At 41.6% G+C, this 72,089-nt stretch overlaps 3 protein-coding genes across 5 annotated transcripts in view; 1 reads left to right on the forward strand and 2 right to left on the reverse strand.

The window, feature by feature from the left end:
• The window catches only part of e2f1 (E2F transcription factor 1), an 8,404-nt gene extending 2,241 nt beyond the window's left edge, over positions 1–6,163 (reverse strand). The window contains exons 1-7 of the mRNA XM_072696897.1: positions 5,399–6,163; positions 2,529–2,628; positions 2,195–2,396; positions 1,650–1,802; positions 686–800; positions 250–463; positions 1–82 (exon numbers count right to left, since the gene is read on the reverse strand). The exon at positions 1–82 is cut by the window's left edge and continues 2,241 nt beyond it. Of these exons, the coding sequence (XP_072552998.1) occupies positions 1–82; positions 250–463; positions 686–800; positions 1,650–1,802; positions 2,195–2,396; positions 2,529–2,628; positions 5,399–5,647 (1,115 nt within the window). The 5' untranslated portion in view covers positions 5,648–6,163. The remainder of the gene's footprint in view (positions 83–249; positions 464–685; positions 801–1,649; positions 1,803–2,194; positions 2,397–2,528; positions 2,629–5,398) is intronic.
• Positions 6,164–8,618: 2,455 nt separating this feature from the next.
• On the forward strand, positions 8,619–21,059 carry znf341 (zinc finger protein 341). The gene is made up of 16 exons (XM_072697401.1): positions 8,619–8,685; positions 9,782–9,889; positions 10,672–10,862; positions 11,483–11,632; positions 12,299–12,508; positions 12,746–12,929; positions 14,155–14,248; positions 14,841–15,046; positions 15,571–15,761; positions 15,875–16,083; positions 17,132–17,228; positions 17,528–17,660; positions 17,783–17,894; positions 18,775–18,845; positions 19,404–19,628; positions 19,944–21,059. The coding sequence occupies exons 1-16, from the start codon at positions 8,655–8,657 to the stop codon at positions 20,219–20,221; spliced, it is 2,490 nt and encodes an 829-aa protein (XP_072553502.1). The 5' UTR covers positions 8,619–8,654; the 3' UTR covers positions 20,222–21,059.
• Positions 21,060–22,726: 1,667 nt separating this feature from the next.
• itchb (itchy E3 ubiquitin protein ligase b) lies at positions 22,727–51,194 on the reverse strand. Of its 3 annotated transcripts, XM_072696310.1 has the most exons (24): positions 51,006–51,194; positions 44,339–44,430; positions 44,024–44,165; positions 42,211–42,335; positions 38,147–38,281; positions 37,851–37,899; positions 37,572–37,753; positions 36,402–36,603; positions 35,606–35,701; positions 34,920–35,094; positions 33,583–33,649; positions 33,319–33,403; positions 33,005–33,133; positions 31,880–31,952; positions 31,654–31,725; positions 30,987–31,075; positions 30,131–30,290; positions 29,696–29,829; positions 29,335–29,475; positions 28,520–28,640; positions 28,114–28,218; positions 26,989–27,085; positions 26,681–26,753; positions 22,727–26,343 (listed from the first exon to the last, which is right to left on the reverse strand). In XM_072696310.1, the coding sequence occupies exons 2-24, from the start codon at positions 44,406–44,408 to the stop codon at positions 26,244–26,246; spliced, it is 2,622 nt and encodes an 873-aa protein (XP_072552411.1). In that variant the 5' UTR covers positions 44,409–44,430; positions 51,006–51,194; the 3' UTR covers positions 22,727–26,243. The 3 variants fall into 3 exon arrangements, with proteins under 3 accessions (XP_072552411.1, XP_072552412.1, XP_072552413.1); XM_072696311.1 differs by lacking the exons at positions 42,211–42,335; positions 44,024–44,165; positions 44,339–44,430; positions 51,006–51,194 and adding an exon at positions 40,354–40,722; XM_072696312.1 differs by lacking the exons at positions 35,606–35,701; positions 36,402–36,603; positions 37,572–37,753; ... (4 more) ...; positions 44,339–44,430; positions 51,006–51,194 and adding an exon at positions 35,401–35,596.
• Between the last annotated feature and the right edge of the window lie 20,895 nt (positions 51,195–72,089).

Consider the following 72,089-nt stretch of genomic DNA (forward strand, 5'->3'; position numbering starts at 1 on the left):
AGCAGGAAGTCCGACGAGCCCAGGGCTGGGAGATCGAAATCAGGCATCTCGCAAATGCTAGAGAACGGATCCAGGAACGACTCTGAGGGAGGGTGAGAAAACATGGGGTCGAGGAGTTAGTGCGTGTGTGATAGAACCAGAGTAAGTCCTTCGTAGCTTTGAGCCGGAGACAGAGCTGGACAAATCCAACGTCCAATACCAATACCACTAGGATAGGAACCCGGGGGTGTCGTGATCTTAACCACTGACCTGTCTCGCTTTCCAGAGGAAGAGGCGAGGTGCTCGGAAGAGTCGATGGAGTCGAGGCCGCTTCCTGTGTGGTTGAGGCCATTTGGGGAGGACTGTGACTGGACGATTTGGCTGGACTACAATCTGTTACAGGACTGCAAACCCCAGAACTGTCCTCAGGACACAGGAAGACGTCGATGGGGCCGTTGGCGCTCTTCAGAGAGATCTGATAGCCCTGAGGAACCAAGAATGATTGACATTTACATTTATGGTACTTGGAGTTAGGAGTCTTGCCTAAGTCTTGCCTTGTTATTGGTAGAGTGGTGGGCTTGCCTGGCCAGGGAATTGAACCCTAGTCTGCCAAGGGAAAGGTGGTGGTGTTACCCACTAGGCTATACAACCGTCATTGGTGGTTACGTTACACACACTTACAATGTACCAACGAGTTTCTGAATACCTGACTGGGCTCCGTGATGGACATCTGAGTCTCGGGAGGGGCTCTGATCACCATGACGATTTGATCCGGAGGGTCCACTGTATTCCGCAGATCCTGACACCTCACATAGCCCAGCGTAGCTTCGAGTTAAAGACAACGCCACAGACTTTCTGAGGTCTAATTTCACCAGGATTGCTCTCTCCTGCACACCCCTGACCAATCACAAGGCTAACATAGCTCCACCGTGACTGGGGGAGCGGCTGCCCTGCATGCTCAGTCATCCCTCACCTCCTACAGTGCTGAGGCGGGACGTCCCATCTGTCCCTAGAAAGGACGGGAGGTCCCCACGCAACACTATAGCTAGGGAGCTCCACTGCCCACTCATACCTAGCCCTACAGGCACAGCGCCACGTAGCCGGCCGCCAAAGCCGAGAGACAGAGATGCAGAAAGGCTACTAGACTGGACAGGAGGGACGAGGGCCAGGCGGGGCAGCCACTCCCCCAGTCAAGGCTTGAGCTTGTGTCTATGTATCAGAACCTCAGTATAGCTTAAAGATCTGTTCAGAGTAAACAAATGAAAAATGCAACGTCTCAGGGCTGTGTGTGCGTTGCCATGGTCACGTAAACAACCTTTATTCACCAGTGATAGAGGGCTGTCAGTCACGCGCGCTCATTAGAATATTAAAGCCACGCCCAGACGGTTCTCAGACACTCGACACTCAGTTTGGCATTATACGAAAACTTCAGTATATCAGAATGTGTTCCCAGGGGCTTTCGAAATAAAGGTCCTCTAAGGGTTCTTTGAGTGATGCCATAGAGGAAGAACCATTTTCGTAAAGGAGCTGTGAGTATGAAGAATCTTTAAGCTGGTAGAGAACCTTCACAGTGGGTTCTTTAAACCTTTAAGGGATTTCTCATACATATATTTCTCTGTAGCATCGCTAGCAGCGTTGTTTGTAAGAGTGAAAGCAGCTAGAAAGGATATTTCTTGTTGCTGGAGTCCTCTGTGAGCAGTCTAAGCTGCAGATTGCACTTGTTGATGAGTTCATCCAGCTTATCTTCAGCTTCAGACAGGCCAGACACCTCCCTCTGCAGCTCCTGATGTCGCGCCACTGACGCTCCGTCAATGCGATTCCCCCTAAACAACACAAGCACAAGGTAGCTTTAGAAATTCAGGGGAAAGCATTGAAACTCTTGTTATTATTATATGAGTTAATGTGTGTGTGTTAGTGTTCATTAACATACTGTAGCCTCATGGTTTCATAGGTATGTTCACCCTCACACACACACACACACACACACACACTGCAACAGTCCTACAACTTAAAGTTCTACTTAAAACCCACCAGCCACGACAGCCCCCAACATCTTAAAAACGTCAGGATCAAACGTTATTAGCACACATTCATCCAACTTTGACAACTTTGTCCAAACTTTTGACTGGTGCTGTATGTCCATATTTATTTCCACCAGGGTTCACCGCATCCACCACAGGAGGAGGCCAGCAGAGCGCTGGTGGACGTTACTCACAGCCACTGGATGTGGTTCTTCGACTTCTTGGAGATGAGGTGGATGCCCTCCAGCACATTGGTGATGTCGTAGATGCGACGCTTCTGGACGTCCAGCACCTGCGAGGCCCAGTTCAGGTCCACCACCCCGTCAGCAGACTTGGCCAGCAGGTCCAGAAAGCGCTTGGTGGTGAGGTTCAGCGATGTGTCATAGCGGGACTTCTCTGTGGACGGTTCAGGGAGGAGGGAGCAGAAAATGTGAGACGCAGAGAAGGAGAAGTAGCAGACGTTTAGGTCTGAGGGTCGCGAAGACTGACGTTCAAGGCTGATGCTCTGTGGCGGGATGGTGTGCTTACCTCGGGGAGCGGGTGTAGCTGGGGGGGCTGGGATTTGTGATGGCGGTCCACTACTGCTCAGGTACTGGTGATCACTGTCCAAATCCAACTTTCTCTTCACCTGTTGAAGGAAGCGAAGGCAATAAATAAATAAATAAATAAATAAATACTTTAAACGTACTGGTCAAAAACTACTTTATGATCCTATGAAATATGAAGTATTATGGCTTCATAGGATTAAGTTGTATAAACAATGCTAATATCAGTGCTAATGACTGCTGTAGTACTAGAAATAACAGTAGCACTACTAAAAGCAGTACTAGTAATAACAGCAGTACTAGTATTCCTAGGCAAATGCTAATTTCAGTACTAGTAGTTAGGGAGCCATATTAACACAATAATCACAGGTCATAATAACACTTGTAGCACTAGTAACAGCATTAGTATTAGTATAAGCTGTAATTCTAGAAATAACAGTCCTGTTATTAGTAACTGCAGTACTAGTTGTAGCAGTTTTAGTCTAGTATTAGAAGTACTAGTAATAGACTATTAGCTACTGTAGAACTAGTAATGGCAGGAGGTGCAGTACTAGTTGTAGCAGTTGTAGTTAAAGTAATAACAGATCTTTTTAGCAGTAGAAGTACTCAAAATAATAACATTACTAGCTGTAGTACTAGTATAACACCAGAAGTAGTTGTAATACTAGTACTATCAGCTCTAGAAGTACTAACAATGACAGTACTGGTACTTATAGTACTACTAATATCATTTATAGCAGTATAGTAGTACTAGTAATTACAGCTCTAATATCAGAACTACGTAATAGACTAGTAGCTATTGTTTTACTAGTAATGAAAGCAGTAACAACAACTCTATTAGCAGCAGAAGTACTATTAGTATTATTAGTAGTATTAATAACAGCACCAGTATTAGTACTAGTACTTGCATTAGTCATAATAATAGGTATAACTGCAGTAATATTAGTTGTAATTCTAGTAATAACTAACTACATTACTAGTTGTTGTTGTACTAGCACTAGGTACAAGCGGTAGTACTAGTAATGATGGCAGTAGTGGCTGTAGTACTAATTATATCAGTTGCAGTACATATATTTTACTAGTATGTGCAGCTCTAGTATCAGAAGCACTAGTAATAGACTTGTAGCTATTGTAGTACTAGTAATAACAGCAGGTGTAGTACTAGTTGTAGCAGATGTTTTACAGATCCATTAGCAGTCGAATTGGTAGTAAAAACATTACTAGCTGTTGTACTAGTAATGGCACCAGACGTAGTTATATTACTAATGTAATTTATACCAGTATATTAGTACTAGTAATTACAGCTATTTTTAGTACAAGAAGTACTAAAAATACACTAGTAGCTATTGTAGTACTAGTAATGGTAGTAGGTGTAGTACTAATAAGAACAGCTCTAGTATCAGTACTAGTCATAGACTAGTAGATATTGTAGTACTAGTGATGGCAGCAGGTGTAGTAGTAGTTGTACCAGTTATAGTTCTAGTAATTACAGCTTTAGTATCAGAAGTTCTAGTAATAGAATAGTAGCTATTGTAGTACTAGTGATGGCAGCAGTGCAGAACTAGTTGCATCAGTTGTAGTACTAGTGACTGGTAACAGACTAGTAGCTATTGTAGTACAAGTAATGGCAATATGTGTAGTATTAATAAGTACAGCTCTAGTATCAGTACTAGTGATAGACTAGTAGCTATTATAGTACTAGTGATGACAGCAGTTATAGTACTAGTAATTACAGTTCTAGTATCAGACGTACTAGTAATAGACTAGTAGCTATTGTGGTACTAGTAATGGTAGTAGGTGTAGTACTAATAAGTACAGCTCTAGTTTCAGTACTAGTGATAGACTAGTAGCTATTGTGGTACTAGTAATGGTAGTAGGTGTAGTACTAATAAGTACAGCTCTAGTTTCAGCACTAGTGATAGACTAGTAGCTATTCTAGTACTAGTGTTGACAGCAGTTATAGTACTAGTAATTACAGTTCTAGTATCAGATGTACTAGTAATAGACTAGTAGCTATTGTGGTACTAGTAATGGTAGTAGGTGTAGTACTAATAAGTACAGCTCTAGTTTCAGTACTAGTGATAGACTAGTAGCTATTATAGTACTAGTGATGACAGCAGTTATAGTACTAGTAATTACAGCTCTAGTTTCAGTACTAGTGATAGACTAGTAGCTATTATAGTACTAGTAATGGTAGTAGGTGTAGTACTAATAAGTACAGCTCTAGTTTCAGTACTAGTGATAGACTAGTAGCTATTATAGTACTAGTGATGACAGCAGTTATAGTACTAGTAATTACAGCTCTAGTTTCAGTACTAGTGATAGACTAGTAGCTATTATAGTACTAGTAATGGTAGTAGGTGTAGTACTAATAAGTACAGCTCTAGTTTCAGTACTAGTGATAGACTAGTAGCTATTATAGTACTAGTAATGGTAGTAGGTGTAGTACTAATAAGTACAGCTCTAGTTTTAGTACTAGTGATAGACTAGTAGCTATTATAGTACTAGTAATGACAGCAGGTGTAGTACTAGTAATTACAGATCAATTAGCAGTAGAAGTGCTAGTAATAACATTACTAGCTGCAGTACTAATATTAACAGCCCTACAAGCAGTAGTACTAGCAGTATTATATCGGTTATAGCCGCTGTAGCACTAGTAATAATAGTACTAGTAATAATAGTACTAGTAATAATAGTACTAGTAATAATAGTACTAGTAGTTATAGTACTAGTAATAATAGTACTAGTAGTTATAGCACTGGTAGTCACAGTTCTACTAGCAATAACAGTAATAATATCAAAAATAATATTGATAATCATGCAGATCGATTAATTATCGATTAACTGCAGTACCGGTGGTCGTCCCAGCGTGGGTCTCCGTGTCTCCTGCAGGGGGGCGGTGGTGGTCTGCGGAGTGGCGAATAGCAGGATGTCCCCGCCCGCGGGGTGGACTGCAGCCGGGTGGAGGTCCACACTGCTGGGGGTGGAGATGATCACAATCTGGTGCTCGGCGTTCAGGTCGATACTCCCGCTGTTCAGCAGCGACTCGAAGTCCACCAGGAGGTCCTCGGACGTGTGGCCCGAAATGAACGTCTCTGACATGTTGGGCCGTGTGTGTGAGAGTGTGTGTGTGTGTGTGTGAGTGTGAGTGTGTGTGTGTGAGTGTGTGTGAGTGTGTGTGAGTGTGTGTCTCTGTAAAGACCCTCGGATTCAGGCAGTCAGTACAACAGAGCAGGAGCCTGTCCTGAAATGCTGTGCAAATCCACACCGCCCTGCTGGAGGAACCATGTTTACAGGTTCTAGATAGTCTAGAAGTCAGATATCTATATTAGCAGTTATTTATATGTTATTTTATACATTAGCTGAATATAATACTGACTTTAATGCGGATACTGGAGGCTTTCATTCATTTAGATCAGCCAGCTAACTAAACAAGCGACGCCAGCTAACCAACTGGGTCAAGGTCAGCCAGCTTTCAGGGCCAGGAATATAAAGTTTTAACAAAAGCAGAGGAGAAAAAGTTGCTTAAGGTGAATATAAACGTGAGAAAAGAGCATTTAGGCTTTTAAAGACTTTGTAAAGTTAAGGGAACAGCGCTGGGGACCGCAGCTGTCAGTGGCGGCAGTGCTAGCAGCCCTTTGTTTTGGTTAGGCTGGGCTGAACAGGCGGCTGGGAGGCCAGCAGCTGCAGCTCTGCTCCCTTCATACAGGGCTGGGAAAGAGGAAAAGGTGGGTAATATGAATATGCAAGTTACTAAATTATAGCCAATAAGCTAAAAAGTGCAATAAAACGTGTAATTAGCAGCTAGCAGCTGAAACTACTCAACTAATACTACTAATAATGACAGTTGCAAGACTAGTAATACTGGTAATCCTGTGTACTGGCTCCTGCAGCTAGCAGTAAACACACCAGCTAATAATAGCAAGCTGTAAAACCACTAATATAATATAATAACAGCTCCAATGTGGAAATAATGCATGGATATGCAAGTAATATGAACGTTACCCCCATTTACAGCAACAGGCAGCCTGTCTGAGCTCGATGTGTACAAATAAGCTCACTTTTAGACCTTTTAACGGCGTTTTCCTGCTATTAGGAGCTAAAACAGTGAGCAGGGCGATCAGCCCCCAAACAAAACAACCCCGTCCAGGAAGCTCCTCCGCTCCCCAACAAACTAATCCAGCTGTCCGGGCGGGCGGCCCTCTCCAGGCGCGAACACACAGCCACAGTAAACCCCCTCCGGTAACGTCGGTAACGTCTAGGTGCAGTCCTGTGCCCGCCGGTCCGCCGTAGAGCCACCGTCCCGTCCCGTCCCGCTCCCCGAACCGACCCTCTCCGCCGCTGCGCCGCTTTTTGTTATTGTTGTTTTTGTCTCAGCTGATCGGCTCCAGCTTATTTACGCGCCAAATCTTTTTTGCCGCGAAAACTGGCACGTGCCGAAACTCGGCGACACTATTGGACGAGAACCCTTCGCACGTCACGGTTCCTCTGCTCTGTGATTGGCGCCTGCGCCCGTAACTCAGAAACACGCCCTGCTGGAGTCAACAATGGGGGCCGGTCGGCGAAGGCTGGCGTTGATAAACAGGCAGGCTGGACAGGACAGGGGGTTTTGTTTTAAACTTTGCTAATTATTGATTATTGATTATGTGTGCCTATAGCAGAGGCTCCACCCCATCAGTAAACCATCTAGCTAAGCTAGGCTGCTTATAACTGTACAGCACAGTAACTGGTACACTGACTTGTGTCCCATCTGATCAGTCTTATTCAATAATCTATAATATTTATAGATTATTAATATATTTTATAATATAATGTGTATTATGTTGTAATACTATTCTGAATTTACTATGGTGCACGTTTAAGAATGATTACTATATTCACTATATTTTTATATATATATATATTTATATTTATATATTTTCACTATTTGTACTATAGTTATTAAGGGTAGGCACCCAGTTAATAAGCTTAACTATTTCACTGCTTTTATATCAACAAAAGCCTCAAAACCATCTTAACCGACACCTATCAGACATCACCTAAGGAGTGCTCCTGTGGGTGCTGGACTTACTTAATAATGCTATGGCCAAATACATATAGTCCACTGGGCTGTATGTCTATATGCAATAAGAACATATGTTTATATAACTGTAATAAGACTATATATGATAGTTTTCCATGTTATATTGTATGTGGGGATTTTTTTTTTTGTATTTCATACATGGATTTATAAATGAGATTGTTCAGTTGTTTTTTGGAATGTGCTATTTTTATTATGGTAATGCTAATTTACATATTTTAAAAAATAGAGGTAAATGTTTGTAATCATTTTTGTAGCATGAAACCTTTTCTGCTGGGCTTAATTATTGTAATGTGAATGAATTTATAAAGGAAAAATGACTTAATTATTTAATGTGCTTATTTTATGTGTGTTCATAAGTGGGTATATATATATATATATATATAGCAGCAAATTTGATAGTTTTACTCTTTATATATTATATACATTCTGTTGTCACTACTGGGTCAAACTAACCAGCATATAGACATTCCAGTATATATATATATATATAGCCACTTATAAACACACACACACACACACACACACACACACACACATATATATACTGGAATGTCTATTTGCTGGTCAGTTTGACCCAGTAGTGACAACAGAATGTATATAATATATAAAGAGTAAAACTATCAAATTTGCTGCTTCTTACAGCTGAATATTTTTTACTAATAAATAAATAAATATTATATATATAAAATAACATTTCTCTGTGCTCAACTAATCAATGTGTAGGCTATAATTTGAGCTCTGAAAAAATAATAAAATGCAATTATTAAAATCGCATGCACGTAGACTGGACTGGCCTGCTTATAAATAATTAATATAACATAAACATCATAAATATCTGGGGATTTTTATAACAATGAAAAAATAAAATAAAATAAATATCAGGGCCTACAAACAAAAATATATAACAGAAAAAAATAAACAAACTAATAAATAAATAAAAAGTATAACGTTAATCCGCGGACAGGCCCCGCCCCCTCCTCCGCCTCAGAGAGCGCGCTGCTGCTCCACCAGCCGAAGACTTCCATCATGTCGCAGGCGATATTTGAGGTGCTAGAAGGTAGCCACAAGCACCTACAGCCGGTTCTAACCTCGGAGTACCCGCTCAGACCTGTCTCTCACATCCGCGCTTTATCGCTGGCTCCGAAAACCGAGGCTTTGAGAAGCAGACGCTCCTCTCTTGTCTTCCGTGTGGTTCCGTTAAACCCGTCAAACCCGTCAAAAGCTTAACCCGAAGCTGCTCGGCTCCGTTACAGCGAGCACGTGTGGGGGGTGTGAGCGTGTGCCCGAGGTCGTTTTGGCTAGTTTACTTTTATTCGAGTGCGCTGAGATTCGTGGAGAAGAGGGAGGGAGGGCCACTGAAACAACAGCTACGCGCTGAGGGAGGAAAGATGGCGGAGGGCGAACGGCGAGTGGTGGGAAAAGCCTCGCCAGAGCTTCGCGCTCGACTTTTCCGGTCCACCTTAAATACTGCAGCTGTTTCACTGGGGCGCGTGGAGAGGCGCTACTATGCGACTAATGGATTTTTTTAAGGTGGACCGGGAACTCGAGTAGGAAGTCAGCTGCAGCTTCGTAAACAGAACTAACGCGATGACTATAAAGTATATATAATTATTCACATTTATTAATTAATAAATAATATGTTATTAATTATTTAATATATATATATTTGTAAATAAATATTTGTAATAAAAAGTTACAGTAATACGTTATTATTCACTTACAACACAACAGACAAAATCATCAATAGATGACAGTAGAAATATTTATTATTATAGCATTTGATACATTTTAATATTTAATCTAAAATATTTTAAATAAAAATAACTCAGAACAGAACTGCAACCATACAATTAACTCATGCAAGTCACTGCATATATCATTAATAACTCAATAACTCATTAATAACTCAAAAAAATCATGCAATATTGATCAATTTTTCATCAATCAATCATCAGCATTTCAGTTGGCAGTCCATTGACATGTCTGGACTTTCCTTCACTTTTACTCTTACTATAAAAGCATGCATGCATCAGACCTGACCCCAATACATGGACATACCCCAAGTCACATGGTCACCAGTAGTTTTGTTACTATTCTGCATGAATTAATACCAGACTGATCTGCTAATTAGCCCTCATTCTGTTCCTGTGTAGGAATGGACAACCAGACAGTCCTTGCTGTCCAGTCTCTTTTGGATGGCCAAGGTGGTGTCCCGGATCCCGGTACCCAGAATGTCTCCGGGACCACCATCCAGTCAATGGGTGAGTAATATATAGTTTTCATATTACACGTTTTTACTACATATGCTGTTGCAGAGTCACGCTAATAATAGCATCAACTTCTATTATTCAGAATTGATCTGTTTTACAGCAAACCATGGGCCTTTTACAAACAGTGGCTGGACTGGGTGGCCAAATTTTCAACAGCCTTTCAGTTCACAGCCCGTTTGACCAACCCAGTATGTGGTCGGTTCTGGAATTCAACCAAAACTACCCATTAAATTCAGTGCTTATTATTATTCAGTCAAAATAATAAAAAATAACATGTTATCATCCAGCTCAGTGGTTAGAGCACCAGGCTACTGATGGCAAGGTTGTGGGTTCGATTCCCGGGCCCCTAAGCATTGACCCATGGCCTCCCGCCTACCACTCCCAGCACGGGTGTTCACTGTATCACAGTGTGTGTGTTTGCTCACTAGCGTGTCAATGTCTGTGTCAATGGTGAGAATGCTGGATTATTGATCACAAGGTTGTGGGTTTGATACCCAGGTCTGCTAAGCAAGGCCTCCTTCAAACCCTCTCTGCTGCAGGGTGCTGTAGCATGGCTGACCCTGTGCTCTGACGCTGGCTTTCTAAGCCGGAATATGCAAAGAGAAGAATTTCAAGTATAAACGACACTAAAAGCAAATTATTATTCATAATAAATGATGTTTATTATTATTAAACATAAACTGTTATTGACCTACAATGAAAACTAATACATGTGCTGTGTATTCATGACAGTGGCGGTGTGCTGAACTGACCTCTAAGGTGTTGTTTTCCAGACGACGATGACGTCTTCCTCTGTGGAAAGTGTAAAAAGCAGTTCAACTCGTTGCCCGCATTCATGACACACAAGAGGGAACAGTGCCAGCCCAATACCCCCTCGCTGGCCACCGTGTCCCTGGCTTCCAGCAACGTCTACTCCTCCGTCCCCTCCATCAGCGCTGTCCCACAGCCACCTGCCAACAGACAGGTACTGGACAATGGGAATAGACAGGTGCAGGTGTTAACACACACTTTTGGGCTCAGAGGTACACACACACAAGTTTTTTCTTATCTGACACACCTGCCAACAGACAGGTAGAAGGATATATGGGGTGAATGATATCAGAGATCTAGAGATTATCAGTTGTCAAAAGTATTGGGACACCTGAAATGTAAGGCTGTTAAAAAGAGTTTCTCCTGCTTGTGTTGGAGTAACTGTCTCTACTGTCCAGGAGAGAAGGATTTCTACTAGATTTGGGAGGAGCATTGCTGTGAGGATTTGATGGCATTCAGTGACAAGAGCATGAGTGAGGTCAGGATGTTGGATGACCACCTCCCCACCTCGTCCTTAGCTCGCCAACTTATCCCAAACGTGTTGGTTCATGTTTCTCTGCTCCAGAGAGTCCTATTCCACTGACTAGACAAGCTGTGTGTGTGCATTTGCACATCTGTGTCAGCAACGGGTGCTAAAAACTTCAAGTTTTTAACTGAATGCAACCATTAGAAAGGGCGTCCACAAACATTTGAACATATAGCGCATTGCCAACAGAGCAGATACCATATAAATGCAATTAGTTATAAACTATGGCTTATTGTGTTTTCCCACAGGTGTCCACATACATCACGGTGCCCCCATCTCCTCTCACGCACACGCTGGTCCAGGGCAACGTTCTGGTCAGCGACGAAGTTCTCATGTCGGCCATCTCTGCGTTCACATCCATGGACCAGCCCATGGCCGCCATGCAGGCCTCCACTCAGGTAGACGCCACTCACCACTGTCAGAGCACTGTTAGAGAAATCTTGAGCATTGACTGTTTCAGCAGTGAACAGCTCAGAGTTTCTACTCATGGTTTGAGCCCTGAGATTGGCCTGAGAAGACTGCATAATGTTATCGAAAAGGATAAACCAACATGAAGACCAGAGAAGTGTCTATTCAAGGCCCTTGGAAGCTGGAAAAAGAGGGAATATTAATCAGAGCCATTGCAGAAGCATTGAGCAGAACCATGTCTTCAGTGTATAGCAAAAAAAAAAAAACAAAAAGAATTGACCTTGACCTTCTGTATGAGAATAATGAGGTTGATATGGTGTCACTGACCGCTGGCATCATAATGTCTTTAGGATAACCTGGACACTGATGGTTTAAACGGTTCTTAAGTCTTCATTACTGCTTTTGGTTTGAGCTTTTTTACATGCACTCGTTGTAAAATGGATAAACCAACATGAAGACCTGAGGGTGGTCTCCTACATTTGTTTTTTGGATGTTGACGATGTTGGATTTGATTGGATTTGTATATATCGAATAAATTCGCCTGGATAATTGAGTTAATTCAAGTACTTGACATTTGCGTACTTGTTCACCTCTGTTTATCCCATTAGTGCTAATGTGCTTACCTAGGATAACCACTGTTGTTATTTTCTTTCTAGAGTAATCTTAGCATGTCTTCTGGAGCATCATACCTGCAGCACCACCCTCAGCCTCACCACCCACTCCCCCTGAGTCAAGCCCAGCCCATCTCCTCGCAGGTTCACTCCAGCCACAACAACTCAGTGGTACAAGTTTACAGCACTCTGCCACCAATGTCTGGCAATGCAGAGGTGCACGCACTTGGCCTGCAGTCGTTCCAGCCAGTTCAGGTACAGCAGTGACCTGTTATAACATTTATTATATAGTATAATTATAGTTTTGATTTATTTATTGTTATTATTTTATTTATAGTGTGTACAATGTCATTACGGGTTTAGTAGGCTAGCATAATTGACTTTTTAACCTCAATAAAAATAATATTTTAGTAAAAAAAGGTTGAACTCTCTGTCGAACTGTAATCTAAACTTCTAAAGGAACTAAGCGTGTCGTGTGTTTGTGTGTCTCAGGGACCCAGTCAGTGTGTGGAGAGCCAGAGCCAGGCGTTCAGCAGTGCTCCGGCCTACAGTCAAGCCAAACCGGCAGCCAAAGCCAAAACCTGCGGCAGCACCACAGCAGCCCTGGCCGAGCTGGGAGAGTACGACAAGGTCATCATCCCCAAGAAAGCTCGAAACAGCAAGAAAGGACAGGATGGTATTAATTCATAACATCATTTATTACTACATAAAGTTTATATTATTTCAGAGTAGATGCTTAATTCATAATTTATTAATTAGGTATTAAGTAGTAGATCATTAATAGTAGTCACTGAATAAGGTGTAGTAGCTACAGGATAATGTAGCTGACGGTGTTAAGAGCTTCTAACTCAAGTATTTTCAGTGGAAATGGCTACTGGCAGTTAATATAGGCTTAACTGGGATTAATCTGTGCCCTGTAAATAGACCTTAAAGGAAAGTTTTATTCAATTCAGTTCAATTTAGTTCACTTATTCTAAAAAAAGGCTTGTACAGTACAACCAAACACTGCTAGACTACAGCTCCGCTGCAGAATAGGTAAGACATAGGATACAATAGGCTGGGTGAATCAGAGGCCAAACTAATTAAGTGTATAAATGGAGCAAATGTGTAGAGCAGTGATGGATGTGCTGTGCGTGTAAATGAAGAGTAAAACAGGCAGTGTTGTAGTAAAACAGCAGTGGTGTTGTAAACAAGGTGTAGAGTGCAGTAATGAGTATAGCAGCTAGTGCTCAGGTAAAGAGAATAGTACACAGCTTAGTAACAGTAGAGAGAGTTCAGTTAAAGGCTGTTTATTTAGTTTAATATAAAGAAATTGGTCAATTTAAAGGTTTACATTATTATTTTACCTGATCAGAATGATATTCAGAATGTATGATATTTATGCTGTGTTTATCCTTTATAAATGTATAGGGGTGTAACAACACAACCCCACATCGCATCAGACTGTGTGCGCCAACCTATGAACCAGAGTGTTAGAGAGGGACACTATACTAAGGTTTTTTTCAAATATTGAACTTTTCCATTATAAAATCTGATAAACGCACAAGGGATATTTTAATATACTAGTGTTGTCAACCAGTATATCATATATATATATATATATATATATATATATATATATATATATATAAGAAAATATGGCCAATATCCTAAATGTGATATTCTAATATACTAGTGTTATAACCATAGAATAGTGTTAACCAGCATATCATATTGAATCAAATTCTGGATTTTATTTATTACAATCCTATTCATGTTATAGAAGAATATATATATATATATATATATAAACGAAATAATATATATATATATATAAAAAAAAAAAAAAAAAATCAATGCACTGCCAAACCCAATTTTTTCTAATTTTGTATGAAATAATTAAGTAATATTGTGTTTCTCAGTGGGACAAACGAAAGCTAAAGGTCAGAAGCTGAAGTGCAATTTCTGTGATAAAGTGTTCACCAAGAACTTTGACCTGCAGCAGCACATCAGAAGGTAAATCTGAAAGTCGGTCACTGGTTTCTTTATCATTTATTTAGAAGTTTAATGATAAATTGCAATTATGGACAATTATTTAAACTGTACTGAATTTAAATGAAATTTAAAAAAATCAAAAATCATCTGGCTGTTTTTCTTATTAAAATTATATATATATTATTTATTTTTATCTATATTTTATATTGATATATTTCAGTATATTTATATATAGAAGGAAAACACCAGATATGAAAACACACGGTGTGACAGTCATGACAAATGATAAATATACATTGACAGACATCAGGTTATTAACACTTGCGTCCTATTTTTTGGCATTATTACTTTTTGACATAATGTGAATCTGGCAGATGTTCCCTGCACTGTATCCGAATTTCCTGACGAACGGACCAATAGAAACGCTCCAAAATGACTTGGAATAAAATCGTTTACATTGTCTTCTATTGAAAGCTAAGAAGGATTTTTCCCTCTCCTGTAAAGTTGACCTTTTGGAGACCCAGTGTTCTGGTGTGGCAGCTTTGTGTGTATCTAAGGGTTAAGACTGCGCTGGCCGTCCGGTCCCGTGCCTAATATGTGCGCTCGTGTCCAGTCACACAGGCGAGAAGCCGTTCCAGTGCATCGTGTGCGGCAGAGCTTTCGCCCAAAAGTCCAACGTGAAGAAACACATGCAGACGCACAAGGTGTGGCCGGCTGGTGTCCACAGCACCGTGTCCAGACTGCCCATCTCTGTGAAAGTGGTGCCCGTGAACACGGACGAAAATACACCGCAGCCAGCCGAGGCACAGGAAGCGCAGGGTAACTTCCTCTTTACACTTTCATTTTCATGTGGTATTTGCATTTACAGTAAGTGCAACACTGCCTTTCGGACTGACTTTAAGGAGCGGGGTCAGCTCGGGACGTCGTCCTTTGTGTGAGGGCACGAATCAGTAGCTGTCTTTGGGGATTAAACTCGGAATAGAGCTCAAAATAAGGCACTAATAGAGTCCTTGGGTCTTTTTTTGATGGAGCAGTATAAGTTAAACCCTTAGGAACCTGGTGGGTTTTACCAGCACCAATTATTTAATATTAAATAATATATATTTTTGCCATTTTTCATACGTTAAAACATACAGCAAACAGTTGGTAGTGCAGACTTTAACCTGTAAATACAGAATTCCAATACAATATTAAAATATGTAAATCTGTAACTATGAAATATATGATCTAATTATATATAAATAATTCTGTAGGACATAAAATGTACAGTACAGTACAGTAGCTCCAGATTGATTAGGGTTGCCAGATGTAAAATTATGCCTCCAAACCTTTCTGCTGCACAGCGGCTGTGGAGCAGAGCGAGGGTGAGCTGCAGGGGGATGTGTCCAGTGCGTCCGAGGCTAAAGGTCCCGGCCAGGCCCAGAGCAAGCAGGTCATACTGATCGACAGCTCCTACCAGTGCCAGTTCTGCGCAGCCAAGTTTAGCACCTACTTCCAGCTCAAGTCCCACATGACCCAACACAAAGACGAGCAGGTACGACCCTTTCCCCCTGGCTGTGCTGATCTGCCACCCGAATTTGACAGTGGGACAGCAGTACGTCTGGTCTTCTGCCACTGTAGCAAGCACTGTGCTGTGTTCCCATGCAGGTGTACAGGTGCGTGGTGAAGACCTGCTCCCAGACCTTTCAGAAGCTTGACCTGTTTCTCGAACACATCCGCACGCACCAGGAGCACCTGACGTACCGCTGTCATCTCTGCTGTAAAGTCTTCCCCTCTCTGTTTGAGCTGGGCCTGCACCAGTACTCTCACAGCTTCTGCCCCCAGCAGAACTCACGCAAGGAGGCCAGCTACTATAGGTTGGTGCTGATCCACCAGGGAGCGTCACTGAGGCCGTTTACCCCCACACCCAAACCTTCTTCACTCTAAGAACTACATCACTCACGTCCTAGCTTTATAGTTTATATTATTTATTGATTATTATTTATGATTATTTTGTCATATAATTTACTGTAATTAACACATACTCTTAATTATCTATTGACCGATTGATTGTTTATGTTTTAAGGTTTACCTGATTTTAGTTGATTAAATATTAATTTCTTTTAATGAGGGTCACCCTCAATATACACTATATGCTCAAAAGTATTGGGACACCTGCTCATTCATATATGGTGAGTGGAGTTGATATAATGGGCCGAGTTCATTCCAAACCAGGGGTGGTCATAATGTTATGATATGACTGTGTGTGTATACTGTATAAGATATTATCTGCTGATACAGATATGATGCCTAGATCACTGTGCATCTCTCTACAAAGCCAATGCACATAAGCCCTATAAATTTACATCATACCCTCTCAAGCTATATATGGACAAAAGTATTTGGACACCTGCTCCATTATTGTTTTTCCTTTTGAAATCAAGGATATTCAAATATTTATAATTTGTTGTTGGAGTAACTGTCTCTACTGTCCAAGGAAAAAGGTTTTATACTAAATTTTGGAGGAGGATTAGATTTTTGAGGATTTGATTGAGTTCAACAATGAGCTCATTAGTGAGGTCAGGATGTTGGATGATGATCACCACCCCACCACCAAAACACAGTCAGTTCCACTGCCCCACAGCTCAATACTGCCCACGCCTGGCATTAGTCAGCATGGTGCCAATAGGTTCATGTTGTTTATCTGCTCCAGAAAGCCCTATTCTATTGGCTGTATTTCTCTACAGGGACTAGATAGGCTGTGTCAGCGATGGGTGCAACTTTAAGTAGCTGAATGCATTCGTTAGAAGGGGTGTCCACAAACATTTGGACATATAGTGTTTTCCTGAGTAAAATGAAGGCTGATTGATAGAAAATGTAAATATATTTAATAATAGCTTCTTTAAACCCTGATCCTGTGTGCAGGTGTAATAAATGCCAGAGTAAATACTCCACTCAGGAAGCTCTGGAGCAGCACCTCCTCAACGCCTCCCACAACTACCCCTGCCCACACTGCCAGAAGGTAGGAAGGACGTCAGCCTGCTGCCTTGCAATCCACAGCCACCTCAGCTTTACTGATCACACTGCTGCTTATTTATTTATTTAATTATTAAGTATTTAAGTCAGAATTTCAGCAAAAATGTGTTTATTTATGTTGTTTAGATTGTTTATGTTATTATAATTTTTTTTTTTTTTTTAAGTAAAATAAAATAACTTTTCTTATTTTTTTCTTCTTATTATTAAATAATGTGATATTTAATATGTTTCTAACTGGAATACACTATATACTCATGTATCTTTCTCGTGTGTGTGTGTGTGCAGGTTTTCCCTTGTGAGAGGTATTTCCGGAGACACCTCTCCACTCACGGCGCTGGCGGCAAATTCAAATGCCAAATCTGTAAGAAGTTCTTCAAAACCGAGCACTACCTCAAACTACACACTCAGATCCACTCAGGTAAGATTAGACCACCCCAGCAGCCGCCACTCGGCCCGTCTGTTATCAGTTCAACGTTCGTGCCCTTAAACCCTGGCGCTGGCCTAAAGCTCAGAGATGAGGGCTCCTCGTTTCTGATTCAGGGGAGAAGCCGTACAAGTGTTCCGTCTGCGAGGCCACTTTCAACCGCAAGGACAAGGTGAAGAGACACATGCTGATCCACGAACCCTTCAAGAAGTACAAGTGCCCTTTCAGGTACGGCACGGCGGTCAGGGAAGGAGGGAGCGTGGGGTCATTTTGGGTAGGGGTGCAGGGGAGTGATTACGCTGCCATGCAAAACACATGGATCTTCATTTATTTTTGGTCATTTTTCACTTTTGTTTTGATATTTATTATTATATTCTATAGTAAATGTATATGTAATACAATATAATATAATTTATTATATACTATTATTATATATATTAATTATTTATTTATATTTCATAAATGTATTAGATTCACACAGCTGGCAGTTCTTTACACTGTGTCCCAATTTTTATATATATATATATATATATATATATATATATCTCCAAATGTTTATGGACACCCCTTTTAATAAACACACTCCGCTTGTCTAGTCCCTGAGTGCTGCCATTAGAATAGGACTCTCTGGAGCAGATCAACATCATGAACCTATTGGCACCATCCCATCTAATGCCAGCCGTGGGCTAGAGGGGTATACAGCATCCCCAGCAGCATTGAGCTGTGGAGCAGTGGAAGAACTGTGTTCTCTGGAATGATGGATGGTGCTCCATCCAATATTTTTGATCATCCAATCCATTTGATCATCTTGTTGCTGAATGCAATGAATGAGGTGTCCCAATACTTTTGTCCAATATTATTTTTTTTCCTGCCCATAGAAAATATATATTTTTGTATGACAGCGACACTACAGAAAATGCAGAATGGACTCGTAGACCTGAGCATTAAATCTAACCGTAGAATTTGCATAATCCTACACAGATAATAATAATAATAATAATAATAAGTTATGATTTTGTATGATTTTTTTATACACAGATACACATTAAGCACTCACCCGTGTGTTTGCTGACAGGACTGATGTTTGTTTGTTTTGGTGTTTTCTAAGGACGCACGTCGGCTGCACTAAAGAGTTCAACAGGCCAGACAAGCTGAAGGCCCACATACTGTCTCACTCTGGTAAGGAGAGAAAACAGCAGCCGTGTATCACACGCGCATCTCATCTCACTAAAGACGGCCACACAAGGTACACTATATGTCCAAATGTCTGTGGACACCCCTTCTAGTGAGTGCATTCAGCTACTTGAAGTTGCACCCATTGCTGACACAGATGTGCAACTGCACAAATGCACGCACAGCTTTTTTTTTTTCTTGCCCCTGTAGAGATGAAGTACTGCCAGTAGAAAAGGACCCTCTGCAGCAGATACACTTGAAGCTATTGGCACCAAGCTGCCTAATGCCAGGTGTGGGTATGAAGCCCCCCAGCAGCAGAAGACACATTAAATGAGCAGGTGTCCCAATACTTTTGTCCATATAGTGTACATACACTTGGCTTTAAAGGGTTAAAGAACACTCTGATTGTCAGTGTGGGTGGTGGGTCATTCTCAGCACTGCAGTGACGTTGACTGGCATGGTGGTGGTGGTGGTAGTGTGCTGGTGCGGGTGGATCAGACCCAGCAGTGCTGCTGGAGTTACCAGTGTGTGTGTGTGTGTGTGTGTGTGTGTGTGTGTTTGTAGGCATCAAGCCATTTAAGTGTCAGTTGTGCCAGAAGAGCTTCAGCCGGCGAGCTCACATGCTGGAGCACCAGCGCTCTCACACCAACAACTACCGCTTCCGCTGCTCCACCTGCAGCAAAGGCTTCAGCCGCCACAAGTACTACCGAGACCACAAGTGCCCCCTGGCAGGAGCCCCAGGGGAAGGGGGCGAGAGACCGAGCAGGGGGAGGAGCATGGAGGGTACAGGTACAAGTAATGGTGGAATCCAAGGCACATAGAGTACCACTGCAACCCTAGGCAACACACTTCCAACCACCTAGCAATACCCTAGCAACCACCTTGCAACACTGTAGCATCCATCTACCAACCACGTAGTAACAGCAGACCAATCATATGAGATACCATAGCAGCTACTTAGCAACCCCACGTCAACCACCTAGAAACCACTAAACCACACAATAGCATCCATTAAACAATTCCCTAGCAACCACCAAGCAACACCATAGCAACCACCTAGCAATAAACAGACTGAAGATGGTTGTAACGTTGTGGCATCTCCAGGTGAAGGTCCAGTACCTGCAGCCGAGGAGCCGGGGACACCGGAGACCCCAGAGGAGGAGGAGGACGAGGAGGAGGATGAAGAAGATGATGACGATGATGGAAACGACGAGGGAGAGACAACTGTGAGCGGAGTGATGGAGACAGAAACGGAGGACAGGGAGGATGAGGAGGACAGGGACGATGGCTTGGCGGCTGGTGCGGGCCTTGAGCGGATGCAGGGTGGTGCAGGTGGTGAGGGGCTGCTGGAGGAACCTGTGTTTGGACCAGCTGGGGATTGAGGGTGGATTTAGGGTCCAGTTAAAGGATGGGTATTATCACAACTCCACATCACGATTAGGGAGGGATTTTTAAATCCTGGGCCACCTCTGCAGGGCATCCCCCTCGTCCCGTGGGGGAAGGAGACGGGGTGGTGGGTACGATGTTTGATAGAACGATACTTCTATTCATGATACGTATCGCAACGCTCGCTTCCTAGTGTCATTTTTAACCCTTTAAAGCCTGATTTTATTAAAAAACTATATTAATTTGCCCCTTTGCCAAATTAACTTCTGATCACCATGCTGCCTAATGCCAGGTGTGGACTAGAGGGGTATAAAGTCCCCCAGCACGGAGCAGTGGAAGAACTGTGTTCTCTGGATTGGTGGTGGTGGTGGAGCTCCATCCAGTACTAATTATCCAACATCCTGACCTCACTAAAGCTCTTGTCGCTGAACACAGTCAGATCCTCACAGCAATGCTCCTCCAAAATCTAGCAGAAAGTCTTCTTCCCTGGACAGTAGAGACAGTTACTCCAACAAAAGCAGGATCAGCTCTTTTGTTTTTTTTAAGACCCTTGATTTCAGCAGGTGTCCCAATACCTTTGTATTACTTTTGTGTATAAAACACTTGGCTTTAAAGGTTTAAAAAAAACACAAACAAATGGTCAGCGTATGCAGGTACAGGGTACAGAGCTTCAGGGTCTGTGTTTTGTTTTATATTAAAACGGATTTTCTCGTTCTTGATTTTCTTATTGAGGAGGAAAGCTGAAAGGAGTGATTTAGCTGAAGCCGCTGCTGCTAACGCTGAGCTGCTAACGCTGAGCTGCTGCTGCGCTCCTAAATAAAGACATGCACTTTAAAACCCACTGTGATCTGAGAGCCTGTCTTTTAAGGTATTTTAAACAATAAAGGGTCCACTTCACCCTTCATGAGGTCCAGATACTAAGGACATGTGGTCAGTATGTTTTAAGTTTTGGGGATCTGCATGCTGAGCAAATAAAATAAATAAATAAAAAACAAATACACATACATACATACAACCCCCCCCCCCCCCCCCCCCCCCGAAACCTATATATATATATATATATATACACACACACACACACACACACACACACACATATATATATATATATATATATATATATATATATATACACACCTAGATAGAGACACACATCTTTGCATTATAATTATTATAATCATTTCTTTGCATTATTTGAGCAGCTGTTTTTGAGCATTTTCATTTCTGCAAATAAATAAATGCTCTAAATAGTAAATATTTTTAAATATTTGGAATTTAGGGGAAATGTTATCCATGGTTTCTGAAATACAACACAAATGTTCATTTCCCTTAAAAACACTGCCTAGAAACAGTAAAATCTGAGAAACTGATCAGGTAGGGTGGTCTAATGTATATTAGGGCTCCACAGTGCATCATTTCAGCATCTTCACACATGCACAACAGTCACATGGCAGGATGTGCAGATGTCTTGTGTAATGTCACATTTAATAATTAAAAACGTTAAAATTCACACTGTTCTCATTTTTCATGACAGATCTGACCAATATTGCTTATTTTACTCCAATCCTGCACACAGACTGCATTATAAATATCATGTTGAATATTAAGACTTCCTTGTATATAATAAATGTTTTAACATTGCAATATAAGCAGCCCTAATATACTATTTTTTCCAGTGATATACATACATACACACACACACACACTTACCTACATATAAATATATATAACTGTTGCATACAAAACCTTCATTTTCCTTCATTTTTACACAAGGAAAAACAATTTCAGTGGAAGTCAGTGTAGCACTGGAGCATTTCTATTGGTCCATTCACCACCAAATCTGGACACAGTATAAAGAAGTAAAAAAACTATCAAATGGACATTCGGGTTTTTGCACCACGGCAAGACGAACAGCAGCTGCCCCACGTAGTTCAGATTGGTCCTTTTTGATTAAATAAAGCTGTTATTATTTATTATTTTTATTATTGCTGAGTATTAATTAATTTAAAGAATTTAAATAGTTTAAGAATTTAATTAGAAATTAAAAAGAGAAATCAGGCTGGTTGGAAATGAAAAACACATTTTCTCCATATTCAGGAATAATAATGATGGACTGTTTGGTTTGAAACATTCCCAACATTTCTGAGAGCTGCTGCTACAGGAGCGAGAACGTCCACGTGTTCGGAAACAGGGGCGGCGCTCCGGCCTGAACCTGCAGATGCAGAAGCAGGTATTTTACATCAAAGAAAATCTCACTCTCTCGGCCGAATGCTTTGGTTAATGCTCAGAACTAACAGACTCTGTGTGTGTGTGTGTGTGTGTGTGTGTGTGTGTAGGCCAGGTGAGTGTCTGCAGACCTCCTTTCTGGGTACCCGTGCAAGTTGAGAAGATCGTGATGCTACAAAAGATACAACCTGGAGCCGAAAGGTGCTGTAACGGCTTCGTTGTTCCTTCACAACCTTCGACAAATACATTTCACCCGTGTAATTATTTATTCAACCTTTTTTTTTTTATTAATTTCTTTATTTTTATTATAGACAATTTACTGTACATATAAATCAGGAAATCAACCAACAATTGTGCAGAATCTCAGGAACGGCCTCAAAACAAGCCGTCTGTCCTCAAATACTAAAATCCTCATTATCTTTTCACAGAGAAGAGAGCTATCAAGTATTCACACAATGTACGACATTCAGCTGATAAACAGGAGGGGGGGGCAGTTCAGATGTTTAATATAAAGGTTTGATCGAATATGAAGAGAAAATAAACAGAAATCTATTTTATATCATTAACATGATTTAACAGACACCGGATCTGCCCAGGGATCTCAACTTCAGGGATATATGAAGGCAAAGTCAGCTATCTTCCAGAACGCACAGAGAGGTCGAGTGCTGTTAGTGTTCAGCCTGTGACAGTTTAAGGTAAAGCTGGAGAACCGGAATTACCAAACTTAAGAGGAAAAGTAAAAATGGAAATAAAAGAATACACACCTTAATCTTAAAGTTTTTCATAAAGTTCATCTGTGATTATCTTTCATCTGTACGGAAAAATATCATGAACACACATTGTGGGTTACGGGAACTAAACAGGCTGAGCATCAAAGAGCCTGAAGTGTTTCTGAGAGCTGATCTGAATCAGGTTTCCTTTACATTTCAAAAGAATAGTCAAGTGTTTCCAACCTAATTGCAACGTAACGCATCTCTAAAGTACGGCTGTTCACCACAGACTGGAACGTCAGCACCTTTTCCTGGGCTTAGCAAAGAACAGACGAGACACAGACTTAAAAAAAGACCCAAAACCCAACAGGGAGGCTGCTGGGCAGTTCCCAGAGTCGGTCAGCAGACGTTTAGGCAAAATATGCACTTCTGTAGAACACGAGGTGCTCATAAATAATCAATATCTGCATTTTCGCTTTATTCATTTCTAATTTCCGACATAATTATGCATGAATAATACACATGCAAAACGCATCAAGTGCCTATTAGCTTCTTTAATTACCCATATGAGCCTCAGCTTGTTTTCTGTTCTTTTCGAATCCCAGTAAAAGCCATCAAAACGACCGTCAGGACGCTGACAAACAGAGATTAGGCTGAGAAAACCTGAAGCGCTCCTTTCAAATGTCAAGCTTTGCAAATGCTACACATGTTCAGAGCTCCTCAGCACCCCCCAGTGGTACAGACTACTGTCACCTCAAACAGGCTGAGAGGCATTGAAAGGCAATACCCTGGATACAAAGGCCTTGCTCCAGAACATACAAAAAAAAAAAGCTTCAAAATATACCCCCCTATAAAACTAGGGGGCGTTAGGAACACAGACAGTCGTCTCACTCACTCATACCTGCAATAAATAGTGGGCCGGGGGTCTCGGGGTTGTGCTGGTCACACTGGAGAAGGCAATCGGTATGTGGTGGTGTGGCGTCAGGGTGGTCAGAGAGCTGGGCTTGTGTTTTAGGCTCAGCCTGGTGAAACATGTAACGCACACGTAATACAGGCCTCAGTTCTGGCAAGCTGTGCCTAGCCTAAGACGACAGCAGTGACCTGAGCCAGGACTCAGATCTCTGTAATGCAATATTTCCCAGTTGTAATTTCTAATTTCAGCATGTAAGATTAGATCTACAGATCTCTGAAGAGTAATTTGAATTTATTACTAAAACTAAATGAATATCGTCGCTGTCGGACAAAAACCTTGAACCTCACAAATGGCAGCTTCACAGAAGAAGAAAAAAAGCTTGTTAACTTTTAATGGAAGTCAATGTAGAAATATTTTATTATTATATTTTATATATAAGTCATGTAAGAGCATTTCTATTGGTCAATTTTGGTCAAATTCACATTATGTCAAAAATGTTGTCCGACAGCATCTGTTTTTTTTTTTTTAATTACCAGTAGATTTTAAATTATTATTTTTTTAAATTTAAAATTAAATTTAATTCCAGAAATTTACTGTAATTCTGACAAACTAGAATTTTTACTAGTCAGACTTTCAGAGCAGATTTCTGGATTTACAGTTTCTACTGGTAAAAAAAAATAATTGTAGATATCTTGAAGATGCTGTTTTACTAGTAAAAATCAATAGAAAAAGTAATAACAGATTTTAGAAATTAATCACATGCACATTAATGGTATAACTAAACATATGACTACTCAGAATTACATTAGGAATATGCAGATGTTTTAATATCAGGTCTGTAGAGCTGATATTACCAGTAAACATGTCTTACTTAATATCAGAATTTCTACCAGGAGAAATAAACAGCATTAGAGAGATCCTGAGTTAAGACTTGTTCTGCTGGTGGTCTTTCAGGTCTAAGACGGCGGGCCATATTTACTGGGGACGTTTCTCAGACTTTAAAGGAACTGTGAAGGTCTAATCTACCTGCTGCGTAGTGCCTATTAGTGTCTGTCCATTACAAATGGCTACAATTACAATTGGGCTGGTTCGCTTAAGCCATTGGGAAGGTCATTCAGCCAGTAGGTATGAGCACTGGCTTCAGCATCTGTCCACTGGCTTCTATTGGTGTAGTGAGTTAAAAAATGAGCATTCCTTTAAAGACCTCGAACGTCAGAAGTGACCAACGAAAGTGCTGCAAGGCCTGGGGTTACGTAAACTGGGGGCAGGCTGCTCTTGAATGTGGTTCTAAACCCATTCAAGAACATTATATTTGCTACAAGAAGGAACGCCCCGACCCCTCAGAGCGCACGTTTGTCTACCCTTAGGTGTCCAGCACACCTTTACAGCAGTGGGTCTCAACACCCCCGCCCCCCCCCAAGGATAGAGAACAAATGAAGACCAACTAGGGGTCGGTAAGAACCACTGTGTTATAGCGTGGTGCCCACCTCAATGAACTCGGCAGACCCTCACACAGCGAGCTCAGCACTGGCGCAGTTTCCAGATGCATTATGATCTACATCAGTGGCTGGAAAACTGCTCGGGGGGATCACAAGGTTATAGCGGTCCCTTACAACGGAGAGCACTTTATAAACGTAACGTCTAATTAGAATTAAAACAGCAAGCTGGAGTAAAATGGTTTGGTGGTAAATCAGGGCTTAATGATGGTGAATCAGGTGAGCTGCTGCTGCTGCTGCTGCTGCTGGAGTTTAACACATCCTCCACGCTGTGCTGGCTGGACTGGGGGGCGTCCAGCAGAAACCTGGAGGAACCGAGCTCTGTTCTTCAGACTAGCTCACAAGATCTCACCTACTCTGAGGGGCCTAGAACCTCTGTACAGCACTGTGTATTGGGTTTGAGCTCTGTGTAATAAAATGGGTTAAAAAGCACTGATCTAGAACAGTGGTCGAGATTCAGACTGGACAATCCCCAAGTGCTTCTCTGCTCACCTGTGTGCCAGACTGCCAAGGCATGGGGGGACCTTGCACCACATACACACAAACACACACACACACATACACACACAGTGCTGCATCGTGGCATTGTATCCAGTGTGTGTATATACATATAATCTCCCATAAGGCGTTTGTTCCTGCCTGTCCATCCCCTGGCTGGGAAAAGGTCAGCGGCTCACTCCTGGCCGAAGCCCTCTGTCTCCTCGATGGCGAACAGCAGCTTCTCCTTCAGCTGCTCGTAGCTTTTATAGGGCGGCAGGTCCAGCCGGTTGAAACTGCAGTCAGGAGAAAGGAGAGCAGTGATGTGAGGTACAGTCCGACATGCACAGGTCGGGCCGGGTGTCACTAATACATTCAGTTGTACCCATTGCTGACATAGATGTGCAAATGCACATGCAGTTTGGCTTGTAATTTTATATAGAAGATCTTTCACAATCCATTATAACCTGTAATTCACGCCCCACAGAGTGCTACAGGCCTTACCCGGGTGCACTGGGAGCAGGGAGCTGAGTGCCTCTGCTATTAGTGGATTAGATTATGTGGATGTGAATGGGCGGCCTGAGTGAGACAGTGGGAATCGAAGGCGTTGGAGGTGAGACTGAATGCACTCACCAGGTGTGGCTCCTGGGCAGCCAGTTCTCCTTTCCAGTTTTCTCAACGCAGAACTTCTGTGGGCCATTGCTCCCTATAAAGACACGCACAGCTGTAGTTTCCTGTGGTGTATATTATAAAGTAGAGTACTACACACTACAAACGAGCCGTACATAGATAGACATACAGACGTACATAAGAATGAAGAATGAAGGTAGGTTGTAGGACGGTCTCTAGGTGCGATACCTATACCACTATAAAAGGTTCCCCAGTCTGCACTCTCAACGGAAGAGGAGCAGCAGGTATGGTAGTACAGTGCGGTGTCTTACCCATGAGGTCGGCGAAACCTCCCACGGGCAGACGACACGTCCCAGTGACGAACTGCAGCAGACGCATGCGCTTCTCGTTGTCCATCTCCTTGACCAACTACAGCACATGCAGAAAGAAGCAGGTAGAGGTTAGTGTATGTGCTAATGGGGGGGGGTTAACCCTTTCAGGTCTGTTCTCTTTTACACTACTCACACTCACGGTTATTTGTTTACTTCTGTCGTCTTAAAATGATCTCTGAGCCTTGTTTTTGAGAGCTGATATTGAGTATCAAAATAATTTGAGTAAATGATCAATCTGTCAAGTGTCATGTTTCTTTTTGGCCTATTTATCTATCTGTCTGTCCTCCTTCCTTTTCCAGACCATATAGGAGCACAGTGTAGTTTTATCGTTCCAGACTGCATTCATCTGTTCCTCTGCAGACTCCGTTATCAGCCTCCTCCTCTCACCCTGTTTGTTCTTCAATGCTCAGGACCCCACAGGACTGACCACCACAGAGCAAGTAGGTAGTGTTTGGGTGGTAGGTCAGCATTCTCAGCACTGTGGTGACACTGACTGACATGCTGCTGGTGGTGGTGGCGAGTGTGTTAGTAGTGTGTGTTGGGCTGGTGGTACAAGTGGATCGGACGCAGCAGTGCTGCTGGAGTGTTTAAACCCTGTGTCTGTCTGTCCACTCTCTATTAGACACTCGTCCTACCTAATTGGTCCACCTTGTAGATGTAAAATCAGAGACTTTGGTCATCCTCTAGACCTTCATCAGTGCCTACAGGACGCTGCCCACAGGCTGAATATTTCTGGTTGGTGGACCTTTGGAGTGTTCAAGCACTCCAGCAGCACTGCTGTATCTGATCCACTCGTACCACCAGCGCAACACACACTACTAACACACTCTCCACCACCATGTCAGTCGGTGTCACTGCAGTGCTGAGAATGCTGACCCATCACCCACATACTATAGCCTGCTCTGTGGTGGTCAGTTCTGTGGGGTCCTGAGCATTGAAGAACCAACAGGGTGAAAGGAGGAGGCTAATAACGGAGTCTGCAGAGAAATAGCTGGATACAGCCTGGGATTACAGAACTAGAAGTAGAAGTAGAGCTGGAAAAATAAGCGTGGCGTGGTAACATACCTGCCAGAACCAGACGATCTGCTTGCTGCCCCGAGCGTAGTGTCTGTAGATCGTGTTTCTCTGCCAGTCGGCCAGGTCAATCTCCTGCATTCCACACAGCAACACCTACAGCAGAACACGGAGAGCCTGGATCAAATGGCCGCTTATAACAGAGCTGAGAAGCTGCACGTGTCCCCCTGAATGAGTGTGCTACTCAAACTGCTGCGTACATCTTTGTCCCAAGGCTAATTACGTGTACTGACCAACTCTTTAAGAGTGCCCACACTTATTCTCTCCAAACACCGTCTGCACCGTCATTAATCATCACACACACACGAAGCTGCACCCACTGACTCATAGAGCAGAGTGGGGAGAGACTGTAGAGTTCTACAAAGGCCACTGATCAGCCTGTTCTACGGTGGAGTACCTCAAGCTCTTTGGCATCGAAATACTGCAGGTACTGCTGAGGTAGGACCTCGTTGAAGCCCTCAAAGAAGGCCTGCGTCTGCTCCTCCACCCCACGAGACAGCCTCCACTCAGCCACCAGTCTGCAGAGGAGACACACAAAAGAACTGAACAGCTGAAGCCTCTCTATTCACATACAGTCACTCGGGGGATTAGTAATAGTGACAATAGTGACACACCATATGTCCATAAGTTTGTGGACACCCCTTCTAATAAATGCATTCTTCTGCTACTTAAGCTGCACCCATTGCTGACACAGATGTGCAAATGCGCGCACACACACAGCTAAGTCTAGTACCTGCAGAGATGTACAGCCAATAGAATAGGACTCTCTAGAGCAGATTCACATGAATCTATGGGCACCATACCACCCAATGCCAGGCATGGACTAGAGGGGTTTCAAGGTATTGTCACTATGATCAGAGGATTGCTGGTTCGAATCCCGGTCATGCTGCTAGCCACCGGCAGCAGAGGTCCAGAGAGAGCGCAATAGGCCTTGCTCTCCCCCCACATCACTTCGCTGCAGTGCTGGCAGTCACTGGCGTCTGCGGGATGGTGCGTTGGAGCCAGGTATGCTTTACTTCCCTCCAGGCCTAAAAATGAGCGCCTTGACTGTGCACGCAGTAGGAGGAAGAGGAGGCATGCGCTAGTCCCCGCTCACTGGTGTTGGGGATATTACGTGTGAGTTGGGAAATTGCTGTTCCAATTGTTCACGATACCCATCATATCTCCAGGTTTCTGGCAACGCACAGTCCTTGTGTGTGCACATGGACTTACCTGATATACTCCTCTTTGTTCTCCTCTGTGACCTGAATGTCACCTCCTTCTGGTTTCAGCTCGTGAGTGGTGATCTCCCCCAGAATCTCCTTATCCACAGAGAAGAACATCTCTAGACCACACTCCTCTATGTTATTTTCTCTGTGTGAACACACACACACACACACATATGAGCACACACAGACACACACACACACACACACACACACACACACACAATCATCAACAATGAATCTATCTACCGGGCACTGTTAGTGTGTTCAAGGTCAGCTTATCCGCTATAGCTAACGTGTGGTTGCTCGCGACCTGTTGTGGGCGTGTGACGCTTTAACTGCTCTCAGGCCAAAGCAGTGGAACTCACTTGATCCAGATGAGAGAGTTGTAGAACTCCGGGTCGATGGACTCCAGATCTTTAAGTGCCAATGGTTTGTTGAGGATGCGCTTATAGAAAGGCAGCGAGAAGCCAGTGTCAATGAACTTCCCGTGGAACAAGGCCTGAGGACATAGGAGAAGATACAGGAGAAATGAAAAAAGGATCAAACAGCATTTGTGACTAAAGAGCTCAGACAATGACCACATTACACCTACAGGAGCATTAATACCATAGGCATTAATATGGAGTTGGCCCCACTTTTGGACCCAGCTCTAACAGCAGGTTTGGAGCTCTGCTGTTCTTTCATTACAGAATAGAGCATATTATTCATCTATTCATCATTAAACCTTATGAAATCCTCCTAAGCCCAGCAGTCCAATAAAGTCATGGAATGACAAAGTGCATGGAGTGAATGAGAGTTACCATAGCAATGAAGCGTCCAATGAATCGGAAGTATTTGAGATGGTCTGGGTTGATGTAGGAGGCTGGATTAATCTGCAGGCAGTAGTTATCCTTTCCAGCGTACTCAAACAGGCAGTACATGGGGTTTAGCACCTCATGGGACAGCAGGAAGAACCACTCTCTAATGGACACAGACATGCTCAGTTCAATAGATCACACTTTACAAACTAAAAGCACAGTGTGAAGCATCTGATAGCTGGAACAGCTCAATAATAAAAACGCAAATATAAATTTAATAAAGTATGCCTTAATTTTTTGGGGGGAAAGTACTGTAAAAGTAGTGGATTTACTGCCTATGTTTATTCTTGTGCAAATCAGTCAAATTTGTGTATTCATTTGTGTTTTTAATTGATTGAAAAAAAAGATCAGTGTCACCTACAGAGGGCAGCTGTGGGTAATACACTCACATTCTTGTTGCAGGTCTACAGTTTCCGGCTTATCATGTAATACTAAATTGTTTAACCTTAGGCTAGGTTATTGAATCCTAGGTTAAATGTTGTATCATTAATTATAATGAAAAAATACTGTACTTGTGGAGTCCCACAGGGGTCTATGAAACTGACTAACTCTTAATTATGACAGTACTAAAATTACAAGGGTGAAAAACTGAAGAGTGGGCCTGTGTACAGGGTTTTACAAGGACTTACTGATTTGTGGTGTTTATGCATTTATAATAATCATTATGAAATATATGGCTGTGAGTGTGTGTGTGTGTGTGTGTGTGTGTGTGTGAGAGAGAGAGAGAGAGAGAGAGAGAGAGAAACAGGGCTAAATAATCGAAGAGGAGGCGTTTCACTCTTTCTTATGGAGGGGTTACCTTGCTACACCACCATAGTCGAGTCCCTCCTCCCCGGGGAAGATGATCCACAATCTTCGACGAAGGTCTTGGGCGTTGAAGCTCATTATCTGTTTAAAAAAAGCAGAAAATAATGATTTTATTCTGTCAATATAACCACACAGACCAGTCAACTCAAACACGTAGCTGAAATTACAAATACAGATAGCACACAATATTAGGAACGTCCTACAATCAGATGCTCTGATGCTCACTTCATCTTCAGCATACACTCCTTATTAACCGGCTCACGCTTACAATTAAACAACATTTACATTTACATTTATGGCATTTAGCAGACGCTCTTATCCAGAGCGACTTACAAGGTTACTCGTATTACAGAGGTGGGCCAATGTAGTGTTAGGAGTCTTGCCCAGGGACTCTTATTGGTGTAGCGCAGCATAGTCACCCAGACCAGGAATCGAACCCTGGTCTCCCACATGGTGTTGTTGTAACGCAATGGTAGGTGGTGGTGTTATCTATTGCGCCACACCAACCACTATACAACAAGCTCATCATTATCTTAGCAGGTTAATGTGATCGAAGTCAAGTCCAGAAAGACCAGGTTTTAAGTTTAGACTTGGGAACGGGAGTCACACTGATCAGTAATCCAGTTAAAAGCCAGCTGGATGTTGATCTTTGAGCTCACCTGCTGGAAGGAGTCCTCGAACAGCGTTTTACGACTCACATTGATCTTGATGTGCTGTGGCAAAGCTAATTGCTATGAGAGAAAAAACAGCCTTAAATTTAAGATAAAAAAAAGCATTTAAAGAATTTGAAGTGAAGAAAAATGTCTAACAGGACACAAGAGGAGGTAAACTCACGACTCTGCTCGTAATGGTCAGAGAAACAACATAAAAGGAGGGGTCACACACCTGACACCAGAACCTGAAGTACTGCACTTTGGCTTTGAAGTCTCGCACGTATGTGATCTGAGGGCCGTTTTCACTGAGAAAAGGAACAAGAGGGGGAAAAAAGGATGTTATAGTCCTGCAGGATTAGACCCACATATCTCAATGCTTCCCAAACCCCACCTAACCCCTAGCACAGGCTTCCCTGGCTACATCACAGCTGTTATGGCATGTCATGGCTTATTTAGGGAGCCTTCAGAGGTTTAAAAGTCTCAACGTGACGACGTGTTTCCAGTTTCCCTGAAACTACAGACCATCTGAACGGATCCGGGCGCTCAAAAACAAACAGTCCATCCAGTGTGAGTGGACTAATTCTTTGCCGCTGACTCATAAAAAGACAAAGGCAAACATCTCCACCCCTCCGAAAACCTCCACAAACCGGTTCTTCTTGCTATGTGAGTGATGACACTGGAGAAGCAGTATCTGTTTGATGGAATTGCTTTTACTGTACACAGGGACAGTGCACATAACCTGAGTCGACGGAAAGTAATAACCGAGCCTAATGTGTGCGAGTTTGTGTCTCTCTCTTGGGGCTAAATGCATTCCAGGATAAACGTTGGGATGACTCAGCTGGAGTAAATGACAACAGCAGCACAAACTGGCAATAGGCAGAACATTTCTGAGAGAATGTCTGCCAGTGACGCTGCTGCTGGTCTAAACTGTAGGCTCGCGCCAACACCTATCTCTCCTTATCTCTCACTCTCATTCTATAAACAGAGAGAAACCACAACATATAATCTAGGGTCTTCAGGCTCTACAACAGGGACAAGAGAGAGAGAAACACAGCCTCTCCTGAAGAGATTAAGACCGAAATTTAAGACGATCAGTTGGTCAATATTACATAAACCCAAGCTCCATCCTAAGAGCCAAGGTCTCGCATCTCTCCTGGGAGTCGACCCTGGATCTGAGCAAGCGGGTCTCCATCTACCCCAAGTGCACTACACTACACCTCCCACCTGCTAGGCATACCTATCCCACTAACAACCAGCAGAGGCCACCCAGAGTCGTAACCAGCATTAGGTTTATATATATATATATATATATATATATATAGCTCCAAGTGTGTGTAAAAGCATTGTTGGGACTCACAGTGATGACTTTCCTGTTCGCGGGTCGATATAGGTGGTGGTCTTCCTGTTGTGATCCACAAAGTATGGGATCCCATCCACAGTGAACCTCATCTCCCAGCCCTCCGGCAACGGCTTCTCATTCATCAGCCTGCAGGGCGGCAAAAAAATTAATTACTTAATTAATTAATTAATTTAGGCACACTATGTAATCAGTACACTATAGACTAAACTCCATGTCAAAGTTAATTCATTTTTAGCGAACATGATGTGCATAAAACAGGATTAGATCATTTACATTTGCTCCACTTATATAATTAAATATAAACATCTGACCCTTGAGTGCGAGGATCCTCCCACTGTGTGCAGCGAGTAGGGTGGTGCACAAAATACACTCTGCCGTTGGCGTCTGTTCTCTTCTCTGGGATATTGGGCAAGAATGGAAAGGAGAGAACAAAGGAGGGGTAAAGGGAAAAGGACAGAAAATCGTGAATAAGAGACCATCATTCACAGCTTATCCTTACAGCAACCGCTTAAACTTAGACTCTAAGATTAGAGCATTAAGTTTTAGGATTTAGGATGTGTTTTATTTATAAATACCCCATCCATGTGGCAGTGGGCCCAGCGGGTCAAACTCCTTATTCTGAGTGGGAGCAGCTTGTTGCTCCTGTAATTTCAAAGCAAACAAACAGAATCAAATTACTACAGTTTCTAATGCACTTCTAACGTCTGTGAGGCGTGTAGTGAAGCATTAGCGTGTGGGAGGGTGTGTCTACATCAGGGGTGGGGAACTCTGGCCCTGCAGGGCTTGATACCTGCACAGTTTGGTGCTTGTCCTGCTTAAGCACACCTGACTGAACTCACCTCACTTTAATCGGTGTGTTTAAAGTAGAGCAGGTAAAACCAGCAAACTCTGCTAGACTCTGGGCTTTGGATCCCCTGGTTTACATTAAAGGATCCAAATTACATGAACACTTTTATCCAGAGTGACTTACATTTGAATCTGTCTACCATTAATGATTCAGTATCTATTACCAAAAATATTCAGTATATATTATGAATGATTTAGTACCTATTACAAATGATTCAGTATCAACTATAAATGATTCAGTATCGATTATAAATGTTTCAATATCTATTATAAATGATTCAGTATCTATTATAAATGATTCAGTATCTTTTACAAAAGATTCAGTATTTCTTACAAAAGATTCAGTATCTATTATAAATGATTCAGTATCTTTTACAAAAGATTCAGTATCTATTATAAATGATTCAGTATCTTTTACAAAAGATTCAGTATTTCTTACAAAAGATTCAGTATATATTATAAATGATTCAGTATCTTTTACAAAAGATTCAGTATATATTATAAATTATTCAGCATATATTATAAATGATTCAGTATCTTTTACAAAAGATTCAGTATTTCTTACAAAAGATTCAGTATATATTATAAATGATTCAGTAACTATTACAAAAATATCAGTAACTCCAATTAATGATTGAGTAACTACAATGAATAATTCAGTAACTCTAATTAATGATTCAGTATCAATTATAAATGATTTAGTATCTACTATAAATGATTCCGTATCAATTATAAATGATTTAGTATCTACTATAAATGATTCAGTAACTCCAATAAATGATTTAGTATCTACTAAAAATGATTCCGTATCTATTATAAATGATTTAGTATCTACAGTACTATAAATGATTCAGTATCAATTACTATTCACTAATTAATCAATTACTAAGTGATAACTAATGCTCAATAAACAGGAAACTGACATGTCGATCATAGATAATCAATGAGTTATTAAAAGCATAGCTGATCATTATTTGCAACCCTTGTGATGCTTTTGTATGTGAGATGGTGTGTGTGTGTGTGTGTGTGTGTGTGTGTGTGTGTGTGTGTGTCAGGCGGTTCTCACCCCAACAATAAAGCGGCGGTTGAATTGGTGCATGGCCCCCTCCAGCTGACTGCGCTGGTGCTGCCACTGCTCGTAGTTGCGCACCGTCTCCACGGTGGGCCGCTGCCATGTGGTGGTTCTGGTCATGTGATCCACAAAGTAAACCCGCCCCAGAGGGTCCACTCTTCGCTCCCAGCTAGAAACAGATGCACAGACAGCAGGCATGACGGTTACGAGGCTAGTTAGGGGTGCACAACTCTGACGTGAAGGAACACGGACACTGAACTCACTGAACTCCAGGGCGTCTTAAAAATAAGACTCTCTCTAAACCAACGGGACATAAAGAGCCAAACCCAGAGAAGAGCTGGTGCAGGTCTTTATTCAGACAATTTTTATAATAATAATAATCATTTAATACATAATTTCTTTAGGCTGGATACAATTATCTAATTATCAAATAAATAAAAATAACAATCTTTTTGTGTGAGGCGGTGTTATCTACCTGCACCCTCCCATGAGGCTTTGTGAGGTTCAGTCCACATGGACCAGATGGGGAGAGCATTTAACACACACACACACACACACACACACACACACACACCTCAAACAATCACTCCTGCTTATAATAATAATAATAATAAAAATAATAACAATGATCATAATAAAAAACTAGGGACGTCCAATGGCGTGTGTGCAGTGAGATTTACCCTGCAGGCAGAGGCTCTGGTCTTTCCCACGTTGTCCTCTTCTCCACATGGTCCACAAAATACATTCGGCCATTCTGGTCGACTCGCTGTTCCCACCTGGACACACACAGTCATACATATTCCAGTTAATACGACCCAGTCCAGCCCCAGCTGTTAACTACAAGCAGCTATTACCTACACACCGCAGCCATTCATCAATGCTGTCTGGACGCCTGGGACCTATATTCATGAAGCGTCTCGGAGCGGGAGTGCTAATTTAGGATCAGAGTCCTCTCTCATTTACGCTGACCTTACTGACAGTAACCGACCCGAGACCTGCCCACAGCGTAGAGCTTTCCCTGCTCCAGCCTATTCATCTCTTAACCCAAGCCTTTCATTACCTAAACCATGTGTGGAACTGTGAGAGAGGCTGGTTTACACCATGTGTCCAAAGGTTTGTGGACACCCAATCTAATGAATGCATTCTTCAGCTACTTGAAGCTGCACCCATTGCTGACACACATGTGCAAATACAGACAAACAGCTTGTCCAGTCCCTGTAGAGAAGTACTGCCAACAGAATAGGACTTTCTGGAGCAGATAAACATGAACCTAATTCCTAATGCCAGGCGTGGGCTAGAGGGGTATAAAGCCCCCCAGCACTGAGCTGTGGAGCAGTGGAAGAACAGTGGAATTCTCTGGAATTATGGTGGTGCTCCATCCAGTACTTTTGGGAAGTTATTCATCCATGTTTTAGAGGAGGGGGTAATATTTACTCAGGAATTGAGTGAGTGAGTGAGTGTGTGTGTGTGTGTTACCCTGGGGGCAGTGGGCCTGTGGCCATGGGCATCCTGTTGGGTGCAGGGGTGACCGCGAGGGCTGGCCGTGGCGGTTGTTCGAGGCTGACTGCTGGGGTGGAGTCAGGAGCTGTTGCTGCTGTAGTGGCAATAGGGTTCCGCACGGGCGTCTCCGCAAGTGCAGAGTCACTGCCGTCAGGCACCGATCCGTTAGAGGTGCATGCTGGGGGAATCAGAGAGATAATTCAACACAGAAAACCATTGAAACCAATGGCAGAAAACGGCAGCAGCACCCCCTTTCAGAACTCCTATACTGTGGATCTTTCAACGATGTGTATGTTGTATATGGTGCAGCGATGGCTCAGCGGTTAGAGCTCCAGAGGTCTGTTCATCCAGTCGTATTTACACAGTGTCCAGAAGCAGCTAGAGGGTTCGAACCATGGGGGAAACTAAAAACGGACGAAATGGAGATCCATGTTTTTCATTGGACAGCAGCGATATGCTAGTTGTACAGAAAGAAATTAGGATTTGTTTTATTGATCTGTAAACTAACTGGCACTGCTGCCTGAGAAACACATTGAACCCCTTCATATCACACCTTCAATTGTCTTAGGGTCCAGTCAGACGCCCTGTTTCATATATATGTGCGTATGTGAGCGCAGGTGATGCAAGAATGCGAACGCCTCATGACATTTCATAAGGCAACGCAACTGCAAGCTGCCGTCTAAGCGTCGCCACAAGGGGCGCTATGGCGACTGCCAAGTTGTCTTGTACTGCTGGTGTGCTCTCCTATAGTCCTCCTGAGTGCATTTGCGGAGTGTTGGCATTTGGGTTTGCGTATCTGCGTTGAGCCCTAACTGCATAGCTTACAGATGAGTGTAATAGAGTAATGAATAGTAGTTACTGAATAGTACTGAATACCTAATATAAAAGAATAATAAATAAATAAATATATATTTTTGAGTTTAAGAGCAATTAAAGTGTAAAGGAGGGTTGGCCTAAGGTTTAAGGCTTAAGGTTTCTTAAGCCAGGTGTGCACTGCTATTCCAGCCTGTTTTTAAGCCTGATTGATCATCGCAGACTAAACTTCAGAATCCAATCTCATTTATTATCATTTCTATTTTTAGAAATAATAATAATATTTTTATTATATTGAAGTGTAAGTCAGCATCATGATGTTCAGATCCTGACCTGGAGAAGAGAGTGGTCTGCGTGGAGTAGGTGGTGGGGGTCTAGATGGTCTTGGAGGCCTCAGGGGTCGCGAGCCCCTCACTGACGCAGAGGGAGACCCTGTCCCATTCACAGCTCGCCCATTAGGGGCAGAGAGTCGCTCTTGAGCGTCCGTCACCGTCGGAGATCCCTCCCTGCTCCTCCTGAGAAACACACACACACACACACACGCACTGAGCCAATGCACTTAGACCACTCCAGCTGAATGGTTCACACACTGTAGCTCCCAGCTCCACCTACCTGACAGTGACATCCTCGTTGTGCTGCGGGGTGTCTCCATTCGACAAATCTAAACCGTAAGGAAGAACACAAGGGTACTTTTAGGATAGCGTTGTTAATCAGACTGTGTTTATAACCAGCATGACTTTTAGACCAGTACGCCAGCAGCCTTCTAAAATGTCACACCTATTTTGCCCTAAAATCTAACAGTGTATCATGTCAGCTGGACTACACACAGCCCAAGAGTGAATGTTGTGTGTTTGTGTGTGTGAGAGAGAATATGAAGATATTTAAGAGAGATAGAGGATGAGACTCACTCTGATTATTGGCTTCAGCAGAGGCAAACATGTCCGGGTCGACCTGCATGCCGTCCAGACACACAGACAGGTCCCCCACAATGTCCGTCTGGTCTCTGTCTGCACACAGCGGCAGCATCTGCGCCACCTCAGAGACTGCAGAGGACACAAGAGGAGGGAAAACAGAGAAAGCAGAGCCTTAGAACATCAGCAATGACACTGTGCAACATACTTACACTCAGAACACTCAGATTTAGCAGACTGGAGTGGTGGAGCACTGTTCTACTGTGCAGCGGCGCCTTTAAGGAAGACTCCTCACCAAGTTATTTGTTGAGTCTTGTGATCCAACAATGATCATCCAACATTGATATGCGACCTGGTGGCTGAACGCAATCAAATCTCTCTAGCAAAACCCCTCCTGGAGGACTAAAGCTGCATCCGCAGCAAAAATGAAGTCAATTGTGCCATTAGTACTTTTGTTTCAGGAGAAACTCCGGACGAGGAGGTGTCCGTAAACTTTTGACAACATAGTGTATGTCATTAAGTGAGCTTTATAAATGTATTGTATGTGTATTACTATGATCTACTCGTAACCTTCATAAGGCTTTATATCCATCTAGAGAAAATGTACCTACAGCTATTAGCTATAGCTATGTCTTTACTGAAGCTACAGAGCAAACAGGGCAGAGGTAATAAAAGGTTGGAACGTGTTCAAACAGCACTTATCGCTCTCCCAGCCGAGACAGATCACGGAAATGAGGTAGAACAGGTCTCTCCAGCAGACAGAAAGGTGACGAAAGCTGCCCATGATCCAAACATGAGCAGCAAACGAGGAAGCTATGTTGTTTTCACCTGGCTGACCCGCCCTACTGTCTCTCGCAATCAGGGACTCTGAGGAGGCCACAAAGAAACATCTGAACAGGGATGGGTATTAGAGCCTATCAGCATCAGATCCTAGAGGATATGAACATGGGTAGAGCTGTAGCATTTATGGCAGCTAGAGCAGAGATTTCCAATATGGGAGGGGAAAAAAACCCACTGAAAGAGGCCATTCACATCCTGATAAGTGTGATCTTGTTGGAGCTGGTCCTAGACAGAGCGTTGCTACCCATACACAAACCCTGGCAGGAGAGCAGAGTCTCAGCGTTAGCATTGAAAACCAGTATCAGGAGGTGACAAAGCCCGATACACAACAATCAGCCATAACATTAATACCCCCCGCATAATATTAAGTAGGTCGCCCTTGCATCGTCACAACAGATCTGACCATCCAAGGCATGGACTCTACTCTACAAAGTCACTGAAGGCGTCCTGGGCTATCTGGTACCGAGACTAACGTTAGCAGCAGATCCTGTAAGTTGTAAGGTGGAGCCTCCATGAGCCTCCATCAATGAGCCTTGGACGCCCATGAGCTGATTTTCGTACAGCTGGGTTAGGGTGTTATCGGCCCGACCTCAGTCGCAGCTCACAGTAGAGTAGTCCTCTCATCTCGTCTATGCTATCCAGACCATACCAGCATATACAAAGACCCAACAGCTTAACAAATGTCCCTTGGTATGCAGCTTTACAGACATCTGGGTCCAAGCCTAAGCCTCTTCTGAGCAAGCCAATGGCGACAATGGCAGGAAAACCTCCCTTAGGTCAGGAGGAAGAAGCATTGAGAAAAAAAAAGACCTCAAAAGGGGAACCCATGCTCCTCTGGTCCACACCGGATAGCACAAGAAATACAAGAAATAGAAATAATGAAGAACTAAGGTTAACAAAGCTAGCACCCAGCCCCCTCTCTGAACATTGTAATGCATCAGCCAATCAAATGCTTTGTTGGCTAGTGTGTTTGTGTATGGAGGAGTTCACTCAGCTGCCATGTGTATGACATGGAACCAAGCCCCAGTGAACCAAGCCCCAGGAGGTGGTAGTAAACCAAATATTTAACAGAAAGGAAGTCGTGGAACTGCAGCAACAAAGGAAGGAGGGACATCTTAACTCAGTTGGTTGGATATTCAGTTATTAGTCCTTTCTGAGTTACCTGGTAGTTTGAGGCATTCTGTGGCGTCCCACAGGGTTCAGTTGTAGGGTTTAAGACCCTTTGTAATGGTAACTGTGGCAGTAACTTAGCTTTAAGAGTGAAGTGCAGGCTTCACTACCATCAGGGTTTAATGGATCATTACCAAGTCAAGCCAGTTAAATCCCAGGTCCATTCATTCACAGGTGTGCACTGAACAGGATACCTGGGCTGCTGATCCGGTGCAGGCAGTGAAGGCGTCCAAATCCAGGCGCTTTTGGTGGACGTAGCTGGGTCGGCCTCCTCTCTGTAACACGGTCTAGCCTACTTCCTCATAGAAACAGCCCAGCAGCAACAACACTGAGTAACAGACCACAGGCTTCCACGTCGGACTCGCTCTTAAAATAGTTTCGGACAACCGCTGTACAATTTAAACGCACACGCTGACTAAGCGCGCTCACTCAGAAACCGGCGAAGGGACGCAGCGGCAACAATAAACCAACAAACACACGAACGCACTCCCAGGATGCAGAAAACAAACACTTCCCCAAACAAAAGAGCCATTCAGTGACTAAAACAGCCACTCTCTCATGGACACACACACACACTCCCACACACACAAACACACACACACACATACAAACAGACTGCGGTCACATGGCTTCAGAATTTAAAGGAGGAACCGAGAACCCAAACACACACAATAAGATACGAGGCAACAGAACCGCTGTGTCCCATTTCTACACTTCTGAAGTCTGTAATGATGAGCCCTGCTCTCAGAACAGGCCTGCTGTCCTTCAGACAATGTTGATGTTGTTCCCCAAGATTAGCTCAAATGTGTTGTTAGACTATGTCCAGACATCTTTCACTGGATAGCGCTGGTTACTGGAGTCATCCTCCTCAGATCTGACCATTTCTGACAGATAATGAAGGTTTAATTATGAAGGTGTAAACACTCGTTACCTAAAAGTGAAGGCTTTCATTTTCACTTCATTACTGACTCCTGGATCGAAGCATAAGAGCTTTTCGTATTTACACTGGTCATAACTTACAGTTTGCTTACTAAAATTAATGTCATTTTTCCCAATTTGGGAAAAGAAGTTTGGGATGTAGTGGGAGAAGCTTTTGGTGTAGTAGGAGAAGCTTTTGGTGTAGCAGAAGAAGCTTTCGGTGTAGCAGAAGAAGCTTTTGGTGTAGCAGGAGCAGCTTTTGGTGTAGCAGAAGAAGCTTTTGGTGTAGCAGAAGAAGCTTTTGGTGTAGCAGAAGAAGCTTTTGATGTAGCAGAAGAAGCTTTCGGTGTAGCAGAAGAAGCTTTTGGTGTAGCAGAAGAAGCTTTCGGTGTAGCAGAAGAAGCTTTTGGTGTAGCAGGAGCAGCTTTTGGTGTAGCAGGAGCAGCTTTTGGTGTAGCAGAAGAAGCTTTTGGTGTAGCAGAAGAAGCTTTTGGTGTAGCAGAAGAAGCTTTTGGTGTAGCAGAAGAAGCTTTTGATGTAGCAGAAGAAGCTTTTGATGTAGCAGAAGAAGCTTTTGGTGTGGTGGGAGGGGTTTTGGATGTAGTTGGAGTAGTTTTTTGTGTGAGTAGTGTTTTGTGTAGTGGGAGGGGTCTTGAGTGAAGGGAGAGAAGTTTTGGTTGTGGAATGAGCGTTGTATAGATGTGTTTACACTGTTGTAACCTATGTCTCAGATGCATCGGAGATCAGCCCGCCTCCTGAAGGGGTTTGAGTGACAGGACTAGTGTCTGGTTTAAATGAGTCTTGTGTGCGTTAGCTTACACTTGCACTATTATGTGGTTTGGCCTTAACCAAATATAATTCTGGAATATATAAGTCCTGTGGACTGATTGAGATAAACCTATATGAAAAATGTATTAAATAAATAAAATCTGATATATATTAATAGACGTTCCCCAAATTCCCCTCCTCTTGTAACGAGATCACGTCAAACCCTGCAAGACCAAATTCAAGGCGGCTCCCTTACACCAATTGTTTGCAACGCCTGTATATTTGACCGAGCTCTTCTTTTATGAGTGTGTGAAAACTCGTTGTCGTCACTGCATCAGGTGCCTGAGGCGGGACGGGTTACTTACTCTTCATGTCGTTATTCTTGAGCATCTCGCTGATGTCGAGAGTGGCCGCGCCCAGCAGCAGGTCGGACTTCAGCGTCTGGTGGCTCCACACGCGGAAGATCAGCTTACTGAAGGGTGTGACGATCCTGTGAAGGAAACACAGTGACAAACCACATTCCGTGACATCACTCACGCAGGGCTGAGTTACGGCCACAGAAGATAGCAGCCATAAATAGAGTAAATCATCCACACTCTGGCCACTCGGGACTCGACTGGAAGTTCTAAAGGCCAAGAAAAGATAACAAGGGCCATAAAAAGACTGGGTATAAGAGCATGTGTAGAGGAAGGTGTGACAGCCTGTGGTTTCATGGACTTTCTGGATTATATTTTGCAGTGTTACACTATTGTTTATTTGCTCCATTTTACATAAAATAATTTATAAAGTGGCGTCTATATTATTTTACCCTGAATTTTTCACATTCAGACAATAAATACATTAATTATTTATGATTATTTAAGTTTCCAATCAATTAAAGCTGTTCTATTTTCACATCTTGTTTATTTTCTACTTACCATTAATTGCATCTGTGAATTGTGAATATTATTACAATATATATTTATTATTAACACTTTAGCACTTGAAAACACAGTCCTTCTTCTTATTTCTTAATAAAAAATTATAGACCTTTTCATATTTATAATGTTCTTAACTACTACAGGCACCCACAATATTTAATATTAACTGCCAAGTCCATTCTCGATTTTTTCTGCAGTCACCTCGAAGAAGACAGGCTCCCTCTTTTGAGACTGGGGTCTCTTGAGGACGTTCTTTATTAACATTTTAGAAGGTTTTACTCTTTCCACAGATGCTGTGGTTTGCTCAAATCGAGACTTGGACATCAGATCTCTCTCTGGTTCCAGCTGGGTCACGATGACCATTAGTTCAGGCCTTGGAGATTGTATTGTGGGGGAGTGTTTATGTTTTCCAGGGGGTTGAGATGTTCAGCTGAAGGCTGTTATCAGGAGGCTTTCGCTGTGTTGGGAGGATGTAAGGAATGAAGGATTTAGCTCTGGCAAACTGGAAACAACAGGATTAAAAAAAACAAAAAAAAAACAACAGCTACCTGAGGGAGGTTCTTGTAAGCTCTCCTGAGTTTGGCCTAAACAAGCCTGTTCATGTAAAGCTCTATCCACTCAACCCTAGGTTTATTATTCAGCTTTTAATCCCTAATTCAGACACCTTCGTGAACAGTTTGGTAGGGATGTTCCGATCCGATATTAGGATGGGATATGGACCTTGATATTAACAAAATTAGCTGGATCAGGTATCGGATAATTAGGCCGATCCATGGAACCGATCCTTTCACATTTATTTGTTGGTGCGAGACTGAACTAAATGTGCAAATAAATAAATGACACATGGCAATTTAGTACATTTATATCAGTGTAAATTTGTTATATTATATAAAGTAATGTTTAAGTCAAAATTCTGATGCCTTAAGTCTTTAATAAATCCCTTAAGGTTTATTAATTCAGCAATGTATCGGACTGGTATCGGGTATCAACCGATATGCAAAGTTTATGTATCGTATCGGAACTAAAAGGCTGGATCGGTGCATCCCTACTATTTGGTGACCATTTGGTTTAACCTGCCTTGTGGCGTCCCACAGGGTTCAATTTTAGGACCTATTACATTTGACAGCAGTGTACTTATGAGAGTGAAGAACTGAAATATGGGTCTAAGGGTTAAAGGAGCTCGAAGCTCGAGTTTTTGCTGGTCATCAAAGCTGAACAACAAGAATTTAAACATCCATTCTGATAGATAAGAACTTACACAGTGAGTGGCTGATTCCACTTTGGGCTGTAAGTGCCGTTGCACTTCTCCGTTTTCTTGGACTGGCCGTCCACGGTCACCTCCACGTAAGGATTCGGGCCGAACCAGTTTTTCTTGTTCTCCCTCAGCTTGGCTGAATTCACTGCATTTGAGGGAGGAGGGAAATGATCTGATTATTAGAACCCAAACACATCAGTGTTTTTTCTTACATCCGCAGAACCGGCTTTAACCTTACTGTTCACAGTACGTTCAGTAAAAACACAAACAGCTGCACAAAGAAATTTAGGCATAAATAAACAAACCGTGCCACCATACCCGTGATCTGTAGCTGTGCCTTCATGGGGAAGCCATTGCCAGGGCCTGGCTTGGGAATGCTGCAGGCCATGGCACAGCGCCGGGCCTAAAACCTGGGAAAGTCGAGCACGAACAAACAAACACACAAAAAAGAGCAATTAACAGACGACAGAGCGCGGTGGTAAATTTGCTTGAACAAACAGAGACTCAAACAAGCTAAAGGCTACGCACTGAGGCCAAGTACCTTTACACACAGGTGTGTGTGTACCTGAAGGCTGAATCGCTACACAGTTCTGAAATTAAGATGTTAATTAAGCTTCCCGCATGCTTTCCTACTTCTACATTGTAGCTACTGTAGCTGTGTAACCACTCAAATGTAAAGTTAGCATTATTATTATTATTATTATTATTATTATAAATCTTTTACCCAATTAACCCAACCCACTCGTTAGGTTACTTTCTCACATTTTTTCAGGCCCGATCTTCTAAAGATCTTCTCTGTTAGTTGTATGAAAACACTGAACAATGGGGGTGGCTATCTTTAGAAAGTCCATTGCTACACACCACAACCACAGCGCTAATAAACATACAGTGAGAACGTTAGAGGGAGTCACAGTAACTGGAAAAGAGAAGGATTTACGACCACAACTCCTAAAGATCAGAGACTTATACCCACCACCCTCCAAAAAAGGAGGACCTGCAGCTGTAGCTGAATTGTCCTACATTAAAAACATCCACCCGAACGTCCATACGCCCGCTCTCACCCTGTTATGGAGGGGAAACCAGCTTCCAGCTTCATAACCGAGCCATTTCTCTGGATGAGGACGTTCTGCTGTTGGTTTCGGCTTGGTTCTGAAGCTCTGGTGAAGTGGACAGGCCGGGTGTTGGTGAGGTTAATAGCTAAGATGTTAGTCTAAAAACTAACCTGCCCAAGAGCCTCACCAGCACCCGACGTGTCTGCTTCACTACAGCTTCCTAACCGAGCCACATCTGGTGTTTCCTTTCCACAAAACGATAAGAGCTGGACGTTTGGGTGGAGATCAGAGCAAGTCCTCTACTTTGGATATGATGCCCCGTGGCACACAACAAGACTAACACCAGCAGCAGATCCTTTAAGACCTGTAAGTTGTGAGGTGGGACCTCCATAAGAATCAATGAGCCCTAGTTTGTTTTTTAATGATAAGCTATTTAGCTCTGCTCTCAATAGCGTTAAATTAGCGCTGTGTAATAATGTTGGGTCAACTTCCGATAGTGGGCGTGTTCAACATTTCACAGCAGAAACTATTATTACTAAGGATGCCAGATTTTCAAGTATCTGCCGATACCAGCTCTGACTTAAATACTGGACAGACAGCTCCGAAGCCTGATATTTATGAAGCTCCACTTTTTATATGCTGTACTTTTTTATATCTGATCCCAAATAAGACCTAATAAGCTTGAAAGGGCAGCGTTTACTGGTTGAGGAACTGCAGATTTGTCAGAGTTTCAGAGCTATAGAAGTAAAAACGGCCACAATGCAGAAACACATGCAGGTGGGGAAGCGTAATCTGGCTGAGCTTCACCAAACAGCTTTTCACTGGTGTTTAAATTCACATTTCAGAGCTTTAAAAACACAAAAACGCCAATTTAGAAACAGAAAGTGCAGCAATTTCACATTCGGGTTCTCGTCTCTGTGTAAAAAGGTACTAACCTCTGAGTCTGGCCTTTAAACAAGACACTCTCACTGACCACTGACAATGTTTATTTGGGTTTATTCTAATGTTATATTGAGTTTATTACAGGTAGACACTCTCACTGACCACTGACTTTATGTTTATGTGTTTATTCTAATGTTATATAGAGTTAATTACAGGTAGACACTCTCACTGACCACTGACTTTATGTTTATTTGGGTTTATTCTAATGTTATATAGAGTTAATTACAGGTAGACACTCTCACTGACCACTGACTTTATGTTTATTTGGGTTTATTCTAATGTTATATAGAGTTAATTACAGGTAGGCACTCTCACTGACCACTGCCTTTATGTTTATGTGGGTTTATTCTAATGTTATATAGAGTTAATTACAGGTAGACACTCTCACTGACCACTGATTGTGTTTATTCTAATGTTATATAGAGTTAATTACAGGCAGACACTCACTGACCACTGACTTTCTGTTTATTTGGGTTTATTCTAATATCATATAGAGTTAATTAAAGGTAGACACTGAAAATACAGCAATTTCTGTTTATGCAGCAATTTCACATTCAGGTTCTCGTCTCCGTGTAAAAAGGTACTAAACCTTTAAACAAGCTGCTGAAAGGTAAAAAACTCCACATGGAGACAGAAAGCTAAAAGATCATCAAACGTCTGTTAATGATGATAAATATTGATGACTGGCTTTTACTGGTTGGTTTAAACGTCTGGTGTCAGTAAGCTTCCTGGTATCGGTGCTCTCTAATGCCGATACGGTATCTTTGTGATAAGATACCTGTGCAACACTCATTTTTACACCTCTATTATCACTTCGTTCGACGCGACTCTAGACGAATTCCCCGCAGCTTAGGCCGCAGAGTGCTGAGCTGTCTCCGCTCGTGTGCTGTGCATAATTCATGCTCTCTGCCAGTGTCTCTCACAAGCACACAGGATGTGTCTAAACTTTCACTAACGGGCCGCTCTCAGGGTTAATAATTCATGGCTGCTCATGTGGTCGGGCCACAAATACAACCTGTATTATCCAAGCTGCTGCTCACCTTGTCAAAGGTGAGGAGCGAGGCGGTGGGAGCGTCGCACGGCGGGACGGGACCAAAGAGTAAAGCAACAGGTCACGAGAGGACGAGCATTACCGCGACTCTGCCACGGATAAGAGCTGTGGTTCATACTCCAATCAGCCACAACATTAGTACCACTAATACCACTAGTACCGAACATTGAGTAGATCTGTATCAAGACCTGTGAAGCTGGCCTGCTGTGGTAACTGGCACCAAGACTAACGTTAGCACCAGATCCTTTAAGACCCGCAAGTTGTGGGGTGGGACCTCTTATTGACCTCTCGCTGACCACTGACTATGTTTATTTGAGTTTATTCTAATGTTATATAGAGTTAATTACAGGTAGACACTCTCACTGACCACTGACTATGTTTATGTGGGTTTATTCTAATGTTATATAGAGTTTATTACAGGTAGACACTCTCACTGACTTTGTGTGTGTTTATTCTAATGTTATATAGAGTTAATTACAGGTAGACACTCTCACTGACTTTGTTTATGTGTTTATTCTAATGTTATATAGAGTTAATTACAGGTAGACACTCTCACTGACTTTGTTTATGTGTGTTTATTCTAATGTTATATAGAGTTAATTACAGGTAGACACTCTCACTGACTTTGTTTGTGTGTGTTTATTCTAATGTTATATAGAGTTAATTACAGGTAGACACTCTCACTGACTTTGTGTGTGTTTATTCTAATGTTATATAGAGTTAATTACAGGTAGACACTCTCACTGACTTTGTTTATGTGTTTATTCTAATGTTATATAGAGTTAATTACAGGTAGACACTCTCACTGACTTTGTTTGTGTGTGTTTATTCTAATGTTATATAGAGTTAATTACAGGTAGACACTCTCACTGACTTTGTGTGTGTTTATTCTAATGTTATATAGAGTTAATTACAGGTAGACACTCTCACTGACTTTGTTTATGTGTTTATTCTAATGTTATATAGAGTTAATTACAGGTAGACACTCTCACTGACTTTGTTTATGTGTTTATTCTAATGTTATATAGAGTTAATTACAGGTAGACACACTCACTGACTGTTTATTCTAATGTTATATAGAGTTAATTACAGGTAGACACTCACTGACTTTGTTTATGTGTTTATTCTAATGTTATATAGAGTTAATTACAGGTAGACACTCTCACTGACTTTGTTTATGTGTTTATTCTAATGTTATATAGAGTTAATTACAGGTAGACACTCTCACTGACTTTGTTTATGTGTGTTTATTCTAATGTTATATAGAGTTAATTACAGGTAGACACTCTCACTGACTTTGTTTGTGTGTGTTTATTCTAATGTTATATAGAGTTAATTACAGGTAGACACTCTCACTGACTTTGTGTGTGTTTATTCTAATGTTATATAGAGTTAATTACAGGTAGACACTCTCACTGACTTTGTTTATGTGTTTATTCTAATGTTATATAGAGTTAATTACAGGTAGACACTCTCACTGACTTTGTTTGTGTGTGTTTATTCTAATGTTATATAGAGTTAATTACAGGTAGACACTCTCACTGACTTTGTGTGTGTTTATTCTAATGTTATATAGAGTTAATTACAGGTAGACACTCTCACTGACTTTGTTTATGTGTTTATTCTAATGTTATATAGAGTTAATTACAGGTAGACACTCTCACTGACTTTGTTTATGTGTTTATTCTAATGTTATATAGAGTTAATTACAGGTAGACACACTCACTGACTGTTTATTCTAATGTTATATAGAGTTAATTACAGGTAGACACTCACTGACTTTGTTTATGTGTTTATTCTAATGTTATATAGAGTTAATTACAGGTAGACACTCTCACTGACTTTGTTTATGTGTTTATTCTAATGTTATATAGAGTTAATTACAGGTAGACACTCTCACTGACTTTGTTTATTCTAATGTTATATAGAGTTAATTACAGGTAGACACTCACTGACTATGTGTTTATTCTAATGTTATATAGAGTTAATTACAGGTAGACACTCTCACTGACTTTGTTTATTCTAATGTTATATAGAGTTAATTACAGGTAGACACTCTCACTGACTTTGTTTATGTGTGTTTATTCTAATGTTATATAGAGTTAATTACAGGTAGACACTCTCACTGACTTTGTTTATGTGTGTTTATTCTAATGTTATATAGAGTTAATTACAGGTAGACACTCTCACTGACTTTGTTTATGTGTTTATTCTAATGTTATATAGAGTTAATTACAGGTAGACACTCTCACTGACTTTGTTTATGTGTTTATTCTAATGTTATATAGAGTTAATTACAGGTAGACACTCTCACTGACTTTGTTTATGTGTTTATTCTAATGTTATATAGAGTTAATTACAGGTAGACACTCACTGACTATGTGTTTATTCTAATGTTATATAGAGTTAATTACAGGTAGACACTCTCACTGACTTTGTTTATGTGTTTATTCTAATGTTATATAGAGTTAATTACAGGTAGACACTCTCACTGACTTTGTTTATGTGTTTATTCTAATGTTATATAGAGTTAATTACAGGTAGACACTCTCACTGACTTTGTTTATGTGTTTATTCTAATGTTATATAGAGTTAATTACAGGTAGACACTCACTGACTATGTGTTTATTCTAATGTTATATAGAGTTAATTACAGGTAGACACTCTCACTGACTTTGTTTATGTGTTTATTCTAATGTTATATAGAGTTAATTACAGGTAGACACTCTCACTGACTTTGTTTATGTGTTTATTCTAATGTTATATAGAGTTAATTACAGGTAGACACTCTCACTGACTTTGTTTATGTGTTTATTCTAATGTTATATAGAGTTCATTACAGGTAGACACTCTCACTGACTTTGTTTATGTGTGTTTATTCTAATGTTATATAGAGTTCATTACAGGTACAGTTCAGTCAGGTGCTCTTGTAAAGACGCCAAAAGATGAATAATTTCCTCATGGCGAGTCGTCATGGCGAGTGGGTAAGCGCTTCAGTTAGACAACCACTCCTGGTTTCCCTACCAGTACAATAAGGAAAGCAGAATCCGAGCCACTCTACCAGAACCAAACTGGGTCGGAACATCTCCAAAACCTCAGAGGCAGGTCCTGGGGGCTGTTTCTGGTATGCAGTGGTCAGCACCTCTGAACCGCTGACCCGGGGGACAGGGCCATGGGCACCCAGGGCTCCCCCACTGATGCTCATGGAGGACCCACCGACCCACCCACCTACGGGACTCGAGCTACAGGAGTCTTGTCCAGGTGCCGGACCCCACAGGACACCTTCAGAGGACTTGTAGAGTCCATGCCTTGCCCAGGGGCACAGCTGAGGGTGAGGGGGGCACTTCTGAAGACTTCCTGAGGAGTAAACAAGGTCTCAGCCAGCTTTAGTGGGCTTCCTCTGACCTCCAGCAGTTCCACCTTAAAAGCCACAGGCGCCAGAAAGCGGCTGCCGGACCATTTAAGGTGGAACTGGAACTGTCCCACTTCAGCCTGGCTCTGGATGGTCCAACAGCCAGGAAACGACACCAACCGGCAGCTTTTCCAGCACGTATTAAACCACAACCCTCACGAGTCTTAATTTATCACTAAAACAAGCGCTGGAGCTTTTAGGAGCCCAGAAAACAGCGGAACCCTGGGAGCTAATAGCTAGCGGCTAGCTAGCCTGACTGACTACACAGCGGAGGAGGGCTAAGCTGCTTCTCCGAGCCGAATACGGCTCTGACCCGGTTCTGTAAAAGCTCAGGCGGCTGTGGTTTAGGTGGTCAGGGTTCAGGGTGTTTATTAAGGGCGTTTATAAGCTGACAGCTTAATCACAGCAGCCCTGAGCTGGGCAGTTAGCTTCGTTAGCTAGCTAGGCTAGCTATGCTACATCCAGGAGCTCCGGCTCAGCTCCGAGGCTTCCGGTAGTAACGCAGGGTGTTATTCAGCAGCTCGGTACCTCTAACCGGCGGTCTGGGTCCGAGTCCAGCGGTGCTGCAGTTCGGGAGCTTCGCTGTTTCCCTCCGCTTCACTCCGGAAGAGAGGAACCTCCACCGTCAGACCGTCAGACCGTCAGACCGTCACGCTGTGGGGCGGCAGCAGCAGCAGCGGCGGCGGCGGCGGCTCTGAGCCACTGAGCGCACCGACCGCAAGCAGCGCCATCTAGCGGATCACACACGTAAAACAGGTAACTGCACGTTTTGCCGCTAGGTGTCGCTGCTCCCCACTGCATCAGCATCACAGCATCACCTGCAGAGCCGGAGAGCCTGCAGAAAAGCAGGCCTGCAGGTCCGAGGTGCGAGCACACCTGCGAGCAGCTAGCTACAGTGCTCGGCCCATTTGACCAAACTGTGGAGCAGCAGCAGCAGTTGCAGGTGATCCGCTAGATGGCGCTGCTCTCTGTGATGCAGCTTAACGACCAGCAAAACTGGTATCTCCAAAATATCAACGTCAAATGTGAAAGTCATTTTGGGGAATTTCTATTGGTCAGTTTGTAATGGAATTCAGGGACTGTCATAAAAATGAATAATAATAAAAACATAAAAAGAATGATGTCAAAAAGGAAGTGAGGTCTGTGAGGTCCCCTCTACCTGCGTCAGACCAGCTGCCACCTACCGGTCCGACCACCAGGCTCGCCATCCCCACCACCCATGCCAGACCAGCGGCACACCCTCCTACCGCTGCTACCTGCCTAATGACCATGTTCAGACCTAAGAGGACCACCCAATGATATCACCACTATTACCCATCATTGCTCTCTCATTACTCAGCATGATTATTATAGTATGATTATGAATATGCTGCACACCTGAGCAGTAGATCAGTTTAGATGGTTCGGTAACTTTTATTAATAATTAATAAATAGTTCTGATCAGAGGAGCATGGGTCGGGTCCCCTTTGTGAGTCTTTGCTCACTGGGGGTCTTAGATTTATTTTTTATTGTATTTTATTATTATAGATTATTCTTTTACTAATTACGGATTATGTAAAGCTGCTTTGTGAGCAACTACAGTCTTAAAAAGCTATACAAATAAATGTAGCTTGACTTGACTTATGGCGGTTAGAGCGCCGGGCTGTTGATAACAAGGTTGTGGGTTCGAAACCCGGGCTCGGCAAGCTGCCACTGTTGGTCCCTTGAGCAAGGCCCTTTACCCTCTCTGCTCCCCGGGCGCTGGAGTTGGCTGCCCACCGCTTTGGGGGTGTGTGTTTGTGTACTCACTGCCCCTAGTTCACTAGTGTGTGTGTGTGTGCTAGACGGCCTAGCCATTTACCCTTTATGTTGGCCGTCTCACAGTATTACAGTTATATATTATATATATATATATATATATATATATATATATATATATATATATATTATAGATCACTGTGTGTCTGTTTTTGGTTGAAGCAACCTTGAAAACTCATTTTCATAAAACCAAATTTGACCCCGGTGATCTATTTGCATGTTATTTTTGCTGGGTCTATGCACGCACTGCAGGTCCTCTATCCCCTGAATGATCTTTTCATGTTTCTGCTATTTCCTGCTACACTCTTGAATAAAGAGGCTCTGAGTGATGCCACAGAAGAACTATTTTTTGGTTCCATATTTCTAATATTTCCTCACACTCACACACATCTATTTCACCAACCTCGGGCCTAATTCACCAGCATCTTCCTAAGAATCTCTTGTTATATGTGAGAAGGAGATTTACAGCTAATAGCCAGTGGTTTTCAGTGGCGTATTGCTTATATAAAGGACAGGGAACATTAAAGTGACAAAATAGACCAATATTAAATTCATAAATATACTTATTTATAAGAAATATTTACAGTAAGCTATTCATCCAGCACACAATGTAGTCCGTAGGGTCTCTTACTCTACGGGAGACGTGGCAGGACGTACAGAGGCCTAGCCTGTTTTCGGCCTTTAGCTCAGGAAGCTGACTGAGCAGCATTAGCTTTAGCATTAGCCCTGTGTAATTCATTAATATTCACAATATGAATATTAATATCCCTCCAGGAGCTGAGCAGGCTAGCAGGGAAAGTTAGCCACTGGTTACCTCAGGAGCTTCCATTTGTAGCTAATGAGCTGCAGCTCTGACTGACTGGGTTTAAAACAGGTGTGAAAGTCTTCACATTCATTCCTCAGGTAGAAGTGAGTGGAGATACGAGGTTTTAAAAGACTTCTATAGAAGCTGAAGTATCAACTGAAGCTTTTTACTCCAGTAAAAGTGTAAAAGTACTGGTTTCAGAACGACTTCAAGTAGAAAAGTAAAAGTAATGGAAGGAAAACAAAGGCCGAAAGCTTAGGCCGCGCCACAGGGGTCTATAGTGCTCTACACTCAACATTTCTACTGTACTAAGTTAACGAAGTACTTGTACTTCACCACTCCTTCTTACGTGGTGCCAAGATTTTCTTTTACGTGTGGATATGATGGAGGGCTAATAAAGGTAGAGAGGAACACGCAGTTCTATCATCATTACCATCAGCTGATGCAAATAATCTGACTGTAAAAAATGGCTCTGTTGAAATACACTGTTAAAGGAGAAGATCCGTGAGGAACTACCTCCTTGTTTGGAGGTTCTTCCATGTGAAACTGTGGACGACTCTTAAGGTGCTTTGAGGAACCTTCAGGAAAAGGTTTTCAGAAGAAAAGGGTACATTGAAGGTTCCTCAAAGCACCTTAGGAGGTTCCTTCACAGAATCAAACTGAGGAACATCCAAAAGTCCCTCAAGGTTCTTCTACTTTAAACAGTGTAGAGTCTATATTTACATCCTGATCACAAACAGAAGCACCATGCTTTAGATTTGTAGCTCATGTTTGATATATTATATTATTATTATATTAGTATTATGTATTATAGACAACTATAGGCTTTAGATTTCAGCATTAATAATAATAATAATAATAATAATAATGATGATGATGATGATGATAATAACTATAATAGTAATAATGATAATAATAGTAATAGTAATAACAATAATAGTAATAATAATAGTAATAGTAATAATAATAATAATAGTAATAGTAATAATAATAACAATAATGATGATGATGATGATGATAATAACAATAATAGTAATAATGATAATAATAATAGTAATAGTAATAACAATAATAGTAATAATAATAGTAATAGTAATAATAATAATAATAATAGTAATAGTAATAATAGTAATAATAATAATAATAATAATAGTAATAATGATAATAATAGTAATAGTAATAACAATAATAGTAATAATGATAATAATAGTAATAATAATAATAATAATAGTAATAGTAATAACAATAATAGTAATAATGATAATAATAGTAATAGTAATAACAATAATAGTAATAATAATAGTAATGGTATAATAATAATAATAATAGTAATAATAATAGTAATGGTATAATAATAATAATAATAATAGTAATAATAATAATAGTAATAACAACAATAATAATATTAATATTAATAATAATAATAGTAATAACAATAATAGTAATAATGATAATAATAGTAATAGTAATAACAATAATAGTAATAATAATATTAATAGTAATAACAATAATAATAATAATAATAGTAGTAGTAATAATAGTAATAATAATAATAATAATAATAATAGTAATAGTAATAACAACAATAATAGTAATAATAATAATAATAATAATAATTGTAATAGTAATAGTAATAATAATAATAGTAATAGTAATAATAGTAATAGTAATAGTAATAATAATAATAGTAATAGTAATAATAGTAATAATAATAATAATAATAATAGTAAGTAAATTAAAGACTAATATCAGACTAAAGAGACACTTTCTGATGAAGCTGGAGTGAATTCTTCTCCTTTCGGCTCAACTGTCCAATAAACAACACCACACCTCTTAAACCTTCACACTCTTTATTGATAACTGTGCTGCAGGAAATGCTCTAAAAGCAGAGAGTGAACCTGTGAAAGGAGAGCAGAAATACTCCTGTAGGAGAGAAATGATGGAGAGAGGAGCAGAAGAGAGTTCAGAGGAAGAGGATGGAGGAGAGCAGGGGTCCCAGCATGATGAGGAGGCTCAGCTTAACACCCTCAGCTCCGTTACACAGATCTTTCTCACAGCAGCTCACGGTGATCCCTAAACGTTGTGGGACATCACACTCAGCCTTGGTTGCACATCCTTTGGATATGAACTTTTGGCCCTGGTATTCACCTGAGAGAGAGAGAGAGAGAGAGAGAGAGAGAGAGATTACTTTAATAATGGATTCTGCTGCAGATTATTGACTATTGTTGACCTGTTCAGCTATATAATTGTACCGTGACGTCTGTGTCACGGGTGTCCACAAATATTTGGACATACATTGTGTGCGTGTGTTAGTTCCGGCCACGCGAGCCGGAATTTTGCCATAAGAACATTTTTACACTGCAACACTGTATCACTCCGCCGTAGCATAGCGTAGCACAAACTGCGAGTCAGAAACAGAGTTTAATAAGGTCATAGGAACTATAATTTGGTGGAAGGATATGCTAGCATCAACACATATTAAACGCTACGCTCGCGGCTCAGTTCATTTATCTATTGCTAATTTTAATTCTTTTCTGGACTGTTGCAGCTATAAACGCAATAGAAGGCGAGAGGGAGTGTGTTGTCATGGAGATACTTGGTTTCCCCTTGGGGTCGGGGGCTCGGGTCGCCTGCATCACTGCCGTGCTGCTATTTTCACTGTTTGACACACTCCTCCTCGTCTTCTATTGCTTTGATATACATATGCACTCACACACACTATATGTCCAAATGTTTGTGGACACTCTTTTTAAGCAGCAAAACGTACGAATGTAATCTGATTACTTTCCATATAAGAGTAATGAATGAAAAGAAGATGAAAAGAGGGGTATGAAGCCCCCCAGCATTGAGGTGAGGAGCAGTGGAAGAACTGTGTTGAACGGCAGGTCACAGCAGGGTTACGGTCTTCTCCAGAGCTCATAGATAACATACCAATGGTTTAAATATGGAAGTATAGTAGCACTATTGTGAAGTGTGTATTGCAGACTCTCAGATGGTTTAGATGGAGCTTTGTGTCTCACCTGAAAGGTGTTGGCAGCGATCAGAATCAGCAGAACAATTCACAGATGTGAGATTACAGGCCAGTCCGGCACACTGGTAGCACTTCAGTGCTTCAGAAGCCTGCAAAGCTTTACGGGATCACAAGAAAACCAATAAAATGAGAAGCTAAACCAAGAGAATAGCAAGCAGGGCTCCAGAAACAGGGTTCTTTGATTTGTAACAGCAGTAGAACACACTGGAGAACCAGTCTGGAGAACCCTTTAACCAACATTTTATATTAGTAAGGAAAAATTAAAAGTAAATAAATAAATAAATGTAATAGAGTCTTTAAGAATGCTCCCACTACATCTTCTACTGTTGCAACAATGAATAAATAAGTGATCGTTAAACTGTACGAATATTAATAGATAATAAAACAGTAATAATATGTAGTAAATAAAACTAAACAATAGAGTATACTGGTGAAATATGATAGCAGAGCACTGTACCTGCAAACAGAAGGAAGCAGATGGGCACCAGTATGACCAGCGGCCTCATTGTTGGGTGGTTTGAGGAGATCAGAGTGGATTTGATATGTATATGTATGTATATATATATATATATATATATGTGTGTGTGTGTGTGTGTGTGTGTGTGTGTGTGTTTGTGTATGTGGTTTTGGTTTGTTCCTGCTTAAAACTTTCCATGGTTACCTCACTTTCAGTCCCTCTGGCCTTGTGGTTTGGAGGTCACAGTGAACTAATGTCTTTGTTACAGACCATATTTACATAGCATAGGGAAAATTCTGCGTAGATTTAAGTACAGTTGATGTTTTACCTTTTACAGCAAGAAATCTATCTGCTCTAAGAGGAAGTACCTTTTGGGAGATGCTTCCTGACACGTTCTCCAGTTCATTCAAGTTTATTTATGATGCTTTTTTACCAGTTGGCACAAACAGCTGTTCAGAGATCCGTGTCTAAGCCCCTAGTGATCAAGCCAGAGGCCACAGTGTCAGGAAAACTCCCTCTTAGATTGAGAGGAAGAAACCTTGAGAAGATCCAAGCCCAGCTTCAGTTTCGGGTCCAACCACAGTCTCAGTTCAAGATCCAACCCCAGCTTCAGTCTCAGTTCAAGATCCAACCCCAGCTTCAGTCTCAGTTTAAGATCCTACCCCAGCTTCAGTCTCAGTTCAAGATCCAACCCCAGCTTCAGTCTCAGTTTAAGATCCTACCCCAGCTTCAGTCTCGGGTCCAACCACAGTCTCAGTTCAAGATCCAACCCCAGCTTCAGTTTCGGGTCCAACCACAGTCTCAGTTCAAGATCCAACCCCAGCTTCAGTCTCAGTTCAAGATCCAACCGCAGCTTCATTCTCAGTTTAAGATCCAACCCCAGCTTCAGTCTCGGGTCCAACCACAGTCTCAGTTCAAGATCCAACCCCAGCTTCAGTCTCTGGTCCAACCACAGTCTCAGTTCAAGATCCAACCCCAGCTTCAGTTTCAGGTCAAACACCAGTCTCAGTTTAAGATCCAACCCCAGCTTCAGTTTCGGGTCCAACCATAGTCTCAGTTCAAGATCCAACCCCAGCTTCAGTCTCTGGTCCAACCACAGTCTCAGTTCAAGATCCAACCCCAGCTTCAGTTTCAGGTCAAACACCAGTCTCAGTTTAAGATCCAACCCCAGCTTCAGTTTCGGGTCCAACCACAGTCTCAGTTTAAGATCCTACCCCAGCTTCAGTTTCAGGTCAAACACCAGTCTCAGTTCAAGATCCAATCCCAGCTTCAGTTTCAGGTCAAACACCAGTCTCAGTTTAAGATCCAACCGCAGCTTCATTCTCAGTTTAAGATCCAACCCCAGCTTCAGTCTCGGGTCCAACCACAGTCTCAGTTCAAGATCCAACCCCAGCTTTAGTCTCTGGTCCAACCACAGTCTCAGTTTAAGATCCAACCCCAGCTTCGGTCTCGGGTCCAACCACAGTCTCAGTTCAAGATCCAACCCCAGCTTTAGTCTCTGGTCCAACCACAGTCTCAGTTCAAGATCCAACCCCAGCTTCAGTCTCAGTTCAAGATCCAACCCCAGCTTTAGTCTCTGGTCCAACCACAGTCTCAGTTCAAGATCCAACCCCAGCTTCAGTCTCATTTTAAGATCCAACCCCAGCTTCAGTCTCGGGTCCAACCACAATGTCAGTTTAAGATCCAACCACGGTGTCAGTCTCGGGTCCTACCACAGTCTCAAAAACATCCCATTCAACTGAAATCAGTCCATACATGTAAAGATTGAACACTAATACTGCTAAATGTTCCAATCAAAGTCATCACAAATCTACAGATCCACCCATCCTTGTATCTGTCCTCTGTACTGGGCTTATGAGACAGAACATCAGTTGCTGATCATTTCATGATTTATTGATCTAGTTTAAGTAATATATAACATCCTGGGAGTGAAGTTACCTCATTTCTTCAGCTTAACTCTCCAAAACAAACTACATAACGCTCATTCCTCTTCAACCACCACATTCTTTATTGATATTTTTGGTTACAGGAGATGGTTTCAACAGCTAATCACCATAAGTACACACACACTAGCAGAGAGTGAAACTGTCAAATAAATGCAAGAACATGAAGACTTTCCAGACGTGATGTTTCTGTAAGAGATACATGATGGCGAGGGGAACGGAGAGTTCAGAAGAAGAGGATGGAGGAGAGCAGGGGTCCCAACATGATGAGGAGGCTCAGCTTCACCCCCTCAGCTCCGTTACACAGGCTCCAGTCACAGCAGCTTTTCGTTCCGAGAGCTGTTCCCGCAGCACACTCTGCCCTGGTTGCACAGCCTTTCTCTGAGGCTTTCAGGCCCAGGGCGTTAACTGAGAGAAAGAGAGAGAGAGAAAGAGAGAGAGAGAGATAGATAGAGAGAGAGAGACTTCTTACTCTATATGTTATCTCTATATATGATACCATCTGATGCTAACATGACTGCTATTATTTGAACCCCTTTCAAAACTGAAAGCCTTTGGTGGCCTCAGGCCTGTATCTTGGATCTGATTGTATCTGGAACTGGAACGATGGCTCCCTCTCCTGGCCTGATCGGGTGGTACTGCACATACATGATCATGTATCCTGTGTTTTCACATAGGCTTTCGCTTTGGCCACACCATTGCCAAGCCCTTCTAAGCTCCACCAGGGGTTTTGCACACCTGGCTGTAATAGGCCTCATTAGCCATGCTCATCAAGCTTGGCTTTGAATTTCTTATTATGGACATGCCCTCTCTGTTCCTGCCGGCCTTCCTGTGTGCCTGTTATGTTGGCTTGCCCTACATAAAGCTACTGCTACGGCACATGCAGCCTGCCTCAACCCACTTGATTCAGAATCCATTGCACTGTTTTACCCTGAAATTGACGGCTTAGAGTGCCAAAGTCAGACTTAAACGGGTCTTAGAACCCCTTCATTCCCAGCTATAGGCAGTGGATTGATTGTATTCATGCATATCTGGTTATATGTACACTGCCTGTGTCCTATTATGTTGGGAAATGTGAAGTTTGTAATGGAGCCATTGTATGATGACGTTTTCGGCCTCACTGTATTCGAGTACTACACTTCAGCCCTACTGTCGACACAGAGCATCTGAAGTGTTAGTATTTCCACATTAGCATTAGTACAAGTACTACTCAGATGGGCTCAGATGGTGAGGTGGAGCTGTATCTTACCTTTAGATGAGTGGCAGAGGTCTGCATTGCTAGGACAGGATGTAATCAGGGGTATACATGGCGACCCAGTGCACGCAAAACACACCAGTGCTTCGGAGGCCTGTAAAGCTTCAGAGGGACAAGAGCAAACCAATAGAATGAGAGGATGTAGCCAGTTCGGCCTGCTTAAATGAACACAAGTGAACTAAGTCCACATTTTCTCAGTCAGAGAAGACTTTCATGTTCTTACTGTATTTGTGGGAACAGCAGCAGTAATATATATATATTCTATAAAATGGGTGGCATTTACAATAAGCTCAAAAAAGCTCCTAAAAATTTTCAAAGCTTAAAGCTATTATTCAACATGAAATATAAGAAAAAATTATTTTAATAAACACTAATACTAAGATTATTTATTTATTTATTTACGTTTTGACCAGCACAACATTTACATTTAAAATATCATCAAATAACTTTTATTTATTTGAATCAGACCTTGATTTATTTATTTATTTGTAGGATTAGGTACACTGTTTAGGCACACTGTAAAAAGCTACACACACACACAAAAAAATACTTCATATGGTAACAAGCAGATCAACTGGGTTTCTTTAACTTTGTATAAATATAAATATGTTAAATATTGTATTTAATTAATTTTTGTTTGTTTAATAAACATATCATAAGTTGGTTCATCGGTTCAACCTAAAACAAAGGGACTTCATATGATAACAAGCCAATTTAGATTTATTTAACTCAAATAAACTCAAAAAGACTTTCCAAGCACAAACGGTTCTACATAGTACTGCAAAAAGAGGACCATGCAGAACCAAGCAATTTCTATATATATATATATATATATAGAACCATCTACCAAGGCTCTCCACCACTGGAGAACCCTTTAATCAGGTTCTTCTAAGAGAATATAAAACCTTTTCTGAAAACAGCTTTGGTTAAATCACTGCATTTCACTGCCAAGATTAATACCATAGCACTGTACCTGCAGATAACAGAAAGCAGAGGAGCACCAGTGTGGACAGAGGCTTCATTGTTGAGGGTTGGAGAAGAAGAAAGTGTGGAGGAGAGCTGAGGTGGAGGTGGATGGGTTGGTATTTATATAAGTGTCTAAGAGGATGTGGTTGTGACTTCCTCAAAACTCTCCATGGTTACCTCACCTTAAGTAACCTCCAGGCCTTGTGGTTTGGACAATCACAGTGAACCATTGTCTTTGATATGCATCATATCTACAGCATATTTTATTCATATCTCAACCTACATACAGTTTCTTCCTTTTACAGCAGGATCCACATGGGGACACCAGCCTTTTCATTGTGTCTGGAGTCAAGGCCATTAAAAAGAGTTGATCCTGCTTTTGTTAGAGTAACTCTGGAGTCTCTACTGTCCAGAGAAGAAGACGTTCTACTAGATGTTGAAGCTTTGATCACATTGCAGGATGCAGGATTCAAGCAATCTCTTCCAAACGTATTGAAAGAAGGGAGCATTAACCATCATCCCCGAGAATGCAGTACTTCTACTGCTCCACAGCTCCTCAATGCTGGGGGGCTTTATACCCCTCTACTAGCCCACGCCTGGCATTAGGCAGCATGATGCTGATAGGTTCAGCAGGTTTATCTGCTCCAGACAGTCCTATTCTATTGGCAGTACTTCTCTACAGGGACTAGACAAGCTGTGTCTGTGTGCATCTGTGTCAGTGGTGGTCGCAGCTTGGAGAGTAGCTGAATGCATCATTAGAATGGGTGTCCACAAACTTTGGGACATACCTTCTAATCACCTGATCCAACTAATCTCCAGCAGGATGGTTGAAGACCAGCTGTTTCATAGGCAGTAAAGTCTTCAGCTGACCGCTTCCTTTCACCATCACTGTGGACCACCCTCAATGGTGTTCATCACATCTTCATGGGTTAATTGTGCAGAACTTTGGAAAATCTGGTGAAGGTCCTCTCCAGCAGTCTTCATGGATCATGCTGAAAAAAGAAAGAAAGAGTGGCCTAGCCAGTCTCCAGACCTCAACCCCATAAAAAATTGTGGCGGGTGTTGAAAGTCTGTGTTGCCCAGCAACAGCCCCAAAACATCACTGCTCTAGAGGAGATCTGCATGAAGGAATGGGCCAAAATACCAGCTACAGTGTGGGCAAACATGTGAAGTGAAGACCTACAGGAAACGTTTGACCTCTGTCACTGCCAACAAAGGTTATGTTATAAAATATTGAGTTGAATTGAGTTATTTTCCACCATAATTTACAAATATTTGTCCTCTAGATGGCGCTGCTCCACTGCACCATCAAGCATGAGTTTGCTAACCCAGACCAGAGCCAGATAGGCCTACACAAATATACACAAGTGAACCATGACCTCTGGTTCTGCTCTTAGCCAAAGTCCACATTTTCTCAGTCGGACACAGAAGACTTTCATGTTCTTACTGTGTTTTGTGGGAACAGCAGCAGTAATATAGAAGAAATAAAGATAAAGATGAAACAATGCTTCAATATTTTCAACAAGATTTATTATTTATTTATTTATTTATTTTTTCATCTTTTGTAGTTTGAAAAAAGGGCCCAAGGCAAAAGTTTGGGCTCCCTGCATGGTCAGAACTTAGTAACACCGTCTTTGACAACGATCACAGCTTGTAAATGCTAGTATGGATCACACCCTGAGATGGAACAGGAGGACGGGCTCAGAGAATCCTTTTTGGCTTGGAGACCGGGTCAACTTTCCTGTCATCTGCCCATGAAGCCCGGCCTTCCTGTTGAAGTGGTGATTGATGGAAGAAAGGTGGGGGAGATGGTGTGGAGGTGGGCTAAACTGAGAAGGGGGGTTCATATGGGGCTTGGAAGGAAAATATTTGGGGGGTGGACCTTCTGCCAAAGTCACCCACACCAGGAATCATACCCCAGTGTCCCAGAAGTAGTGATGTTATCTGTTACTCAGATAAAAGATGGAGAGAGGACGAGTGGAAAGGTCAGAGGAAGTGGGTGGAGGAGATCAGGGGTCCCAGCATGATGAGGAGACTCAGATTAACCCCCTCAGCTCCGTTACACAGATTCATGTTACAGCAAGTTGGCCTCACTGTCCCAGTTGTTGCTGGCGAAACACATTCTGCCATGCTTGCACATCTCTTTGTGGTGTGGGTCTGATTAACTGTACGTGAGAGAAAATGAAGGGTTAATAGGGTTCAGACTGATTGGGAAGAAAACTGAAGAGCCTGTTTTATCTGAGGGGAAATAAGGAAGATTAGGTTGGGAAAGGTAAATGTGGAATTGAAGTAAAAGTACCTCACCGCCATTGAGAAATTGAGCAGTGCCTCATTTTAGTTCCACACAAACTTCAAGCTCAACTCCATAACTTTTCATTCAAATTAGCCCCTGGAAACCTGCACTAGTAAAAATATAGGTCCTACAAAGGGTTCTTTGATTAATGCCACAGAAGAACCATTATGGGTTCCACAAAGAACCACGTTTGTAAAAGAGACGTGAGTGTGAAGAACCTTTAAAAGGTTTAAAGAAGTTAATGTTAAGGTTCTTTACCGCTTGCATCTCTTACAAAAATGGTTCTTCCTCTATGCCAGTGGTACTCAAACAGGTACTTTTTAGGTCCACTGGGTTAAAGGTCCATAGAGGACAAACTGTCCAGCTTTTGGTGGACACCTCTTCTAATGATTGCATTCAGCTATTGCTTGTCTGGGCCCTGTAGAGAGAAGTACTGCCAATAGAATAGGACTCTCTGGAGCAACAAAAAGGATAAACTCATTTTAATATCCTTGTTGTGTGGGTTCTGTTCTGTGTCCCTTTCTGCCCTCAAAACACCATATTTTTGCCCCACTTTTGCCCCACTTCCACACATGCTTCAGTATGCTTAAGGCGTACACAGCCCAAATGAAACAATGTGTCCAAACAGGTGTCCAAAAATCAAACAGGTGTCCAAATACTTATGTCCATACTTTGTAAATCTATAAAAAGTATAGACTGCGGTGCTGCAGGTGATTTTGTGCCCCATGAAAAGATACTTCACTGGGCCCCACAACTCTTTAGTTCTAACAATTTGGCCCTTGTCCTAGAATTGTCCTAACACCACCAGCCCCCACCCATACGGCAACACTCAGTACAGACCTCTATATCCATCACTATGTGCAAAAACATTGCAGTTCAGTGGGAGAAATGACACCGTGATGCAGTTACCCAGTCTTTACACTTGGGTAACTAAGGGTGAAATGGCCAGATGGAGACCGCGGGAGGCGATGTGGCTCTGGCTTGATCTTGCGGTTGAAGCTGACTGATGTTCTGTGAGTAGTTTTGTTTAATATTTGCATGTGGGACAGCAGGAAATGGTAGAAGTAGATCCGGCGAAGTTTAGAGAGATTACGAAGATTTATTATAGATTTTATACTTGCAATAAAAACATTTAGGTCCGGACCCAGACCGGAGTCCACCTGTCAAGTACCCCTGTTCAATGCCATCAATCAAATAACCCTTGTAGCACCTTTGCTTTTTAGAGTGTGAGACTGAGAGTGGTGTATTACACTGTAAAAAAAGTAAGAAATCGTAAAATAAATGGCTGCCAAACAAAAAACACAAAATTAACGTTAAATATCCAGACAAAACAACAAATTTATGGAAATTCTCATCAAAGTTTCTGCAAAGAAACAGCAATATTGTAGAGATTTTCCTGAATTATGACGATCAATCATTTTCATTGCTGCCAGTCATTTGACTGTTTTTTTTTGTACACAGACTATACAAATTTTACCTAAAATTACAAAGAAAAAACTCAAATTGTCAGTTTGGACAAAAAAACTTTAGATTTTTATATGCATTTATACAATTATAAAAGATTTTTGTAATTTTACATACATTTGATTGTGATTTGAGAAAATAAATGTCTAAATAATATAGTATTTTTCATGTAAAAATAATTTTTTATTTAGTCATTTTTGCCATAATACCTAAATACAAAAAGAACAGTTGGGCTTTTTATTGTATACAAAGTTTTGTATACAATAAAAAAATAGGTATAAAATAAAAAAAAAGATTTTATTTTCGTGCACAGAATCATCTACGGTTCTGGGGTTGAGGTCTTACCAGTGGTAATGCAGCTATCCTGGTATGGGTTGCACTTATTCGTTGTTGTACATGGCAGGGTGGTACATGTATAACACGTCAGTGCTTCAGAGGTCTGTAAAGCTTCAAAGATGAACAAAGTAAACAACGTTATAAAACAACAACAACAAAAACAGCCTAAACTAACATTTGATGGTATAGCGGTGTTCAGCACTGATGATCATTTACATTAGCCTGTACCTTCAGACAAAAGGATGCCGATGAGGACCAGCGTGACCTGTGGCTTCATTGTTGCGCACTAGTTGAGAGAGTATAATGGATTTCAGTGTATTTGTGTAATCTGAGGAGGCGTGGCTTTGTCTGTTCCTACATAACACTTTCCATCACTGCATCATGCTCTGCTCTCACACCCATTTGTTTCTATCTCTGACCTGGGTACTATCTCAGTTTCAGGTACAGTCACAGACTCAGGTACTATTTTAGTCTCAGGTCCTTTTTCAGTCTTACCTTCTATCTCAGACTCAGGTACTGTCTTAGACTAAGACACTATCTCAGACTCAGCTACAATTTTAGTCTCAAGTACTTTTTCAGTCTAAGCTACTATCACAGACTAATGTAATATCTCAGTCTCAGGTATTGTCTTAAACTCAGATACGTAGCTGAGGAAACCCCATTTTTAATTCTTCATTTTTCATTTTTTTTATTTAGATCACTTAAAGATATAAAGAGAGCACACAAAGATATGATAATAACATAAATATGTAGAAATACATCCGAGTGGCACTTTTTTAAAATAAATTAAAGCCCCGTTTACATGCGTCCGGATATTTCTGAACATGTCTCTCTAAAACACTGAAATGCTAGTGTGAACATTTCAGCCCAGCAGGGGTCGCTGACACCTTATCAAATTTGATGTCAAATTCCTCAAAAAATGTCTAGTGTAACGACCAAAGCAGACCTAAATATAGTGCCAGGTTCTCACTGTATGTTCAAATAGCAGGTCTCTCATACTCGCACACAGTGATACAAAACTCGATTTGTACCTGGAAAAAAATGTCCCACACTCACAATAAGTTTTTATTATTAATAATGAATAATTACACATTCCAACAGAAATAGGTGGTAGTTATCCATCACTGTGTTCATTATTAGAACATCTCCAAAGTTCTCCTCTCTCATGGAGTCTAGTATTATTTAGAGTTCTCCTCAGATCAACACCTGGTTTGGTGGTAAATCAGGGCTTAATGATGGTAAATCAGGTGATCTGCTGCTGCTGCTGCTGCTGATGGAGTTGAACACATCCTCCACGCTGTGCTGGCTGGACTGGGGGGCGTCCAGGAGAAACCTGGAGGAACCGAGCTCTGTTCTTCAGACTAGCTTACCGACAAGATCTCACTACTTTCTTTCTTCAGAATGAGAAGCTCTTGTTTCTCCTTTTTACTGGATTTATGTTCACCTGCTTTATCTGATCTGATGAGATCTGAAGCTTCTACAGAAAGAAAACTCTTACACTCACCACAGTGCTGCATGCTGATTTTTATTCACAGAAAAATTGACAGGTCTTGGACCTGTACATTGTATAATTGTATAAGTAAAATCAGTCAGTAACTGGTCAGCTGGTCTATTTGTCATTAAAGTAATGACTGTAGGTCAGTCTGCTACCATTGGAGTGAAGCCTCCTCATTTCTTCAGCCTGAATGCAGAATAAAACTATGCTTAATACCAACATCTTAACAAAAGACATTTACCACACTCACTATCATCAATTAGTAATGGAGAAAATGACATCCTTTCCATACAGGAATATTAATGGTTATAGAAATAAATGACTAAGAGAGTTCAGAGGATGGAGGAGAGCAGGGGTCCCAGCATAAGGAGGAGACGCAGATGAACCCCTTCAGCACTGTTGCACAGATCCCCCTCACAGCATCTCCAACTGGCTGTTAAAGTACATTTACATTACCTTTTTTTCTGCACTGTATCTAGAGGGTTATAGAAAACAGAGGGTTAGAGAGGTTCAGTTGGGAAAACCACTGATATTTAGTCAACTTACATTTACTACTATACTATTCCCTGATTCCTATAAGGAACTGAAATCTCTAATGATTTACAATATTTAATACACTGGTTCAGCCTGAAGGAAAATTAGAAAACCCAATTTTTTCTTAATTCTTCATTTTTCATTTGACTTAGTTTAGATTACTTTAAAGATTTGATAAGAACAGTCCAAAAAGATTTACTTCAGAACTACATTTACTAAAGATTTTCAAAGACAGTACTGTAATAATAAATACACATGCATCAGGATATTTCTGAACATGTAGCTTTTTCTCTCTTAAACATTGAAATGCAAGTGTGAGAATTTCAGCCCAGCAGGGGGCGCTGACACCTTATCAAATTTGATGTCAAATTCCTCAAAAAATGTCTAGCGTAACGACCAAAGCAGACCTAAATATAGTGCCAGGTTCTCACTGTATGTTCAAACAGCAGGTCTCTCATACTCTCACACAGTGATACAAAACTCAATTTGTATCGATGTACTCCACATTCTGGGCAGTGGTGGCTCAGCGGTAAGACCATCAGGCTATTTATGGCAGGGAACTGAATGCAAACAAGCTTTTGAGAAGTGCTGCTTCACAAGAAAAAGTCAGGGTATGCAAAAGAGTTCCAAAAGTGCAGGTACTGCAGGTACTGCAGGTACTGGCTTATCAAGCACTACTGAGGCTTAATCACAGGGTGGTAAAAAGACTTGTAGAACATTTTTCACTCCAAACAAATTCACATACTTACTATTTATACTTCACAGTACTTTTCAGTAAATGCACTCAAGACATTTTAGGGGTAGTTCAGGAAAGGTCTTGCTTATAAATGACTGTTTATAAATGAAACACAGACCTAAACATAGCTCTTTATAACTTATCATACCGCTTGCCTCCCAAAACCCCATAAACCCTCAGTTGTTAGGCTGTGAAGGGTGAACTGCAGTATAGTTAGTGGACAGTGAGGTTAAGCGTTTTACCTCCTAGTCCGGTAAAGCAGCGGTCGGCATTCTTATCACACTCTATATTTGCACAAAACAAGTAGGCACAGCCTCGACACTTCAGTGCTGTGGAGGCCTGGAAAGCTGTGTAAAATAAACAAGCAAAGTAAAGACATTTAAAACCAGTACATCAAAGCCCAGTAAAACACCAGAACATCTAACACTGACCAGTCTGCGCTCTTATAAATCATAAAGCAGGTTAAAGCATATTTCCAATGATTAACACTAATAAATGAATACATGAATGAATAAATCCTGCAACAAACGTCCGTCTGTACCTTCAGACAAAAGGAAGCAGAGCAGCAGTGTGATCTGCGGCTTCATGGCTGATGGTTTGAGAAGGTGAGAATCTGGAGGAGAAGGAGAAATGGAAGTGGACTTGATTTATATGTTCTAGGAAGGCGTGGCTGTCCTACTATCCTATATCCTATGCATACTATGCTGAAATCAATGGTTTTGCCCACCAAGCTCACAGTGTTATGACCCGGTACCTGTAGTTTTCAGCATATCGCTGCATTTGATTGGTCCAACGAAGTCCCGTAAGTTGATTTTGATAGGAGAACGAACTCCTATTGAATTAAAAATTGTTTACAAATGTAATGGGAGGAACGTAAATGAAGAGTAAAAGTATTTTTTTACCTCATAAAAATAAAAGTATTAGTAAAGTACTGTCTTTTAAAACAACTCTTTAAAGTACAATATGTCCAAAAAGCTACTAAAGTAAATGTAGCACATTACTACTGCCCACCTCTGACTAATATATCCTTATCCAATTAGACCGACCCAATTCTGCATTGGGTTCAGCCCTTATGCAGGTCCTGCAGATGACCAATCTCTTCCAGCTAAGACTGTCATTCACTTAATTCGTAAGTGTAGCCCCGCCTTTTTACTGTAAGGGCCAAAAACTGGGGGATTTCTGGGAGAAAATAAAACAAAAAAGGGCCAATATCAGCACAGGGAAAACTAACTGCTGGAATTTAACCCCGTATATATACGGGATGGGCGGAGCTACACATCATGCATGACCGGCCAGCAGAGGCGCTAGACCTGTGGTAGCTTCACTTTTCAGAGACGTTGCGCTGCCCATGCTTTCTGAACTGCATCTGAAGAGACTAAACATCAGAACCCTCATTCCCAGACTTTGCGTTTCCTGTAAACAGCCCCTAGATTTTCCAGGATCAAGTTTTTGTAAAAACAAGAGCTGGAGGTATGTGGGATGTTCTCCGCCTTAGTCCCATCTCCTGCTCCAGAATCTGTCCTGATGTCACAATTCTCCTGGACCTACCAGGTACTGCAGTGGTGGTCTTCCTTTCAGAATGCTGGATAGCATTGACCACAGGGTTGTAAGTACGCCAAGCTACTACTGTTGGGTCCTTAAACATAGCCATTAATCCTCTCTGCTCCAGAGGAACCATGGCATGGCTGATCCTGTGATCTGACCCTGACTTTCTTATCTGGATTGCTGATCAGTTCAGATTTGGTAGCTCACTTATTAACTAGTGTAACAATGTAAAAACTCATTTTTCATGTTTAATTAACCTGAATGTGATTGGGTGAGGGCCTTCTGGAGTAGGATCTCGCTAATCCTCTATGTAAATAAGTACGTAACAAGTTAAGGTCAGACTTAAGCCACTCTCACATCTCCAAACCTTCAGATCCCAGACAGCCATTTGTCAGTTTCATGGCTTAGATGGTGTACACCAGTGTGTTTGAGTGTTTGTAAAGACAACGTCAGACCACATCAAGCCGATAAGCTACAGGGCAGGAATACGCGACTGAGAGCACAACGCCTAAAGGCCTAAAGGCAAACGAACTCTTTGCTTTATCCACCAGGTGGCGCCGCTCTACCTACAGACCTACAGTATAGGTCACTTCTCAAGCTTTAGGCTGAACGCTGCTTGGTGAGGCACATTCGAGATGCCCTGGGCAGATACGTACTGACACGTCCCGCTGCTCTTATGTTCAGGAAGTAACAGTTATGCTTCATCACATTTCGTCGCGAGCCCTGATCTTGCTGCATCTCTCAACTCTCAGCTGTTTCTTCCATTTTCTGTGTTTTTTGCACCGTTTGGAGGATGGTGGGTGATTGAAGGTCTGGATACACCAACCAAATGATCTCGTACTGCTCAGATATGGAGCTTTTTACTTCTTGTTTTCACAGGTGTCTTAAACCTTGGCACAGGATAACACTGTGGTCCAGTGAAAAACATTGGACAAAACATCTCCATTGTCTGTTTTAGTTTTCTAGTTTTCTCCATGGTTTGAATGCTGTAGCTGCTTCTGTACCCTGAGTAAATAATTCTGGATGAATGGACCAATCGAAATGCTCTGAATTACTTGCAATAAACTCATATTTTATGTTGACTTCCATTCAAAGTGAAGGGCATTTTTGCGTTCTCCTGTAAAGTCACCATTTTGGAGATACATGTTTTTCTTTGGACAGCGACAATATGTAGATATGAACAAAATTGTAAAGTGAATTTTCCATCCCTCAGTATATATATATATATATATATATATATATACATACTGAGGGATGGAAAATTCACTTTACGTTTTTGTTCAGTAGCTACAGGTATATATATATATATATGTATATATATATATATATATATATATATATATATATATATATATATATATAAAATATCAGTTTCTCTGGTTTTACTATTTACATGCTATGTGTTTATGCTGAAATATGGATAAAAATATACACATATGGATTCATTTTATTATTATTATTATTATTATTATTATTATTATTAATAAAATAAATTATAATAAGTAAAATAAAGACTAATTTCAGTCAGTCTGTTTATTAAGAGACACTTTATGATGAAGCTGGAATGGAGTCTCCTCCTTTCTCCAGCTCAACTGTCCAATAAAACAACATGACCCTTCACCCTGTTTAACCCCCACACTCTTTCCTGATAATCAGGTTACATGAAACGCTCTTAACAGATAATTGTATCATATGCTACACACACATACACACACCTACACACCTACACACACACACACACACACTCAAACACATTAGCAGAGCTTGAAACATTAAAAGAAATGCACAAATAGAAGCACTACAGAACTCCAGACCACAGACTGTGCTGTAATGCTAATGCTAATCACTGTTGTGAGACGACCTCATTGTTTTATTGTTAGTCCAGAATAACCGAGCTCCATTAACATCGGGACACAGATCTTGTGAGAAGTGTCAATGTCCCTGTCTCTGTGCAGGTTCTGCGTACGATGCATTTTGAGCTGCTGAGGCCTAAACTGCTGATGGTGGTAAATTAAGCCTTGTTAAACTACATATTACACCTCAACGAAAGCTACATACTATTTACACCCCAAACAACGACTAATCATCACAACAAGCAATTACTAACCATACATCTACATTCCCCCCTGCTTCGCTGCCGTTCACACTCTTCTCTGCTTATCTCTGCTATCTTTTATACCTGTTGGGTTTCAGAGCACATCTGCTGTCAGAAGTTCTACAGGCATCAACAAAGACAACAATTCTGCTGTGGAGATCTTAACAAAAAGAGCTGAAGGGTGAAGGGTGAACTGCAGTACAGTGGGGGACGGTGAGGTGAATTTCAGGTATAACCATCAAGGAGAAGTAGCTGCTGTTTTGTAGACATTTGTGATGTGTGGGCTAAACTATGTATAGAAGATCAGACTGAATTTTAAGGGCAGAACTGGAAACAAAACTGTAAATTGTAGACCTTATTGTAGACCAAACTGTAGACTTTGTTGTAGACCAAACTGTAGACCACACTGTAGACCCTGTTGTAGACCAAACTGTAGACCAAATTGTAGACCAAACTATAGACGTTGTTGTAGACCAAACTGTAGATCTTGTAGACCAAACTGTAGACCTTGTTGTAGACCAAATTGTAGACCAAACTATAGACCTTGTTGTAGACCAAACTGTAGATCTTGTAGACCAAACTATAGATCTTGCTGAAGACCAAATTGTAGACCTTGTTGCAGACCAAACTGTAACCTTGTTGTAGACCAAACTGTACATCTTGTTGTAGACCAAACTGTACATCTTGTTTTGGACCAAACTGTAGACTTTGTTGTAGACCAAACTGTAGACCAAACTGTAGACTTTGTTGTAGACCAAACTGTAGGCTTTGTTGTAGACCAAACTGTAGACCAAACTGTAGACTTTGTTGTAGACCAAACTGTAGACCTTTTTGTAGACAAAATTGTGAACCTTGTTGTA

Source organism: Salminus brasiliensis, chromosome 14 (genome assembly GCF_030463535.1).
Source record: "Salminus brasiliensis chromosome 14, fSalBra1.hap2, whole genome shotgun sequence".
Taxonomy (NCBI): Eukaryota; Metazoa; Chordata; class Actinopteri; order Characiformes; family Bryconidae; genus Salminus; species Salminus brasiliensis.

What these genes read in the sequence shown, in the direction of transcription:
- znf341 (XM_072697401.1), top strand. Translation starts at nt 8,655, where the DNA reads ATGTCGCAGGCGATATTTGAGGTGCTAGAAG. An exon ending in CCATGCAGGCCTCCACTCAG is followed by an intron (nt 11,633 to 12,298) that starts GTAGACGCCACT and finishes TTTTCTTTCTAG; the next exon opens with AGTAATCTTAGCATGTCTTC. An exon ending in ACACACTCAGATCCACTCAG is followed by an intron (nt 17,661 to 17,782) that starts GTAAGATTAGAC and finishes TTTCTGATTCAG; the next exon opens with GGGAGAAGCCGTACAAGTGT.
- itchb (XM_072696310.1), bottom strand. Translation starts at nt 44,408, where the DNA reads ATGGCCTGCAGCATTCCCAAGCCAGGCCCTGGCAATGGCTTCCCCATG. An exon ending in TCGAGGACTCCTTCCAGCAG is followed by an intron (nt 31,076 to 31,653) that starts GTGAGCTCAAAG and finishes TTTTTTAAACAG; the next exon opens with ATAATGAGCTTCAACGCCCA. An exon ending in AACTCTCTCATCTGGATCAA is followed by an intron (nt 29,476 to 29,695) that starts GTGAGTTCCACT and finishes GTGTTCACACAG; the next exon opens with AGAAAATAACATAGAGGAGT.